This window comes from Trichosurus vulpecula, chromosome 5, assembly GCF_011100635.1.
Source record: "Trichosurus vulpecula isolate mTriVul1 chromosome 5, mTriVul1.pri, whole genome shotgun sequence".
NCBI classification, from domain to species: domain Eukaryota; kingdom Metazoa; phylum Chordata; class Mammalia; order Diprotodontia; family Phalangeridae; genus Trichosurus; species Trichosurus vulpecula.
The window spans coordinates 98,503,720-98,575,808 of record NC_050577.1 but is presented as its reverse complement, the minus strand read 5'-3'; the positions used below and the strand labels follow the sequence as shown (position 1 = coordinate 98,575,808).

The window sequence follows — 72,089 nt, the reverse complement described above, 5'->3', positions numbered from 1 at the left end:
CAATTCGTAGCAAAATAACAGAAGGCCTCTGGGAAGAGAGATTGTGGATTATTTTGTGGAAAAAAGACCATTCAATGGAACTTGACCATCCATTTCTATTGAATAGGAATGCTTATTGTAATAGCATTTATCATAATGGACTATTTCCTGTACACAAAGATGAGACCTTCTTCATATTTATGAATTTTCCTTTTACTCTTAGTCTCAAAGTGTTTTCTTCTTGCCCCAACAATATCCCTATTTTGAAATTGTTACTATGCCATATTAATTTCCAAGGAAAAGGGCTATTCCAAATACATATCATCTCTTGGTTATTTTGGATGGTAATGGAAGGATTTACACACACAATCTCAGACTTTGGTAAGGTAAATGTAACCCTGTGGAGCACTGAATGTCACTTCTAACAAGTGAAGACAAGATTTCTTATGTAAATGGGATATTATAGCTCCCATGAGTTAAATTCTAAAACGTCTAGTTTCATAAAAATCTAGTTTCTAATGTTTTTATAGATCTTTTTTTCTTGCTCAGAGATTTTCTAAATTTTGAATCCATACCTGAACCTTCATATTTTTTAAGCATTGACTCTTCTATTGCATTATTTAATTTGTTTTTTTTAAATACTTATCACAAATTTTAGCTTTTACATTCCCATCCCTAGGGCAAACATTGCAATTTGCCAGCTAAGACTCTTTTTTTCCTTCGTCTTAAACTGTGGTGAATATTATTAATTTTATTTATTATGGATATCATAACTAAACCAGTTGCTATTATAGGAAAATATATGCTTTTCAAAAATATTTGTTTTATAGGAATAGATTTCCAGAAAAGTACAACTGAAGCACATACCATTGAATAGTACAGAAGCTATTAGACTAGTAGATAGGGAAAGCTGTATTCTAGACTGTGGTAGCCCCCCAAACTCTTTATGTATAGTTTTGTGGTCCCAATTTCTATTCAATTTTGAAACCACTGCTTCAGATCATCTCTAAGGTCCAGATGGAAAAAATGTATTTTTATTTGCACTGCAGTGTATAATATATACATGAATAAATTAATCTTTCCTGACTTTTCTCTCTGTCCCTCTCTTTCCCTGTTCTTTCTCCCTCTCTTCAACACAATCAGCCTCCCAATCAGTAGTTGTACTTAACTCATCTAGAAAATCATAGTATTTAAAGATGGAAGTGACCTTGAAGATAATCTAACCCAGGGATGGGGAACCTACTGCCTCAAGGCCACATGTAGCCTTCTGGTCCTTGGGTATGGCCTTTTGACTTAGTCCAAGTTTTACAGAACAAATCCTTTTATTAAGGGGATTTATACTATGAAGTTTGGATTCAGTCAAAGGGCTATGATTGAGGGCCACATATGTGGCCTGGAGGCTGCATGTTCCCCATCCCTTATCTAACTTAATGCTCTAATTAAGAAATGAGGAAGGTAAAATCAGAAGAGGTGAGTAACTTGCCCAGGGTCACAAAGGTAATGATTGATGAGTTAGATTTAGAGCTGGAAGGCAAATGAATAGAAACCAACACAAGTAATATTTGGGAAATTTGATGAAAGTGGGATTGAGTAGAAAACAAAAATGGTCTGACACCATTGCTATTTTTCATAAATTCCAATATCAGTCTCTTAGGGACCTTCGTCAGAAGACTGGGTTAATAGTACAGTAGAATCATTGAATGATAGAACTAGAAGGTACCTCAGTGATTATTTAGTCAAGCTTCTTTATGTTATAGACAAGGAAGCTAAGGTTCAAAGAGATGAAGTCCACTTTCCCACCCAACATAAGGACCAAGTAATGTTGACTAGTTATTTCCATTGATTGAGACTGTCTCATTTCGTTTGTTATGCTTTTGTCCATTTAAGTAACTATACATTACCTGAGAACTGCAGTAGCTTTAGTCACTGTAATTTTCTTATAAAATTCCTGTTAAAAATTTCACTCATTCTCCATGTAATGAAAGCATTCATTATACTTCCAGGTCTGCATTTAAAGAAAACTCAATCATGGAGATTTTGCAGGGCTCACCTGCTCTACTATAAATAGCTCTTGTTAAAGAACAACATTTGTTGTGCCTTTGGCATTGCATAAAATGGGAAGCCTCACCTGAAAAGAAAGAGGCTTCCAATTCGAAAAAGTTCCTAAAGCACGAAAAGACTAGTTTAGAAAAAAAAGTGAACACAGTTCCTGAATTCAGTCCCTTTCCCAGCTCCTTTAAAATTTTGCCCAGTATCCCACCATTACTTTGCTCTTTTTATGATGTATTTTCAAATTCCTCATTTATCATTCCGTTGAACCTGTCAAATAATAATTTATTTTTGATAAGAGGAATTTCTAAGAATTCGTGTAGTTAATGCTTTTAGCTAGAAAGAATTTCAGTCCCTCAGGACTTAGTTTCTAGTCGGGATGGAGAAAAGGTTAACATTATAGAAAGGAGATAATAAAGATCCTAGTTCATGAAAAAGGAGATTGGGGTTCATTTCTAGCCACATATAAGTCATTTAAGAGATAACATGGAGAAGGCTTTATTCTGTATTTCTGGCAGACTTGGTTAAATTTAATATTTTATTATGTATCTTCTAAGCTTAATATTCTCTCTCTTCTTAAAAAGTTGTGAACAGGGTTCAAATGCTCATATTTATAGAAAAGAGGCTTCTAAATGCTTTAAGAATTTCCCCCTGAGTCTTGCCCTAGAGAAGGCACAAATGAAAGGATATGACTGGTATTCCATGGTACCACAAGGATTTTCAGAACTATAAATATACTTCTCATGATAGAATTAACCTTATTTCTTATAAAATTAGTTACCTAGACATGTGGTTCATACATTCAAAAAATAATGATACAGGTCTAGATCCGTAGTCAGACAATAGGAGCTGAAATATCGGGTTGGCTAGTCAGTGAACCTCTCTGGGTGTCCTACTTGCTCATCTGTAAAATCATAGTATTTAAAGATGGAAGTGACCTTGAGGATAATCTAACCTAATATTCTAATTAAGAAATGTAGATAGTAAAATCAGAGAGGGGTTAGTAACTTGCCTAGGGTCACAAAGGTAACATGGGATATCTTAGATTTAGAGCTGGAAGGGAGCTTAGAGAAGAGGTCATCATATTGGAATGCCCTTTTCCTACATTACAAATGATGAAACTGAGACACCCGGTCCTCTTCACTTGAAGTACTGTGTGTTCTTATTATGTCATAGTACCTCTGTAAACTAAGGAATAGAGAGATTAAGTGACTCACCCCATCATAAGAGTAGTGATTGAAGATTTGAAGGGAGGTTCTCTGACTCTGGATAGCTAGAATTTGTATAGTGTGTTAATGTTTACAAAGCACTTCATAAATATTATTTTAGCCTCACCACAATCCTGAAAGATACTGCTTTTCCCCCCATTTTAAAGATCAGGAAACTGACTCAGAAGGAGGCTAAGTGACTTGCACAAGGTCACATAGCTTGTAAAGGCCTGAGGTTGTATTTGAATTTACAGCTTCCTGGCTCTTGGGCTAGTTCTACCTAGCTGCCTCAATCTACCACTCTTTTAAGCCTGTTCTTATAAGCCTCTTCTGCTATTTGACCTAAAGAAATAGCCTAAAATAATCACAGAACATCAAAGTTGGAAAGGACTCCACAATCCACCTAATCCAATGTGTACCTGAATACAATGTGAACCTGAACAAGAATTCCCCCTGCAACACTTTACATATGTTATATAGATTATGCATGAAGACCTTAGTGCTTGTGAGCCTACTCCCTTTTGAGGAAGCTCCTTCTAAAGAATACTAATTGGAGATTTCCAGGGGGCGGAGCCAAGACAGCGGCTGAAAAGCAGGGACTAGCTTGAGCTCCCCGCAGAGTCCCACCAAAAACCTATAAAAATGGCTCTGAACCAATTCTAGAACTGCAGAACCCTCAAAAAATCAGAGGGAAGCAGGTCTCCAGCCCAGGACAGCCTGGATAGTCTCAGGGTGAGCTCTATCCCGCACGGAGCTGGGAGCTGAATGGAGCAAAGCAGAGCCCAGCACGGCTGGCGCGGACCAACCAGACCAAGAGCCAGGTGGAGCATGCCCTAGCACCCTCAATCAGCGAGCTGCAGCAGTTACCAGACTTCTCAACCCACAAACACCAAAGACAACAGAGAAGGTTAGTGGGAAAAGCTGCGGGAGTTTGGCTACCACCCAGGGGAGCGGAGGTGGGACAGCTTCAGAACTACAGCTGCAGTCGCTTCTGGCCCCGGGCCCACCTAGTGGGAGGAATTAAGTGGCAGATCGGAGCAGGAGTACATAGCCTGCTGAAGATGTAAGTCCAGTCCGGGTTGGGGATTCTTGGGGAAGGAGGAGTGCTGGTGTGACAGAGCTGGTGCATCCCTCCAAGGGTGGAACATAGAACTCTTCAGTCTACAAGCAGTCATACCCTGCTGAAAAACTCAAGTGTCAAGTTAGTTGGTTGGGAATATGGCCAGGCAGCGAAAATGCACCCAGATTCAGTCTCAGACTCTGGAATCTTACTTTGGTGACAAAGAAGACCAAAACATACAGCCAGAAGAAATCAACAAAGTCAAAGAGCCTACACCAAAAGCCTCCAAGAAAAACATGAATTGGTCTCAGGACATGGAAGAGCTGAAAAAGGATGTGGAAAAGCAAGTTAGAGAAGTAAAGGAAAAATTGGGAAGAGAAATGAGAAGGATGCGAGAAAACCCTGAAAAACAAGTCAATGACTTGCTAAAGGAGACCCAAAAAAATGCTGAAAAATACACTGAAGAAAACAACACCTTAAAAAATAGACTAATTCAAGTGGCAAAAGAGCTCCAAAAAGCCAAAGAAGAGAAGAATGCCTTGAAAGGCAGAATTAGCCAAATGGAAAAGGAGGTCCCAAAGACCACTGAAGAAAATACTACCTTAAAAATTAGAGTGGAGCAAGTAGAAGCTAGTGACTTTATGAGAAATCCAGATATTATAAAACAGAACCAAAGGAATGAAAAAGTGGAAGACAATGTAAAATATCTCATTGGAAAAACCACTGACTTGGAAAATAGATCCAGGAGAGATAATTTAAAAATTATTGGACTACCGGAATGACATGATCAAAAAAAGAGCCCAGATATCATCTTTCAAGAAATTATCAAGGAGAACTGCCCTGATATTCTAGAGCCACAGAGGAAAATAGAAATTGAAAGAATCCACAGATCACCTCCTCAAGTAGATCCCAAAAAGAAATCTCCTAGGAATATTGTCGCCAAATTCCAGAGCTCCCAGATCAAGGAGAAAATACTGAAAGCAGCCAGAAAGAAACAATTTGAGTATTGTGGAAACACAATCAGAGTAACCAAAGATTGAGCAGCTTCTACATTAAGAGATCGAAGGGCTTGGAATACGATATGCTGGAGGTCAATGGAGTTGGGATTAAAACCAAGAATCACCTACCCAGCAAAACTGAGTATCATGCTCCAAGGAAAAATATGGATTTTCAATAAAAGAGAGGACTTTCAAGCTTTCACAGTGAAAAGACCAGAGCTGAATAGAAAATTTGACTTTCAAACACAAGAATCAAGAGAAGCATGAAAAGGTAATCAAGAAAAAGAACAAGAAAAAGAAATTGCAAGGGACTTACTAAAGTTGAACTGTTTTGTTTACATTCCTACATAGAAAGATGATGTGTATGATTCGTGAGACCTCAGTATTAGGGTAGCCGAAGGGAATATGCATATATATATGTATATGTATGTATGTATATATGTATGTGTATATATATATATATATATATATATATATATATACAGAGAGAAAGAGAGAGAGAGAGAGAGAGAGAGAGAGAGAGAGAGAGGGCACAGGGTGAGTTGAAGATGAAGGGAAGATATCTAAAAGAAATAAAATAAAATTAAGGGATGCACGAGGAATGTACTGAAAGAGGGAGATAGGGAGAGATAGAATGGGGTAAATTATCTTGCATGAAAGTGGCAAGAAAAAGCAGTTCTGTAGGAAGGGAAGAGAAGTCAGGTGAGGGGGAATGAGTGAATCTTGCTCTCATCAGATTTGACCTGAGGAGGGAATACCATACATACTCAATTGTGTATCTTACCCCCCAGGAAAAAAGGAGGAAGAAGATAAAAAAGGAGGGGGGGATGATAGAAGGGAGGGCAGATGGGGGTGGAGGTAATCAAAAACCAACACTTTTGAAAGGGACAGGACCAAGGGAGAAAATTCAATAATGGGGGATAGGTTAGGAAGGAGCAAAATATAGTGAGTCTTTCACAACATGAGTATTGTAGAAGTGTTATACATAATGATACGCATGTGGTCTATGTTGAATTGCTTGACTTCTTAGGGAGAGTGAGTGGGAAGGGAAGAGGGGAGAGAATTTGGAACTCAAAGTTTTAAAAACATGTTCAAAAACAAAAAAAAAGTTTTTGCATGCAACTAGAAAATAAGATACACAGGCAATGGGGCATAGAAATTTATCTTGCCCTACGAGAAAGAAAGGGAAAAGGGGATGGGAGGGAAGTGGGGTGACAGAAGGGAGGGCTGACTGGGGAACAGGGCAACCAGAATATACATCATCTTGGAGTGGGTGGGAGGGTAGAAATGGGGAGAAAATTTGTAATTCAAACTCTTGTGAAAATCAATGCTGAAAGCTAAATATATGAAATAAAAAAATGTTTTAAAAAAAGAGTACTAATTTGTAGGAAAAGTAGAGGAAACTTGCTCTTTAAGAGTTGTTCATATGAAAGATATCAGAGGTTCAGTCCAAAAAAGACTTCATCTTATGAGTTTGGGCAAATCGTTTAACCTGTGTTTGACTCACGTTCCTCAACTGTAAAATGGGAATAATAGTAGTACCTACTTTACATGGTTGTGGTGAGGATCAAACGAGGTAATATTTCTAAAGTGCTTCTCACAGTGCCTGGCACATAGTAGGACCTATATAAATATTAGCTATTATTGTTATGTTTTGCCTGATGTTCTAAAAGAGAACCTTGGGGATCATCTAATCCCAACTCCAACCCAATACAGGAACTCTCTGTATGATGTCCTTAACATTGGTCATTCAACCTCTGTTTAAATGATTGCTTTTACAGATGTGTAGTATGAGGCCCTTATAGGTCAACTTTCTCTCCCAATATTACATTGAAACAAAGCTGAAGCTTGCTTTCAAGTCTCTCATCTCTAAGAGTAGCCCGTTTTTGTTTTCATGTCAACATATTGACCAGATCATTGATATACTCAAGTTTACAGACAGTAGAAAAATTGTTCAATATAAAAATTTCTTTCTTCTGGAGGTATAGTTTATATAATAGCTTATTCTTTACATTGGAGAGGGATTCAGGCTTGTTTTAAAGTGTTCCACGTATTGGTTTCAAATGATACTTCATTCCAAAGCAAGATGGCAAATACGGTTTAATTTTCTGGTCACAAATTCATTGTTTCCTTCCAAAAAATAATGTGTATCTGTATCTTCTAGCCACAACCTCTAAAAATAAATATTGTATATATTCAGTTTCTTCTGAGCTACTGAAATTACTTCATAAACATATCTCAATGCCCAATCTCATTTTATAAACATGCTTCCCATTCCAAGTCTATCCAGTGAGTAAAAAGCCTAGCAGGGAACATAACTGCAGGCCATCGTATTCTCCTCAGAACCTCTTCCCCATGCCTTTAGACTTCATTTATTTCATATGCATACACTGTCCATTCTCTGAATAACTCAATTTTTCCTATGTCAAATGTGGGGAGGTGACCCTTTGTGAGGATTTCTTTCTTTCCCCACCGGAGGGGAAAATGTCTTTCAGCTTTGTGTGGGAGGAAGCTCAATAATCCATGCATCCTGATGCGAATTCAGGGACCCTTGAGTGCCAAAGGGTGTGAAATGTTTTTTTGCAAAAACTTTGATAGTTTCATAGACTGAGAAGGTTTTCCACAAAGCCTTCCTAGGTTTTTTTCTGGGTTGACCCAAGTAGAAAAAGGAAAAAAAAATTAAACAATTATTCTGTAATGATATGGCATTTACCAAGTAAACAACCAACTTTCTATGGAAATTGCCTTGACATTCACCAGTAGGCCAAAAGCCATAAAGGCTCGGAAATCACCCCTGCTGCTATACACTCTGTAATTACCCTTAACATAATTACCATGTAATGTGCAAGAAAATTTAATTCAAAGTTTCTTTGGTACATCTAGCCTCCTACTTTGGTGGGAGGCTTCTAATGTGTAACAATTTATTTAGAACCTCGTTTTAGAAAAAAAACAACCTTTTTTTTTCTTTTCCTTCAGTATCAGACCTGGTTTTACCCACAAGGAATAAGTAAATTGCTCATTTTTAAAGATATAAATTAATTCTTTTGGGCTTATAGGGTGTCATCAGATGTGCTAGTATCAGTATATAATAGATAGTGTCCAGGTTTTCTTGAAACCAGATTCTCTCTAGTGTTTGAATCAGTTTAGCTTAGTGCCTATTGCCTAGGCCACATTGTATCACTTTGTATATTATGGCTGCATTGCCGAATAGTACCACAGTGGCTGCATGGAGAGAAAGGAGCCCATTATCTCAACCCTTAGGACTACTCTGAGTGTTTTTAGTCCTGCCTTATGAATGAGGTAAAAGACTTACCCAAAGGTACATGAAGTCAAACTAAGAATGGAACTCAGGTGTAATGAATAATATCCCAATTTTGCAATCGCTAGGTGTACGTATTCAAAATATGGTGGGCGTATTTTATAGCTCTTCTACACAAGGCCTAAAAGCAAGTGAGAACTCATTCTTCTTACCAGAATGGTACTTTGAGTAGCAAAATATGATGCAGGTATCAAAATCCATGAATTCAGTCTTCTTTCTACATGTCAAACATAAAGTCAAGTCAACAAATTTTTATTAAATGCTATTATGTGCCAGGTAGTGTCCTAAGTGCTGGAGAAACAGAGAAAGGCAAAAACCAAAAGCACAACAGTCCCTGCTCTTAAGGATTTCATAATCTAATGAGGGAGATACCATACAAACAACAATGTTAAAAATAAGAGATAGGGTAAAATGAATAATTAAGACCATCTCAGAGGGAAGGGGATATTAACATAAAAGAGGACTGGGAAAGGTTTCTTTCAGAAGGTGGTACTTTGGCTGAGACTAGAACGAAGCCAGGCAGATGGAGATGTGGAGGGAGAGTATGTGTCAGACAGGACAGCCAGGTGAAAATGCCCAGTCAGGAGCTGGAGTGTCTTGTTAAAGCAATATTGAGGAGGCCAATAACTTTGGATTGAAGAGTTAAGTGTGTGTTGGCGGGGGGGGGGGGGGGGGGTGGGGGGGGCGTGGGAAGAGGGAAGTATGGTATATCTGTTATTTGTCAAGCTTATGAACTGCTCGAGAACACCAACATACAATGTTGAAATTTAGGTGAATTTGAGTGGCAAGTAGCACAAGATTTTGGAACCAAACATAGATAAGCTTTCTTCTTTGGCAGCACAGATACATAAGAATATGGGATGTATTAACTTTTTTCTGTTATGGGCATCATTTATTGGAGTACACTTAAAGAAAGCTTTTTTTGGGAAGTTGAATCTATTGTTCATAAGAGAGGGGCATTAGTGTAACTGCTGATCTGAATTTCTTTAATCATCAAGAAAGAAAGTTTTCTCCAAAATTCCAGCTGTCAAATATTTGCCATGTCAGTGATTAGAATTGTTTCCAGAAGTCCTTAACTATGTATATATATATATATATTCAATCCCTGAATATAAGTTTCTTAAGGGGAAGGGATTTCTCTTCTTTTCTCTCAGCACAACGCCCTCCATATACTTTGTGCCTCAATAGAAAGGATACTTTGCTTATCGGTAACAGACAGAAATTCTAGTTCATTCACAGTAATGAGTGTCTTTCTGTAAGTAAGGAGGATATTCTTACCCTTTGTAGAGTTTAGTTTCTCAGGATCCATGAGCATGTCAATGTCTAGTTTCCAGGTGTTAGATAACTCCCAGAATCCCAAGGATTCTATATAGTAATTCCTAGGATCATAGTGATAGACAGTCCTACTGAGACTGCCCAGTGAGGTAAGAGATGACATAATGTGATATTTACTATACTTGTGCAGAATAATGATATTGCTGGTTTACCTATGAGCTTAATGTTGGCAAGATGCCTTCTTTGTCTGTTGCCCTATAAAGCAAGTGGGCACTGGCTAGTTAATAGGGAATCCGTAGGAGAATCCATAGGGGAACCCGTTTGGGATTTGGGTAACGCATAGAGGAATGCATGTACCTCCTTCAACCAGCCCTCATTGAGGCTTGAGGGATTTAAGGAGAGTGCACAAGCGGTGCTTCTCTCAATAGCCCCATCAAGATTTAGGGATAGTTGCCCCCTCTTTCACACCATCCCCTGGGAAAAGGATGATTAGGGATTACTATAGGAATTGGTGCTCCCATCATCAGCAACTCCCTCTTAAGAAGACTAAACTAGAATAAAATAAGATTATTAACCCCTCCAAAGCTGTCTTCCTGTCCTTCCTGTGACCAGATCGACCAGATCAAGAGTGAACCTGTTAGAGGCTGAAGTCCAGAAACTCCAGTGCCTCCTGTGTGTTATTTGTGAAGTACTATCCTCTTCCCCTAAGAAATGTTTATGTATCTTTATATATAGATGAGCTCTGGCATTAGAAGTATGCCCAGTCTTGTGACAAACACTGAAACTCATCCTCCTTTCATTAAAGTTCACTGAGCAATCACTGCCAAGATTTTTAAGTCATGTCTTGTTTTATTAGAATTTTTAACTTATTGTAGCCTGGAATATTGGACCAAGTTCTTTGATTTTATGTAAAGTTGGCAGTGACCATTTTCTGTTCAAATCAGATAGACAATCAGGGCTGGAAGAAACAGTAGAAAGCTACGTAGGATAAATGTCAAAGATAATTTGAACTATAGAACATTCAGGGAGAAAGTTTGCTGCCTTTTTGTCTTTCTTCATCTCTGTGACATTTACTTAGGATCCATACTTCTACTAATCTTTCCCACTGCAGAAAATTTAGTGAAGTCAAAACTCAGAGAGAGGATTTTAGGGGAACAAAATTGTTCTCAGAGTATCTGAGAGTCTAAATTGTTCGCCTTTCTGCTGCAAAGAAATAAATAAAAGTAGCTTCCACATGGATTTTCTAGAAATAGATTTTATGCTAATTTTCAGAAATTGCTTGTTATCCTGGAGTTTTCAGCTATATTGGAGCTATAATTTTGCTAAAAAATGTATTGGTCTGATCTTCTGATGTGTGTATATGTGTCTATATATACATATATATATATATGTGCATATATACATATATACATAATACATACATATATACATATATGTGTGTATGCTAAAACAGCTGTAGTTATCACAAAGCATTTTGCTATGTAACAACTTTTTTTCCTGGGTCCAACTCAGCTGGCATAATAGAAATATAATACTATGTATTATTCAAAATGCATTATAATATTTTTGTTTCATAATGTAGTGTTTTGTGTGTTTTATCACAATAACTAATTACAGTTTTGTATAACGTTTAGAATTCATTACAAACAGTCCAATCAGTTCTTACTAACAATGTATATGCATCTCTTATTAATTCAAAGATTCCTCTGCAAATAAGGAAGAATAGTTTAGAAGGAATTTCGATACTTTTTTTCTCAAGCATACAATAAACATTTATTACTATATAGCAGACACTGTGGTAGAGATTTGAAATAAAAAGACAAAAATAAAATCATTTCTGCCCTCAGGGAGCTCATATTCCATCAACAGACACACCATGGTCATATATAAACCTGTTCCTGCAGATCCACACCTTCTCTGCAATTTAGAATGTTTGAGAACCTCATACAACACTGAAAGGTTAACTACCTTGTCCAGGGTCACAAAGCAAGTATTTACAAGAGGGGAGACTTAAACCCAGGTGTCCCTGGCTCTAAGGCCAGTTCTTTATTCCTCAAGTGACATTACCTCTCACTTATTTTTAAGTATATACATTTATAAATATAGACAAGTTATCTCCTTTTGACTGCATCTGGCATTTCATCAGAATAAGGAACTCAAGCAGACACTTAGTATGAATGCAGCATTGTTAGGCATTGGAAATACAAAAGGAAAATTAAACAAAAGCTATAAATAAATAAACAATAAACGGTCTACAAGTTGTCAGTCCTAGAATAACTTCGGGGCCCATCTAATGTGAATTTAGCATGACTAGTAAATGATTTAACAGGGGTGGGAAACCTGTTGCCTTGAGGCCACATGTGGCCCTCTGGTCATCAAGTTCAGCCCTTTGACTGAATTCAAACTTCACAGAACAAATTTCCTTAATAAAATGATTTATTCTTGGACTCAGTCAAAAGTCATACCCAAGGACATAGAAAGTCAAATGAAGCCTCAAGGCTGCAGGTTCCCCACCCCTAATTCAGAATCTTTCACTTAGTGAACAAAATTGTAGTGTTTACTATCTGTTCATAGTCAGAAATCTACCACAGCTGCTCTAGTATTTGTATAAACATTTATCAGTAAATGAGGTACATCTGGTATTGTTAATGAGGTAAAGGTAGGTAGGTCTGAATGAAGTCTGTCATCATTTATTAAGTACTTATTGAGTGCCATGGACTGTGTGCTTTATGGTCTGGAAACTCTTCAGCAAGGAAATCTTTCCAGATCTTAATGCTCAACTCTGTGGAAGCCTCATGCCAATCTCCATAGATTCCCTCATTGTGGAAGATATCATTTGTTTATTTCTATTCTATAGAAACTAGGATGAACAGTGGATAGAGAATAAGACTGGGACTCAGAAAGACCTGAGTTCAAATTTTTCCTGAAAATACCACCAGCTGTGTCAGTGTAGGCAAATCACTTAATCACTCATAGAGGCAGTTTTCTCTTCTGAAAAATGGGGATAAAGTAGCATCTACCTTACATGGGTTGTAATGAGAACCAAGTGAGATGATTTATGTAAAACATTTTTCAACCTTAAGACACTGTGCAATATCAGTTGTTAATAGTTATTTTTATTATTGATTTCTTTTTTTCTGTTTTCTATCTATGGATTTGCCCTGAATTATGTTGTAGTTCCAGCTTTAACTCTTCTTGCATTTCCACTAATGACTGCCTTGTAGACTTTGCTCCTGTCATGTATCCCTTTCCCTAATCAACATAGTTTTTTTTGTAAGTAAAAGAGTAACTAGAATCTATTGCCTATCGCAAATCTTAGCAGTGAATTGAGTGTTGAATCAAATTATTCCTTTTTATAGGTGGAAAAAAACCACCTTGAATATTATCTTTTATTTTTTTCTCCCAATCAATTCCCCATCTTGAGCAGACCTTGGAATAGATTTAGTTACTATGTGATGACAAAACAATGTGAAGGGAACACCACAAGCCACCTAACAATATGACTCCTACCTCATTTTAGGAGACCCTTTTATTAAAGAACAAACAAATTGGCTCAGGACACAATGACCAGGTGCACCAGTCTAATTATGCAGAGGTTGGCCATTGTAAGAGTACTAGTACTAGTATAGAAGAAATGTAGGCCAGCACATACCTAGACATAATTAGATAATTGAGTGTCCAGGAGAGGCTCAGAGAATTTACTGACAGAATAGTAAATTCTGTACTGGCTCCTCTTCTTTTTTCTGCACCTAAAATCCTATTCTTGATATCTGTATTTTCTTGAAAAGAAACAATCTTATGGATTAGAATACATGGAAATGGATAAGTGGGGAAAGTTATATGATTATTAGAATATACAAGGTGTTCCTGAAGTCTGGACACGTAGGCAAAAATGCACATTTTCAAGAAATGAAATGAATGAAATTTTCAACAACATTTTATTTAATTGGAATATTAACAAATAACATCTTCAATATGATTTCCATCATTTGTGATGCAAAGGTTGATGCACTTTGCAAGATTCACATGAACTCGATGCAATAACTCCACATTGCTGTCAATTTTAGCACACTCACTCTTTATGCACTGAATCAAATGTGTTGGTAATTTCCACTGAGTACATCTCCTTTAGCATACCCCAGAAAAAGAAGTCGTCGAACAACACAGAGTCTGGTGAAATGGTTAATGAGAGGTTAATGAGATTTTCTGTGTCCAGACTTTAGGGACACCTTGTATACCAAGACAAAGTGGCAGAAGAGGGAAAAAGTGACAATAGGCTTCCTTTAATTACCAGCTCAAGTCCTATCTTCTGCAAGAAGCCTTTTCTAGACTTCCTTAATCTTAGGGCTTTTCATCTGAGATTGTCTCCAATTTATTTAACATATGTCATGTTGGAAGAGAGTTATTTGTTGTCTCCTCCATCAGACTATGAGCTCTGGAAAGCAGATACATTAGGGTGTGTGTGTGTGTGTGTGTGTGTGTGTGTGTGTGTCCCTAGGGCATATCACAGTGCCTGGAGCATGGTACGGGCTTAATAAATAGGTATTGATGAATTGACTAGAATAGAGACTATGAGTGGCAGATCTTTGAACTCAAGCTAAAAAGGCTTGGAGGAAAACCACAAAACTCAAAAGACTTGGTGCCTCAATTTGAAGTTTTAATCACCTTTTAAAAAAATTGGAGTTAGAAAGAAAGCCTATTGCTTAAGGTTGTAGCCCCCTGAGAAGCAGCACAACTGGATCCCTAGGGGACTTCTGCATTGTAAAATGTCACCTGTCACAGAGCTCTCAAGGGGACACAACAATTTAAACTCTATGAGTTGCTCTGGGCAGGGGGGTGATTCTAACCATACCCTGATAAATCCAAGCTGTCTGCCATGTTGAGGTCTGAAAACATCCAAGTCTACCATGAGAAATTAACTAATCAGTAATCAACAAATAAGTATTGACTGCTTGATAAGCACAAGGGATGGGGTATGCTATAACAGTTCATATAGTACTGGGCATGAGTATTTTCCAAAAGCAGATGCAGATCTGCCCTTCTTGATCTAATGAGCCTCTCTCACCAGTGGTGCTCAAAACCCTCTGTTCATGCTTTACTGGTCCCATGTCTTACTAGATCAGGCTTAAACCTCTTTTATTCTGGGAAATGTCCTATGGTAAAATCTGCTTATGCTATCATCTTTAGTGCACTGAAACTGTGGAAGATAGAATTGTACTCAAAATGGGGGGAATTGATGTTTAAAGCATACTGATACAGAGGCTTGGATGGAAGTCCAGGATATGAATTAAGTTCCTCCATTCATAGTTGGATCACATTCTAGGAATTTCTTGCCCCATCAAAAATTAGTAGGATCCATTTTGGCCCCCATAAACTGGCACAAGAGGCTGTACAGTATAGTCAAAAGAGAGTATGGCCACAGATTCAGAAACAATTGAGTTTAAATATGCCCTACACACACTTGGCATGTGACTAGGGGCAAGTCACTTGAACTCAAGAGACATAGAAAACTTTCCTAAGGCTGCAAATTGAAGAAAAATGATTGATCTGTGTGATAAAAGGAAATTCTTACTTGGAGTTCACTAAAAAAATTTTATCTTAAGTCTGCCACTCCCCTAACCCCACCCCCCCAAATAGCATAAAATTCAGCTCTGTCTTCCTCTGATTCAATACTGGACACATTCCTGAATAGAGGCAAGAAGATGGATTAGATTAATTCTCAAATAAGAAATTCTTAAATTAGCATTGCAGAACTCTAATTTGATTTGTTAAAAGCCAGTGTTAAAAAAAAACTCTTCAACTTATATTTTTTGTTTGAAAAAACAAATTCATGCATATTAACTGGTGACTTTCATAATAAATTCACTTTTAAAGCATTGTAGCTATCAGCCTACTTTCTATTTGAAATATTAATTCACATTTGTTCAAAAATCATTCCTTAAATTAAATAATGTCTATTTTATAGTGAGTTCTTAACATATTTTCAGAGAGAAATTGTATATTCAGCAACAAGAACCTATTGAAATTTACAGGAGTTTTATTTATATAAGAATCATTATATTAGGAACTATACCTGACTCCCTTTATAAATGAGTAGAGTAAATAGCTACGTAATTTGAAGGTTTCCCAGAAGGTGCCACTACCTAAGAAATAACTCCTCTATCAAAGTGGCACCTGGGATTATACTATGACAAGTTTATTCCTTTAGCCAGAGGGAAAAGAATTCATTTAAACATTTATTGAGTGCTTACCATGTTTAAAAAAAGTGGTTGGGCTACTGTAAAGTATGCCGAGATTAAAAAGGAGTGGTCCATACACTTTAAAGGAGCTATCATCAGTCATTTGCTCTTCTGTATGACTGAAAGCATCAGAAGGCATATGATTCTTGACATGAGAATGGATAAGCAAGAATATGATGACTCTGGGAAGGGGAGGAGCATCACCAAGAGAGGAGCCTTGCAAGGAGAAATGGAAAAGAGACCTTTACTAAGCCTTTTTTTCTTTACAGTATTACCAAGGCTCACACCTTGGCCTTACAAGAGAAATGTATAGTCTTCTATCTGTCTCTAAATGACAGCAAGGCAAGGGTAGCATTGACTGATATTAAATAAATGATACTCTCATTCAGGAACTAAGGTCATATTCATACCAACAACTCAATGGCTTTTAAAAAATGATAAACATTAGGGGAAAATGAATAGAGTCCATTTCCATTTATTTGTTTACTTTGGATTAAAATCTTCACAGATAGTTAATGATCAGTGACCTTCTCAGCTATCTAGTATTTTCAAGTGCCTCCCTTTCATCTCTGAAGTGAAAAGAGCACTTTACAGTTTCTGACTTAGTTCTTTCTCACCCTGAAAATATTCCAACATCTTTTCCATTCTTCTTCAATAATGTATCTTCTGGATTTAACCTATGCTAAATATTAATTAACTAATATCCAAAATTCTCCCTACATGACAGCAATTGTATACTCCGAAGAACTCAGAATAGAAACTTGTATATTTTTCCTTGGACTAAAATATATGCCATTGATTCCACTAAAATTGTCGATAACTCAGCCATGTAGTAAGCACTCAAGGATATAGGTCCAATATAGCATGTATGTGCACTTGAGGATATTTTTCTAGGATTGCTAAAAAATTTCATGAACACTGCCGAGGCTGTTTTGTACTGATATAACCAGGTATTTTGATTCTAGCTGGGCATTCTTAACCTGGGGTCTGTGTTTTTTTTGTTGTTAAAAATAGATAAATGGATGGATAACTATGTTTCAGTACATCATTGTATCTTATGTTATGCATTTAAAATTATTATTCTGGGCTTTATCAGACTACCAAAGAGGTCTGATTAAGATCTGTTGTTCCAAACTGGTACAGTATGATTATATTGACTTAGTATAAAGTTACAAAGGTTTAACCAGGAGAATGCATCCCTATATTTTTTGGAAAAAAAGTAATATTATATTATTATTTTCTACAGAATATTTAAAAGTGCATTATGGATAAAAGCACTAAAAGTTGGTCAAACATTAATTGCAATGGTTAATCTTCTCTTAAAACAGATGGTGAATATTAAAGTTTCTACCTTATCTTCTACCTGCATATCTTTTGATAAAGCTACCATTCTAGTTCAGGCACTCATTTCCTCTTGGATGGGCTTTTGTTGTAACTTTCTAACTGATCTGTTTCCCTCAAACCTCTCACCAATCCATACCATCCTTCACTCTGCTTCTAAAGCAATTTTTCAAAAGTATGGGTGTGACTAATTCACCTTCTTGCCCAACAAACTTTGTTTGGCTCCTTGTTAATTCTAGCTTATAAAATTCTTCATAATCTGATGTTTTCCTCCTTTTCTTGTCTTCTTATTCTTTACTCCTGTAAGGGCAAGAAAAGTGGGACTTTTGCTGTTATTCTCTTGTGGAGTGCTTCTCAGCACTAGGTCAGCCAAGTGCCTGCATTGGTAACTAAGGTAGGGCTCCTGGTGGGGCCAATGAAGGGAGGTCTGATTATATCTTCACTCCCAAGTAGGCCCAAAACCCCTAGCTACTAGGTGCTAAGCCAATGTGGGCATGAAGCCCCTCTGCCGCTGGGGTCCTAAGGGGACTTGCTCAGACCAGAACCTATAGTAAGACCTTAAGTTCTGGCTGCTCATATGACATTTAATGACTGCTAAAAAGAGAGAACAGAAATATTTTTAGAGCTCTCACTCTTGGTGATGTTCTGACGTGGAGACTCTGGGCAGCTGTAGTTAAGAACCCTCCAGCTTGTAAACCTGAATGTTTCGACTTTGTTAAACTCTGGTAACTATGCATTGAGATTTGAATCAGACAAAGTCTGTCTGTTGATGTTTGTAATTTGTTTATATTTGTTATGAGGCTCAGGGTACTGACTTTTCCCCCTGAGCTGAGTGAATGATATTTGTGTGTTGCATTAAAGTAAGATTGTTAACCCCTTAACATTGCTTTCCTTAGTTAAGCAGATCAAAAGAACCAGGGCTTGCAGCATTTTGTGTGCTGGTTGTTGTTGGTTTTACACAGCCACAGTAACTGCTAGCTGAATTGTTGAAACAGTACCTTTGATTGAGTCCTGGTTTTGTTTGTAGGAAGGTCCACATCCTTTTGCTAATTAGGTTACCATAGGTGTGAAGCCCTCCAGCCCGGAAAAAGGTGTATATAGAGAGAATAGCCCTTGAACTCAGAATCAAGAATTGGGAATCCAGAACTCTCAGGACTATGGGAGGAGAGCTTTTACTTTGGGGGCTCACTCACTGGAAGAGTGCCATGTGGTTTGACCAGATGAGACTCTAGGTAGCCATTAAAGACTGCCCCCCACTCCAGCTTTGAAAAACCCAGATGTTGGTGCTTCTCTCTCTGGTAACTATGTATCTGTAGCTTTGGTCAGATAGCTAGAAGCCTGTCTGTTAATTTGTGTTATTTGCTCTGTTTATATTTTCTCTGTTTGTAATTTCTGTTTGTATTTGTGCCGAAGTTCAGGGTGGTGACTCCCCCCCACCCCGAACTAAATGAATGATATACGTATGTTTGATTAAAGTGAGAACATAAAGTTGCTTTCCTTAGAGAAGCAGATCAAAGTACCTGTGCTAGGAGCCTTCCTGTGTGCTGGTGTTGGCCTTACGCAGCCATGGTAGCAGCAAGTAGCATTGTTGTTACAACTCCCTTTCACTTACTCTATACTCCAGCAATTCTGTCCCTTCTTTTAGTTACTTAAATGCAACAAACCATTTCTGATTTCTGTGCTGTTGTACATGGTGTCCCACATTGAGTTGGGATGCTCTGCTGTTCACTTCTGTCTTTAAGTTTCAGTGACTTCCTTAAAGTCTCATTTCAGTCTCACTTTCTGCAGTAAATCCTTCCCAGTTTCCTCAGTTGCTAATGCCTTTGCTTCTAAGATTACCTTCCATTTACTCTATGTATAGCTTGTGTGTACTTAGTATATACATATATATGTATATATGTGCATCTGAGTGTATACATATATATATGTGTGTGTGTGTGTGTGTGTGTGTGTGTGTGTGTGTATGTATATATAACATCTTGTATTCCCCATTAGAATGTAAGTTACATGAGATAGGGATTGGTTTTTTGTTGGTTTGTTCATTTTGTTTCATTATTCACTTTTCTTTTATGCCCAATTGTTAGCATAGCATTTGGTACTGTGGGAAGAATTGAATAAATGCTTGCTGACTGACTGATACATATTTCTCTCTTTTAGGTAAAGAACTGAGGAGAGACATAATAATGTAATGTTGCATGGAATGTTGTATATACTAGTTAATTCAGGAAATTTGTTAGTGTTGCTTAAAGATTTTTCTTTGTTACAAGAGAAAATTCACTGGATATGGGGCATAAAATTAGAAAAAGTAAAGGATAAAAAATTGCATCAGTATGTTAAAATTATGATTAACTATCGAGTGCTCAAAACTATTTTCTTATTTTTTGGGGGGAGAATGAATAAACTAAGAACTGTCTAATATTGGAAGCATAAAAACCTTTTTCCTTTCTTCCATGGTTACTTGCTGACTTACTTGGGCACACTACCAAAGCTCAAAGATATAATTTAGAAACAAATATATTGGGAACGCTATGATTTTTCACATTCATTTCTCAACTAGCCATTATTGTTGTTCAGATTGCTTAAACAATTCACCCTCAGATATTTAATCACTAAATAGAAAACTTAATTCTAAGGAGTGATAAGCAATTGGGGTATAAGACAAAAAAGGTGTTTTTCCCCCCAAAACAATAAGTACAACTTACTCTCTCTATATATATATATGTATATATATACATATATATATATATATGTACACACACATATGTATGTATATGTAGTCTTTTTGGCAACAAAAGAGCTAAAAACTGAAGATTGTGATGTGCATCATTTTAGAATGTTCTGAAATCTTATACATACTTTTTCCCCCTAGACTTCCTAGAAATTTTAGGATGTATAAAGGTGATACTTTACATTCACTGGCAAACAAATAATCGAGGAAGTGATTAATCACCTTGAAGACCTCTTGCTATGGGAACTATTTCAGAACAATTCTCAATAATAGACCTAATATAGTAAAGGCAAGAGGGATTTTGATAATGCTAATATAGTTGATCACAATGGATGTCCAGATGGGGCTATGCACTCATATGTCACATTTCCGCATCCACCTGTACCTGCTGCACCTAAACCCAGCCTGCCATTCCCAGTATCAAGTTATAAACTTTACCTATTCCCCTCCAACCATCATGGAAGCATAGAAACATATGCCAAGGAATGGACTGTCCACTTACCAAGCACAAGTTCATCTTCTGTCACTGTTCCCTACATTGTCTCTGTCATTATAACTCCTAAATTAATTTGCTCTATTTGTAATTATTCCAAATTGAATCTTGGTCCAACTCTAAGACCAGAGTATCTTCTTTCCCTCAGTGGAAGTAGTCCAGGCCCACACAGAATTTTTCTTCTCAAATCTTCTGATTTTCATAGGGTTGTGAGCACTATTTGGTATTGTGGAAATACGTTTTACAAGTTTTCTTCCTAGGATATCTTTCAGGTGGTGATTGGTGGATTTTTTTCCATATATTCTACTTTAACCTTCTTGCTCTAGAATTTTAGGGCAATTTTCCTTAGTAATTTCTTGTAATATTGTATCCATATTCTTTTTTTAATCATTATTTCCAGGTATCCCAACAATTCTTTTTTTCCATTTTAAATAGATTTTATTCTCCAGGAAACGAGTTGCATTTCCACGTGCTTACGGTACTGATAAAGTGCAATGTTGTTCATTTCTCTTCTCTTCTCTTCTCTTCATTTCTTCAAGTATTCAGAATGCCCAGATTTACACAGTAGTTTAAATATTACTTTTAAAGTGATACTACCTTGGCTACAAATTTTAGTCCTTCCATTTTTGGAAATCTGTGTGGAATGCTCTTTCTTCTTGTGCTCTTAGTCAACCTCTTCAATGGTGGGTCTGGAAGAAGCACCTCCAGATGGAGCTACTCTATGCCCTGGGAACCCACCAGGCATGCCTCCTGGCATGCCCCATGCACTCTGGTACAGCTTAGCAATGATGGGGTTGCAGACCTTTTCCAGTTCTTTCTGCTGATGCTCATATTCTTCCTTCTCAGGAGTCTGGTTCTTACACAGCCAGTTGATTATTTCACTGCATTTGTCAAGGATCTTCTGTTTGTCTTCATCACCAATTTTGCCTTGCAGTTTTTCATCTCTACAGTAGCCTTCATGTTGAAATGTAAGATTCAAGAGAATTCTTGGAAGACACCTTGACCCTCTGCTTTTCATCCTCAGCCTTGTTTTTCTCAGCCTCTTGGACCATGCGCTCAATGTCTTCTTTGCTCAGATGGTCTTCATCATTGGTGATGGTGATCTTGTTCTCCATACCTGTGCTCTCATCCGCAGCAGAAACTTTGAGGATGCCATTTGCATCAATGTCAAATGTGACTTCAATCTGAGAAAGATCCCTGGGAGCTGGGGGGATTCCTGTGAGCTCAAACTTTCCAAGCAGGTTGTTATCCCTTGTCATTGATTTCTCACCTTCATAAACCTGAATAAACACACCAGGCTGGGTTGTCCATAGAGGTGGTAAAGGTCTGTGGCTGCTTGGTAGGATTACATTTGATCAAAGCTGTCATAACGCCACCAGCAGTCTGAATTCCAAAGGAAAGAGGAGTGACATCCAACAACAGCAAGTCCTATACGTTCTCAGATTTATCTGCAGACAAAATGGCAGCCTAAACAGCTGCACTATAGGCAACAGCCTCATCAAGATTGATACTCTTGTTGAGCTCCTTGCTATTGAAAAAGTCTTACCGAAGCTTCTGGATTTTGGGGATGCAAATGGAACCAACCACCAGGACAATGTCATGAATCTGTGATTCATCTAGTTTGACATTTCTCAAGGACTTTTCCACAGGGTCCAGTGTGCCATGGAAGGGATCAGCATCCAGCTCTCCAAAATGGGCTTGGGTGATTGATGTATAGAAGTCAATACCTTCATAGAGGGAGTCAATCTCAGTACTGGCCTGGGTGCTGGAAGAGAGGGTGTGCTTTGTATATTCACAAGTGGTACACAGACAGCACATAACCCGCTTGTTCTGATTGATGTCCTTCTTGTTCTTTCACTTGAACTCAGCAATGAAATGGTTGACCACTTAGTTGTCAAAGTCCTCCCTAACCAAGTGGGTGTCCCCAGCTGTGGACTTGACCTCAAAGATGCCATCTTCAATGGAGAAGAATGGAGACATCAAAGTACTACCTCTAAGATCAAAGATCAACACATTTTTCTTGGCAGTAACCTTTTTTGTCCAGCCATAAGCAATAGCAACAGCAGTTGGCTTATTGATGATTTGGAGCACATTGAGACAAGCTATGGGTCCAGTGTCGTTGATGGTCTAACATCGGAATTATTGAAATAGACTGGTACTGTGACCACAGCATTTGTGACAGACAAAGGTAAGCTTCAGCAATTTCTTTCATCTTGATCAAGAGCAGAGAAGATACTTCTGGATAGAAACTTCTTGTCTACTCTTTGTACTCCACTTAGACCTTGGCCTCCCTGCATCATTCGCCACTGTGAAATGCCAATGGTTCATGTCTGACTGTACAACTGCATCATCCAATCTTTCACCAACCAGACATTTGGCATCAAAAACTGTGTTGGTGGGGTTCCTTATAACTTGATTCTTTGCAGCATTACTGATTAAATGTTCTGTGTCAGTGAAGATGACATAACTTGGGGTGGTGCTGTTTTCTTGGTCATGAGCAATGATCTCCACTCTCCCATGTTGGAAGACTCCCACATGGGAGTAAATGGTGCCAAAATCAATGCCAATTGCAGGTCCCTTTGACATGGTTGCTGGGGAGTCAGGTGTCATAGCTCATCTCTGTGGAGGAAGAAGGGCTGCTGCTGTGCTGAGAAGCTCCAATAGTTCTTATATTGTTTCTCCTTTATCTGTTCTCCAAATTAGTTGTTTCTCTAATAAGATGTTTCAGATTCTCTTCTATTTTTCCTGGTTTTGTTGTATCTTGGTGTCTTATAATGTCATTTGATTTTACTTGCCTGATTCTAGTTTTCCAGGAATAATTTTCTTCCTTAAGATTTTGTATCTTTTTCCAATTGATTAATTATCTTTTCATAATTTTATTAAGTTGCTTTTATTTTTTCTGGTTTTTCCTCATTCTCTTTTATTTCATTTTTGTATTCATTTTTAAGTTCTCACAATATTTCTCTTTGGGCTTGTAACTATTTTACTTTACTCTTTGGGGTAGGAGTAACTGTTTGTTTGTTTGCTTTTTTTTTACCTCACTATCTTCCTCTGAATACAAAAACCAGATCTTCTTTTACAGCAAAGTAGCTATCAATGGTAGGGTTCTTTTTCCTTTGCTTACTCATTTTTATTTTTAACCCATCTTATTTTATTTTAGCAGCTTAATACTATTGTTATCAAGTTTTAATCCCAAGTTCTGGGTAATGTTGCCCTAGACTCAAGTCCTTCTTTTTTAAAAAAATATTTATTTTTAGTTTACAACATTCAGTTCCACAAGCTTTTGAGTTCCAAATTTTCTCCCCCTCTATCACCTTCTCCCTCCCCAACATAATAGTCTCTACATATGCATTCACATTAAACATGTTTTCACATTAGCCATATTGAAATGAAGAATTATAACCAATAGAATGACGCATGAGAAAGAAGAAACAAAACAAAACAAACGAAAGAGAGAGACAGCGAATAGTATGCTTTGATCAGCATTGAGACTCCATAATTCTTTCTTTGGATGTGGATAGCATTTTCCATCATGAGACTTTTGGAGTTGTGTTAGAACCTTACATTGCTGAGAAGTTCTAAGTCTATCAAAGTCAGTCATTGCACAAAGGTGGCTGTAACTGTACAACGCTCTCCTGGTTCTGCTCCCCTCACTCAGCATCAATTGATATGTTTTTCCATATATTTCTGAAGTCTGCCTGCTCATCATTTCTTATAGCACAATAGTATTCCATTACATTCATATGTGCACATAGATTCACCACAACTTGTTCAGCCATCCCCCAAGTGATGGGCATCCTCTCAATTTCCAATTCTTTGCCACCACAAAAAGATCTGCTATAAATATTTTTGTACATATGGGTTCTTTTCCCCTTTGTATGATCTCTTTGAGATACATCCCCTTAAGTGGTATTGCAGGGTCAAAGGGTATGCACATTTTTATAGCCCTTTGGGCATAGTTCAAGATTGTTCTCCAGAATGGTTGGATCAGTTCACAACTCCACCAAGAATGCATTAGTGTTCCAATTTTCCCACATCTTCTCCACTATTTATAATTTTCCTCTTTTGTCATGTTAGCCCATCTGACAGTTGTAATATGATACCTAAGAGGTTTTTTATTTAAATTTGCATTTCTCTAATCAATAGTGATTTAGAAGATTCTTTCATATGACTATAGATAGCTATAATTTCTTCCTCGGAAAACTGCCTGTTCATATTCTTTGACCATTTATCAAATGGGGAATGATCAAGTTGTTCTGAAATCTGTCAGGGGGCTCAACCTCGAGCATTCCTCTCTTCCTTTCCTGAGTCCCAGTTGTGCCATCCTAAAAATGTTCTTGCTCCCTGTGGTACTGCACTCACTGTGATCACTTTTCTTCAACTACAGCAAGAGCCCACAGCCAGGGGTCCCAACCTGTTATCACTGCTAGCCCAGAAACAGCAGGGGATTCTTAGATCTTCCCTGACCCAGTGTCTGTTGTACTTTAGATGAAAGTTTGTGAAGTAAAATTTCCTGAGCTGAAATTTCTTGAGTTCTAGTCTACTTCCTTCAGGACTGTTGTTGGTTGATTCAGTGACATTAGCCTGGAGGTGTGTACACTTCACTCAGGCCAAACCTCATCCCCTGGAGTCTTCTCTGAGCTCCTCTCAAATTGTCCCAGGAGAATAACTGCTTTATACCTTGATTTTTGCTGCTCTGCATTCATTTCATGGTGATTTTCTGTTTGTGAAGGAAATTTGGAGAGCCTGGAATTTTTCTGACCTACTCCACCACCTTCCCAGAAAACATTCCTCCAATCTCTAAACATTGACTATGATCCAATGTAATGGTGCATGCCTGTAATCTCCTCTACGATGGATGCTAAAATTGTATTTTTTGAGTTTAGGAGTTCTGGGTTATAGTAAACCTAAAGTAGCTGAGGTGTTAAGTCTGGCACAAGTATGCTGAGTCTCTGAGGGTTGCTGCACTCTGGCCCCATTAAGAAATGGAACATTGTCATTGTACCCATACCAGATAGTAGTTGTTTTAGGCCTTTGGGTGGCCCTTGAGCTTCCAGCCTAGGCAAAATAGGGAGACCTTGTCTCAGGCAAAACAAACAAACAAACAAACAACAACACCAACAAAACATTGACTGTGGAATTTTTTTTCACTGCCTCTAAGTTTGAGCAAAGAACGATCAGGGCTTGTGACCTCACTTAGAGACATCCATTCCACTCCCTTTGGCCAATTTTAAATTTAGATTTAGGAATAAATAGGGAAGAGTTTTTTGGTAAGGTTCTGAGAATATAGTCTCTCTGATAAAGCACTGTAATCTTTTGACCATTAATATATAAGAAAAATATTTTATATAATGGTATTATTCTATCTTCAGTTGTATAGCATTGATTGTAGACCTGACTCTGTATTCTAAATCTTTTTCTTCACAGTGACTTTCATATACTCATTTCCTCTGCTGGATTATAAACTCCACCTGATATTTGGAAATCAAATTTCATGTATTCTGCCCCCCTCCCTTTTTTTCCCTTTCATCACAAGTGATGAAGACTTTGCAATAGGAATTTCACTGTGACAGGATTTTTAACAAATCCACATACTGTAATGGCTTTGCAATCTTAGCACAAGGCAAAATTTAGTGGCTGATTTTCCCCCTAGAGATCTGTGGATTCAAATTCCCCTTTATGGAGTGGTATAAAATTATGATAAGCAGAACTGAAATGGAAAGCTTAAAGTAGTCTTTTCATTGCTGTTTTAGATTTTATTTTCCTCATTTACTCGTGTTGATGGGATGTTGTATGTCCTATAGCCTCATGTAAGAAGGAAAAAGAAAACCACTGTAAACATTTGTATGTTTGAAATATTGTTAATGATAAAAGGTGCTGAGGACAATGAATTCCCTGAATGAGAACAGGGAAAACTAATCTCAAGTAATGCTTTAGGAAGTGAGGAGAAAGATATATTTGAGGCTGTATTGCCATTTATAGGACAAGATAGTGAAAGAGCGAAAACTTTCATCAACAATATCTTTTTAGGTAATAAGCAAAAATGTGTGTGTCATAAAGCATAAGGCGTGGCTTTGCTCATGATACAATCACCAATCTTTGAAAGAGATCATCGTGTAGCATGACCAAAAATAAAAACAAAACAAAAAACTCTAACTTAAATGTCTTGCTATTAACAGAAGTGATCTAGAACTAGAGGCCTAGAAAGAGAATTGTGAACATCATTCCCTGGTGGCTTTCAGTGTAGTATGAAATGTTTTCTGACTCAGCCTAGTCATGTCGGAAGACAGAGAGATGACCTCAGATGCTGCCATGTGATAGCATGATTTACATATTACAGAAATTGTTTATTGTACTAGAATTCTAAGGGCAAAATGAAAGCCAAATGAAATATGGTACAAAAAGAAAATGCGACCTTTAAATATTTTAACTGATTAATATTGTCTAGTAATGCCAAGTAAATGGCTCGATCATAGGACTTAAGGAATTTTCCTTTAGTATAATGTAACTTTCTTGAAGGCAAGAACTGTTTTTTATTTTTGTCTCTGTATACCCAGGACCTAGCAGAGTGCATTGTACTTAGTAGGGATTTCATAAATGCTTGTTAAATCATATCCTAGATTTTTATCTGGGTAGGATTTCAGATATCACCTTATCTAGTTTTTTCATTTTATAAAAACTCAGGCTCAGAGATCATGTAGGTCATTAGCAGCAGGGCTGTGATTCAAAGCCATACCTCCTCACTCTAGACTCAGCCAAATAAACATCAAGGAAGTTTTTGTTTGTTCATTTTATGTTTTTATTTTTTATTTTTATTTTGGTCTTCATTTGCTGTAACAATTCAATTTACATCAATTCAGTAAACACTTATAGATCTCTCTTATTACATTAGGGAAGAATAAAACAATTTCTGGTCTCAAGCAATTTAAATTTTGCTGTTGAGAAACAACATGCACACAGATAATTTAATAAAAGTACATACAAAGTAATTTGTAGGTAGTGAAGAGAAAACTAAAATCTAAGGGAAATGATTTTTCAGGAAAATTCCCATATAGGAAAAGCTACATACAACTGGCTTAGAAAGACTGGAAAGTGTTAGAATTGTAAGAGGTGGAAATTAGGAAGGAAAGCATTCCAGGCTAGGCTTACAAACACTAGCATCATAAGGCTTTGCCTGTTTTTTATGGTCATGATGTGATTTAGCAGCAATGTTATGATGAAATATTTTAATTGAATATTTGTGAAGCTAGCAGCATTCTTTCAAAATATTTAGAAATTATCTGTTGCTTCCCTTTTCCTCTTCTTTAGAAAAGGTTATAAAATAATGATCTTAATTTTCAAATCCTCTAACAACCACAACAACAATAATGGGCATTTACATGGCACATAGCACAAAATACTTGTACAGCTTAATAACAAAGAATTTCAAATATACATTAACTATTTGCCCCCCTCAAATACATGCATGCACATATGCTTTCTAATTTGGTAAGTAAAAATTTCTTTGTTTAATGTAGGAGAAGAGATTGCAGATTCATCATCCAGAATGCTGAGAGCTAACGATGACTTTGGGACAGATATGATGCCCAGGGGCAAATGTTAAGATGGTTCCCAAAGTTTTATTAGACATTAAACTCAAATGATGGTAGAAGGGTATTTGAAAGATGAATGGAGGAGAAAACCTATCAGGAAAAATTGTTATATCACGAAATAATATTTACTAAGTTCGCTTACTCCTTCTTTGGTTGGGCTAAGTAAATTGGTAGAGACAAATTTCTTAGGAAAATGATTAAGAAATATCCTTATTCCTGCAAAAAGAAAATAAAACACACTAAAATAATTCACCCATAGGGGTCAGCCCTTTTAGTTTTTTCTCCATTAAACTACAACCTAAAAAGATATTTAAAATATGTGCCATGTTAATTGGATATATGTGATTAATATTAAAATTCATAGGGCATTTTTATTTGTAGAATGTTTATGGTCATGTTTTATTAACTACTCATAAAAACTCTATGAGGTAACATTGTACAGTGTCTATTTTAGAAAGAACTGAAGTGCAGATTAAGAAATTTACCTATGATTTTAATAGCAAATATTTAGAAGAAATAGAAATAGAACGGGTATAGTGACAACCCATTGGAACTGTGTTTGCTGGACTCTGGATGCAAGGTACAATGACTCAGCAACAATGTTATTTACTTTTTCCCTCAGGGGCCGATGTTATCAATTTTGATGGCCATGTTGTATTACCGTACAGATTCAAGAATAAGAAGATGAAAACTCTGAAAGATGTCATTGCTTTGAAATTTAAAACCTCTGAAAGCGAAGGGGTAATCTTCCATGGAGAAGGGCAGCAAGGAGATTATATTACCTTGGAACTGAAAAAAGCCAAACTGGTTCTCAACTTAAACCTGGGTAGGCTCCAACCCCTTCATTGCTTTTATTTAATTTTATTTTTCATGTTTTGAATTCATAATGTGAATACACTGACTTTTGTTGGATCCTTATATTTTGCTCAGAAAGGTAAGTTAGAGAAACAGCTCATGGAAGCTTAAAGTATTTGGGTGCCTTGCCCATGATAACTCAACTGGTAGTTGCCAAAGGAAGAATTTGAACCCAGATCTTTCTGATTCTAGCTTCAGCACTCTATCCACTTAACTAAGTTATCTCTTCAAGCTACTTGGCAGGGGAGGGGGTGGGCAGGCTGGAGATGGTGATTATTTATTGGGAAAGGATTGATGTGTCAAAATTATTTAAACAATGAGAAATGGTTCATGTGAGGTTGATATTTTAACACATTCTGAGAAGCAGAAAATAAAATTGAAAACCCTAGCCAAAACAGACATTGATATTCAAAATTATAATTTATTCAAAGCAAGATATAATTTATATCTATTTTTTATTCTGGAAGTGTGTATTATAATCAAAGTTGAAGTATGAATATTTGAATCGTAGCACAGAATCTTTTTATCTTTCTACACTTTACTTGGATCATTGTCACCACCACTTTGAGCGGTTTACATTTACGTAACGTTGTACAGTTTACAAAGCACTTTCCTTACAATAGCTCTGTGATGCAAATCTTATTTTCAGTATTTTGTATAAGAGAAACAGACTTCTTGTGATGATGAAAAACGTATACATAGCACATCCTGTGTGCCGGGCACTATGCTAAGTGCTTTAGAGTTATTGTTTTATTTGATCCTTACAAGAAACATGGGATGTTGGTGCTATTATCATCCCCATTTTATAGATGAAGAAACAAGTAGGCAAGTAGAGTTTAAGTGACTTGCCAAAGGTCACACAACTTGTAAGTGTCTGAGAACAGATTTAAACTCAGGTCTTCCTGATTCCAGGCTTAGTATTCTATCCACGATGCTGTAGTTAGAGAGGAGGGCGGAGAATTTTGATTTGACTTATGGTATAAGTTATTAGAGAAAGTCTTCTGATCAAGGACATCCTTGTATGGATGCAGTCTGATATCTGTATCAAAAACATTAATCCCAAACAGAATAACAACAGCTAAACAACAACAACAAAAATCATATCATAACAAAATTCTATGATACACATTTTCTTTTCTTCATGTTCTTTTAATCTGAAAAGAGGTGATTCCCCTCTACTCTTACAAATCTGACAGGTTTATCCAGATATATAGATGATGGAGAATTCAAACAGCATAGTAGTAATTTTCTCTCTTTTAAAAAAGCTTTGTGTATACATCACACTTGAAATTGAATTGCAAAATGTATGTATATTGACTTTAACATAAATCAGAAAACCATGCTAATTTGATCTTCCTATGCAGTTAGGATAGACTTTATTCCTCGCCCCCCTCCTTCCCCAATATGGCAATAGTCACAGAAGCAATTTCCCATAATTATATTGCATAATTCTGAAAAGGAAATGACAAAAACAGTCTTCACTCTTAAATTTGAAGATTTGCATTATGATAGTCAACGAGGCTATGTCTAGTCACTGAACCTGTGATCCAGGCTCAACAGAATGATCTATGAGAGCATGTATTGTTATGCTATTCTAGAAAAGCATTGAATTTGGTGAAACAATTTGATAGGGGGCATATCTATAGGAAGAGAAATGGCTGAATGATTCAACTGAAGGATTTTACAGTATTTTAGTTGTATTTAGTTATAACATTAAAATGCTACTTTCAGTATCTATTTGGGCAAATTTATATATGCAGAATATTCCCAACTGATGTTAAAACAACAAGAAAAACAATTTTCATTTTCATCAGGAAGGTTTTTTTTTTATTTGTGATTTTTGTGGTTGTATTTTATATATATATCTACAGATCTTTTGTTTCTTCATTGCTGCTTGTCTATAAGGCATATAGTGAAACAGACCGAAGGAAAAAGTAAATACATTACCCACTCCAGCTGAGCATATCTTTGTGATCTCTTTTAGCTTATTGTCATTACCTCTTTGTGTAACTAAACAGACAAGCTAATGTGTGTTTGTGGGGGGCGGGGAGGGGCGGGTTGGTCTTAAAATTGTTCAAACCAAAACCTATCCATTTCCTTCCATGTGTTTCTTGTCCATTATGTGTGCAATATTATTGTCTGAGGGAAAAAGACTAACCAAATGTTATTGTGAGTAAAGTTCATTCTCTGTTCCTAGGGGAACACTTTTTCCAGAGGGAAATTGGTACACCTTGAATTGGGGATACAAATGGAAACTCATTTAATAAAAGGTCTGGGAGCTTAGCATTCTACTGGCCCTCTTTAATTACATGCCTATATTTTAGGCGCTTCTGTCAGGGTTCTGCTATGCCTCCTAGCCTAAAAAAATTATGAAAACAATATTTCATAGATGTTAGTACTGAGGCTATAGTGGGACTTCTCGCCCCCACCTTGATACTTCTCATTTTGATTTCTTTCTTCTGCTAGCATTTGGCTCTTTGCATTTATCTTATAGACACAAAGAATTGTGAAAGTGCCGTAAGACAGGAAAATCACAGAAATATAATATGTAGACATTATTATTCTTTTAAACATGATACAAACCCCTAAAAATTATGGTTCTTCTTATAATTTTCTGTATTCATATTCCTGCCTCTAATATATCAATTGCAGGTTAATCAATTGGAAAAAAAAAAACCTTTTATTCACACCTTTAAAAGTTTCTTTATTAATAAAAGAAAGGGGACTGATAGATATGTTAGGGAACACGAACCTTCCTTGTAAATATTGTCAGTATTGTTATATATTTAGTTAGCATTTTATTCTCTCCCAATCATACTTCTTTTGATTACTAGTTCTAACATTTATTTGCAGCATGTGCTTCTTTTTCTTCTTCTTCTTCTTCTTCTTCTTCTTCTTCTTCTTCTTCTTCTTCTTCTTCTTCTTCTTCTTCTTCTTTTCTCTCTCTCTCTCTCTCTCTCTCTCTCTCTCTCTCTCTCTCTCTCTGTCTCTCTCTCTTTCTCTCTCTAATATAATATATAGAGGGGCCATATGGTATTATGAATAATGACTTGGGTTCAAGGCTGCCTTTGACATAGATTACCTGAGTAACTCTAATCAAGTCACTTAACCTCTCATTGCTATAACAGTGATCTCAAATTACAAGATGAAGAGATAGCAAGAGTGGCAAATTTACATTAGGAGAATAAGTTCAACAATAAAAGGCCTCCTACAGTCATGGAATTATAGAACCCATTTTTTTGGATTTGAATATGTATAAATCACTAAAATACCATAAAATAAAATTGTATCAATATGCACATATATCCTAAAACTATAATAGAAATATTTATATACCTCCTAATTATTGCCCTTTAGAAAGGAAATTCCAATATTGAGTAAAAATTTGGGTTTAGATCTAGGCATATAAACAATAGTCATTGATTTTAATGTGCTAATTTAAATACTTCCCTCTGATAGACAGTAGACACTAATGTCTACATGACAATATAACTTATTAACTTTTGTTTTAATGTAAAGAGTGTGCTTTTATTGAAGATCATGTGATCAGAGATTTAGAATTTCAGGAAAATTTCAAAGTCCCCTATTCCAGTGGTGTCAAACTCAAATAGAGATGGGGGCTATTTACTGTATGTAAGAACCCATGCAGACCACATATTCACTTAGAAAACCACTAACTAACATTATCTACATTCTGTTGTATTTTTTCCATTTTGTTACATATTTTCCAATTACATTTTAATCTGCTTAGACTCTGAGTGTCATTGCCATGAGTAGCCTATTTGATAACTCTGCTCTAATCTATCTTCTCCTCTCCATTAGAGGAGTCTCAGGGCCAGAGAGGTGAGATGATTTTTTTCCATAATGATATAGATATTGAGTCCTGGAATCAGAGCTAAAATCCAGATCAGTTTTTTTTTTTATTTCTAAACAGTTTTTTATTTTACCAGAACACAAATACAAAATAGAGAAAAAAAAACAAAAACATATCATAAACTTAAATATTGAAACTTAAATATAAAGTAAGAAAGAAAAAAAGTATGTCATGTGCATGTCAGAACATAGGAGAGGATTCAAAATATGTAATAATAAATTTTCATTTCAAGAAAATCTGTATGATAAATAATACACCTTGTGTTGAGAATTGTCCATCTTTTCTTTGCTTCCTTGCGTTTTCTTTTGTTCTCTGCTGTGTACTTTTAAACTTTGTTCTTTTTTCCCTTCCCTCCACCCCCCAGAAGGCTACAATATAGTTTAGATATTTCTTCATATATACTTAAACATACAGATATGTACATATATTTATACATATATATGTGTGTATATAGACATATACTTTCCCAAACATACTCTGCTCCTGCTCTTTGTTTTTTATGTTTGTACATATCTTTTGTTTCCTATCCTTCCTGCCTCCTCTACTTTACTTTTACCCACTACATCGCCTTCCTATTACTTGCCTACCCTCCTCCTCCATCAACCACCCTGCCCTCCTATTACTTGCCTTCCCCTTTCTAAGGATCCCTCCCCTATCCCCCCATTCCCATTAATCTAAACTCCCTTTACCTATTCCCTCATTCTCCCCTCTAAAAATCCCTCTCTTATCCTAATTCCTCCCTTGCCCTTTCCCCCTCACTATACCCCTACCATTTTATTTCTTCTAAATTTAGAAGAATTTTATACTGTTTTAAATATATATATATATATGTATGTATGTATGTACATATGTATGTATTGTTCCCTCTTAAACACATTCCCGATGAAAGTAGGCTTCCAGAACTACCAGCCCTCCTCCGCATCTAAATCCTCTATATCCTTTCTTCTTCTTGCACCTCTTTTGTATAAAATAGTTACTGTTTAGTTGTTTAAAATCCAGAACTCTTGACTTATTTTCAAGAGCCTTTCCCGTTGCACTATTTTGTATCACACATTAGGAGAGTTTTGGTCATTGGAGGCCTTATGTGTCATTTACTCCCCAGCAACCACTTGGAGTTTTAATATTGAAAGAAGTTACTCTTTTTCCCCTTAAAAGCTATAGATGGTGGGCTTTTTTCTCTTTCTTCATAATTTATTTTTTGTTAAATCATTGGTCTCAGAAAAGCCCTTCCCTTCCTTGATATTCATTTTTTTTTCATAAATGCCCCCCCCCCATTTCTTTGTTGTTGATCTGTCCTTTATGTTTTCATGTCAGGAACAGAAAAGATAAGTAAATCCTAGGTATTTTTTGCTCATTCTTTGTAAACAGTATGATGTTCTTCTTTTCCATTAGGAAGGGATACTCTAAGACTCCAGGCCACTTCATTCCCTTCTCTTTGAAGCTAAGCAGCATTTTGCTTTGGCAGCGAAAAATTACACATAAACTAATAGTATTTCCAATATATGCAATTGAAGTTTACAAAGCACTTTCTTCACAATAATCCTTTGAGTCAGATAGTATGGCATCCATATTTCACAAGTAAGGAGAAAGGTTCAAAGAACTTAACTTGCTTACCCATAGTCGTACAGCTACTTAGTACTAGGACCTGGACTTGAAACCATATTCCTTTACTCTAAAACAATATTCTTTCCACTACATTAATTAAATTTTTGAATTTGGGGAACTTTTAGAACTAGGTTTTTACTAACAGATACTACTGAAGTTTTGTTACTTTATTTCTTTTTGTGGCTTAAAAATAGGGCCAGATTCTTTCCTTTGTGGAGAATGTTAACTATGCTTCAAATAAAACCATCTTTAAGTACAGTTACATTAAAATTTTCTATGCTAACTTCACCGAGAATCAGTTTTGGGAGATAGATGACATTGTTTGTGAAATGAACTCCTCCTCAGCGAGTCTGCCATTCATTCATTTCCTTGGTCTTTTCACATCAATCAGGGAGCAACCAATTTGGTTCCATATATGGCCATACATCTGTGATGACAGGAAGTTTGCTAGATGATCACCACTGGCATTCTGTTATTATTGAACGCCATGGACGGAACATCAACCTGACTCTGGATAGGCATTTGCAACATTTTCGGACGAATGGAGAATTTGATTATCTGGACTTGGATTATGAGGTAAATAAATAGATGTGAATAATGATAACATGGGGTGACTATATTGGACAACTCAATTTTATGGAACCCAAGCATGTCTTTCTTCACATTTTGTTTTCTCTATGCCATCTATCCTTTCTCATGACTGTAAGAAAGAGGTTTTCAAACTTAAAAAGTCATTTGGTATGCCCAAAAAAATGACTCACCCTTTTTTCAATATGGTCAAACATCCACATATTGTGAATTTATTTATTTTTTATAGATATTACTTGAGCTATTTTGGAAAAGCATTAATTGACTGAACTCCACAATCTCTGAATAGCATTCTAATGCAGGAATTATTCCTGATGTTATCATGACTGTCCATTTAGCTTAAAAAATCACTAGAGGTATTATGAAGGTTTGACTCTAGTTTAATATTTTAATTATGATATGTGTATGCAGGTATGTGTGTACATGTGCATAAACATATGTATATATGTATATACTGTATTACAGTATGCATATATATGTATACACACACACACACAGAGGACTATGTAATGGTTATAATGCATGCTGGGTGTGGCTCAGGGATTAAGGGATGATATAGAATTATAAGTTCCAGCTTGTGTTAAGCTGTTTTTAATGTAATGAGTTATTTAATAATGTAATGAGGTTATTTGAGCATTCCCATTCAATGTACATTTTTCATTGATTACCAAAGCAGATATGTGTTATAACTTGGAGTATGCTTCACATTGTTAGGAAGTGGCTATGTAGCCACCTCTATGAAACAGTTTAATTCTAATACTATAGAGGACTTTAGTGGTAAAAATAAACACAACACATATAAAGTAATACAAACACATTTATGCATATACATATATAATATGTATTATATATGTATGGAGCACGAGAGACAGAATCAGAGATAGCAAGAGTATTTTATTAACTACTATCCTCAAATTAGTGGTGTGAATTTTTTGTCTTTTAAAAAAAAGACCATAGAATGACAAAAAAGGATAATTTTTTAAAGTCATGTAGATTAACTATTTTAGTTCAGAGAGGAGTAAAATAAGTCCTAGTTTAAGAATCTCTGTCTTTGTCTCTTTGCATCTCTCTCTGTCTCTGTCTCTCTATTTCTGTCCCTTTCTTTCTCTGTCTCTGTCTCTCTATTTCTGTCCCTTTCTTTCTTGGTCTGTCTCTGTCTCTGTGTTTTTCTGTCTCTCTCTGCCTCGCTGTCCCTCTCTCTCTCTCTCTCTCTCTCTCTCTCTCTCTCTCTCTCTCTCTCTGTGTGTGTGTGTGTCTGTGTCTGTGTGTTTCTCTCTTTCTCTCTTTCTCTGTCTCTCTCTCATACATACATACACACATACACACAAACACACACACACAGACTAGAAATGCAGCTATTCTAGAATAAATGTACATCAGAGTACATCAGCTATGCTAGAATAAATGTACATTGTTCTCTTCAGTGCTATTTCTATCTCATCTGTAACTATATTCAAGATAGTGATAGTAGAGTTTGTGCGGGTAACTTAGTGGTGTTTTGAAAATTGTAAAATATGTCCAGATCCTTTCCATTTTACCTCTTTTTATCGTCTGCTTTCTACTTTTATTCATAAATATACTTGCAAGGCTTTTGCTAGATTGGGTCTCTTACAAAATGTCATTTAAACTGGTTTTATCCTCTACTATTTCTCTTTTATGAGGTGATACAATTAATAATTTGTCATCCTCTCTATAAGATTTTACAATTGAATTCACGTTCTAAATTGATGTTTCTTTTCACTGTTTTCCCCCTCATTGGTGGAGTAAAACAAGTGCTTACTAAATAGGGCACTGTTAATCTATTTTGGTCTTGTTATGGCAATATAATATAAATGGAATGATTGTATTTTGTGTCTTTCCTTTTTTTCTATCCTTATCCTAATTTTATCATCAATAACTTTGTTAAATAAGATGCTATAACTTTATATGATAAGATTTCAATCATGTACCATATCCTCTTTATCATCTTCATTATGTTTTATAGCCTTATACTAATTTTTATATTTGCACTAACAAGTCAGTAGCCTGATGATACATACTCAGTTCATTAAGGAATGATTCCTAGATCAGAAACAATTTCATTGCTGACTTTTGCAATAGAAGTAATTTGTTTTTTCCATATTATCCAGTGCTCACTATATCCAGTGCACTTCAATTCTTTTCTTAAATAAAGTCTTCATACAATCATAAATCTAGAGCTACAAGAAACTCAGAGGCCATCTTGCTCAATTACTTCATTTCACAAATGATGAAACTAAGTCCCACAGACATTAAAGGTATCCATGGTGTATATGTGTGAAGATTGAGTATAGTCTGCAAGCCTTAGGACTTCCTCATTCCATACTCCTGGACTTTATTTACTAATACATTTCTTTGTATCCTCAGTTATTTCCACCAGTGCACTAAAGAAAACAAGTTTTAGGATGTAGCTGGCTTTATTTGGAGGATCTAGAATTTCTTTTATCTGTTCATCTTCTGCAACAGATGTTGGTGTACAAGCTATTATTATTTACAAAATGGTCTTTTGCAAATGCTTATTATGAGCCCTATAATACAAGATTGAACACATGTGCCATGAAATTCTAATCCTTATTTTCTGCTTTCTATTTTTGTCCATAAACATCCTTGGAAGGCAGTTGCTGGGTTGGGTCTCTTGCAAAGCAACAACAAAAAACCAACCATACCAGCTTCTTTATTTGACTTTCTAAAAAGCATCTGTGGTCTATGCTTCCATATAGCCAACAGCTTCCTAGCTTCTATTTCTTTCAATTATTGCAAGTGTGTCAAAATTGGTAAGAGGCAGTCTCTCTAGTTGTATATCCATTTGGTCAATGAATGAGAAGTTCACATTTCGAGTAACAACAACTAAATTAAAATTCACACATAGAATGAAATCTCTGTAATTGTTAGTCTTGTCTTTCATTTTTTTTCTTACCATCCTCCCTGAAAAGTGGAAAGGAGCTATGTGGGATTGAGGACCATTTTGTATTTTTCTTTATTTCACTGGTTACTACAGTTGAATAATTTGATATTGAATGGCTAGCCTTTTGCTGATGAATCTCTCTGTATTTAGGTAGAAAGGGCATACAGAAAGTAGGCCAAATGTGCTGCCATGAGTCTACTCAAATATTCCTTGGAAAATAGAATTGATTATCCTTTTCTGATTCCTCATCATATATTGTATCCTTTTCTGATTCCTCATCATATATTGTAGTAACTCTGGCTTTTGTAATGAGGATATATGGGTCAACATTTGGTTGAAGGGATCTTGGTCACCTATAAAATGACACATTAAATTACGTAAGTTACAAAATAAAATCTATCTATCCCAAATTCTGATATTTTATATTTTTAAGCAGTATAGCACAAGTTACTGTTTGCTGAGCTATTCTGGTTTAAGGTCAACCAACCATTCTGTGAATATGAATGTTCCTCACTAAGTCAGCATTAGTAATATATTCATATTTGCATAACATTTTACCCTTTTCAAATCAATTTTACAAAAATCACTTCCCTGGATTTTTATAACAGTCCTGTAAGTTAGCCAGTACAGATAGTATTTTTTTATTTTAAAGATGGCAGAAGACTCACAAAGATTAAGCGACTTCCTGAAGTTGTAGAATAATAGATTTTAAAATGGAAGGGATCTTATAAGTTACAGGGCTAGTAAACATCCAAACCAGAACTAGAACTCAGGTCTTCTGATGATGTCCCCTACACCACATTTCCTTACTAATAAAAGAATTATTAAAGTTCAGACTTGTAAGAGGTCTTAGAGATTATCTAATCCTACTTAATTTAAAAATTTTTAAAAAATGATGAAACTCAGAGGTATTAAATGACTTGTTAACAGTCAAAAAGTAGCTAATAAATTCTATGAAGATTCATTTTACATCTACTTCCTCTACCTATGGAAAGGAAATATAGGGGAGAAAGTACACTTGAACTTAGAGAGATCCATAGAGCATTAAATACATGGAAAAAAGAATAATATTAATTAATATAACAATAATTATTCTCAAATGTTAGTATTATTCAAAATATGTGTTATTAAATGAAGGATCATATGTAAATTGCTTTATAAACTTAAACAGTTATATAAAATCTGTTATTACTGTTATTGTTGTACTGTTGAGCATAGGACAAGTATATTGCTATTCATTTTTTGAGGAAGTAGGAGAGAAGAAGAGAACCAATGAAAAAAAGTCAGCTTCAATTCACTCTTCCTATTCGATCTCCAGTAATTTCAGTTCCAAACATGCATGCGGCTTTCTACTTTTGGCATTTTTTGGTTCTCTCTCCATTTAATTATGTGGAGCAATGGAAAAGTCATTGTCTCTGGAGTCAAATGACTGGGGTTCAAATCCTAACTCCAACACTTAGTGTCAGTGTGACCTTAGGCAAGTCACGTACCCCTTCTGGGTTTTAGTTTTTTCATCTATAAGATGAGTAGCTTAGACTGGATGGCCTAGATCTCTTCCAGTTCTAAATTTGTTCCCATATTAGAAAACTCCCTTTTTTTCATCATTTATGAATCTCTTAATTATCTCTGCTATTTTTTCCTACTACTTGATAGTGTCCAAACATGTATAGTTGTATAGCTTATCATTACATTTAACATTTCTTTGCATTTCAAATGTCTTTTATTTCTTTTCTCTATTTCTTGCTTTTAACTCTGTTCATTTGAATTTCCTGAAAGTAATAGGCACTTTAAAATACTGTGACACTCAATAGTGGTTCATAATTTGTTCATGTGTCTTCTGAGACTCAGCGGTCTTTATCTTATGTTTAAAATATGAAGTCCTGATATTTTAAACTTAATTTTTATTTTTAAAAAATTCTAATAGGAATGACAGAAAACATTATATGGCTAGAATAAGAATTAGTTTTAATTAAAACACCTGTATCAGATCATTTGCTTTCTTAATGAGTAGGGGAGGGGCTGGAATGGGGAAAGAATTTGCAACTGAAAATAAAAATCTAAGAAACAAACAAGTAAATAGAACTGCGAATTTTAAAATGCTTTAGTATTAATAAGCTTGTTTTATATGTTTTATTGATGGTATTATTATTATTAAGAAATGAGAGTGTTTGATTCCCTTTATCCATTCGTTCATTCATTTTACAAAGCTGCTAGTGGAGAACAAAAAGTAGAATCTGTTCCTGGTCTTTGGAGCTGGTGGTGAATCTAAGCTAACTAAGACCTTATGATTTACCTGCCCTCAAGAATAAAAACTCTCAGCATGCACAGGGCTAAATCCACCTTTGTTTGATCTAAATGTTAAGAGAGTACTAGCACATCTTGGACAATTCAGGGACATAATCTGAATATTCAACTTGCATTATGACATTTTTTTTCCAAAGCAGAGCTGGTAATAACTTCTGACTTTAGAACAGTAGAATATTTGAGAGGCTTCTTCATCCTGTGAAGTCCACAAGTCAAATCACCATCCATTGATCTTTTTTTTTTCTTACCAAATAGCACTACTGATTTTTTCTATTGCAAGTTGAGGGGAAAGGAAGATTGGACTGAACCTCAACAGCAGTAAAATTCAAACTTACAAAGACCTCTTAGTCCAAAAGTTTCCTTTACTACCTATCCCCCAGATGCAAGCTTTTATAGCTACAAATGTGTAGGATATAAAATTGCAAAAGTTCTCTAGTTTGTCCCTTTCATTTTTCCTGTGAAATAGCTGAGGTCCAGAGATGTTAAATGATTGCCTACAGTTGACACTGGTGTTAAAGATAGAGATTGGGTGTCTTTCTTTCATGCAAATGAAATTTGGGAAGATAATCTAATCCTAATAGAGTAAATGTGACCAATTAGAGCTCATGATTTCAGTCATATCCTCAGTAGATTTCAATCATAGCCTCAATCTTTCCATGCTCTTGGGAAGATTTACATTTTCTTTTTAAAAACATCTCGTTATTATACAAGCAGTCAATTTTGTTGTTTATGTTCTTTTTCTTGTTCTTGTTTTTCTGGTTTGTTTATGCTTGTCAAGGTACTGCAACAAGAGTTCATTCTGTTGTCTTGTAAACACAACACTGCAAAAAATTTTCTTCAGCCAACTTTAGTAACTCCCAATACATCTCCATGCTCCTTGGACATTCTATCATGCATTCATACTCAGATTCTTCAGTAGTTTCCTAGAATAAAACAGTCTTAGAATTGAGAGGTATCTTCGAGATCATCTAGTCTAATCTAGACTTAAATAAGAATCCTTTTATACCATGGAGGAAAACTAGTACTGTTGCCTTGAAGAAAAATGAACAGTAAAAGTGCTTCCTCCATATTTCAGCCCTTCAAAAATTTGAAGGTAGATTTAAGCATTTAAATTATTCTGATTGGAGATATCTAGCTATCAACCACCAGATATATGTGTATAAATATGTATATATTCCACAATGTCGTATATGTGTGCATGCATATACAAGTATCCAAAATGTGTATTATATATGCCCATGCACACACATATACATACGCACAGACATATATGGGGGACTATACACATATGTGTTTATATGTGTATATTCTGTAATGTCAAATTAATAAATGGAATATAATATATATGCATGTGTATGTATGTGTGTAAATTACATATATACATGTCTATGTGCACATGTATATTCATGTGTATATATGCATATACATATACCAATGTCCACACTTATGTGTATATGTACAAATATGTGTTTGCACGTATATGTATGCTACAATGTCAAATTAATACACATAGGATATAATACATGCATATGTGCATCTGCATGTATATTTTATTTTTTCTGTGTATCCAAATATGTATATATACATACATATACACATGTATACATACAAGCAAGCATGCATACATATAACCACCGTCCGTTTCATTCACTACTATACTAGTGATTCACTTCTGTGTTATCAAAATCTTACTTTGCTTTCTTTACTAGATTCAATATTTACTTCTTAACATCCTTGACTTTCAAATATGAACAAATAGACTATATGGCAAAAGTGCCTTGACTATTTCACCTTGTTCATAAATTCTTAGAAAACATTTTCAATTGAAATCATAAAAAAAAAACAGCAACAAGTACAGAATTACATCACCCAATTATATGATACTGGTAGAGACATAATTCTTTTTGAAATCTGATTATCCTCACTGATTTCCTTCAGGGAAGATTTGTTTTAATGTACAAATCCATTTCTAGTAAATGGGAGAGGGTGTTTTGACATTGTTTTCAGTATAAAGATGATTTGTCCACATTTAATTCTATGACAATCCTCCATCACTGGGTAATGTATCTACTTTTCCTGATGCTATTTTTAAATTGTATTTATATTGGATTCTGTACATCTTCATCTTTCTCAAAGATAACCTTTGGAGGTCTGCCTTTCTCTGGAAAGCCAAGTTCCAACAGTAGAAAGAATTTCAAAGGATGCATGGAAAGCATTAACTACAATGGAAATAATATCACTGATCTTGCCAAGAGGAAGAAATTAGAGCCTTCCAATGTGGTAAGCCTTGTCTGTTTAATGAATTTTAGTCTATGGATGAATGAAAGATGGACACTTGTTTGAACTAGTAATTTATCATAGATGGAAGGAGGAAGGATTTGCAATAGTGGAACTGAAAAAGCTGGAATTAGGAAAATAACTCACATTTCTAAAATAACTTTAGGCTTTTTGAAGCTTGTGGTTCAAAATGCCACAAACATATGAAATCAATAGAAACTATAGTATTATCACAAATCATGGTGTTTAAGCATTTCAAAGGATCTTCGGTATAATCAGCTAGATCTATTTGTGAAAAAGAATCCTCTGTAAACTGCGACGTATACAACAATTGATCATGTCAGGTGTTGTTTGAAGATTTATGATGAAATTCAAAGCCAACTACTCCTGAAGCATCCTATATTGCATTGGGATCATAAACTGGTGCTTAGACTCCTGATATGTCTCAGGTTTAGGTGACTGTACCTGAATTAGGCTAAAGACACGTTAAAGGATCTCATTAATGTGAGGCACAAATAAGTAATATTTTGAAGTGCTTCTAGAAAAAGTAAAAAAATATATTAACCACAGGGGATAACTTGGAAACATATATCCCATGATCGCCTAGTCATTTGCAATTTTACAAATAGGTCCCTATTTACAAATGCATTTTAAATGTCAAAAGTAATACAATATATGAAAAAGTTAAAAATAAAAAAGTTCTATTATTTTCATGTTCTATAAGAGATGAAGAAACATTTTAGTAGGAAAACTAAACAATTTAAATTTTAAAAGAGAACCATTTAAAATATCACTTACACCTGAGTTGAATGGGGCATTACCAGAGTAACCTTCTCCCACAAAACAACTTAAAAACTTAAGAGTTGGTGCCTAGACCATTTCCTTATTTCTAACTTAGGTATGAATTCCCTAGATTAGGACCAGGCCTTAATCAAAAGTGGACCTTTTAATCTCTTCTAGGGGAAGCTTAGGATTCATCATAGCTATGTAAATGGGAAAGGGTAGAATTAAAGTATTTTAAAAATCTCACAATAATGTTGGCCTTTGTGCTTCCAAGAACGACTAGTGTCTACTGCTCAGGTGCTAGATCCTGAGATAAACATCGAAGTAGCAGCCAACTTGAAGTCCCTTAAGGCCCAAATAGTGGTCAGTTCAGGGCTTCAATATGACTGAATTTACTACAATGTTTAGATATAAAAGTCAACTTCTGATGACAAGAGAAAACTCTTGACTTCTGATGACAAGAGAAAAAATAAATACCTCCAACCTTTAAAAATAATACACTCTTGGTCTCAATCTATTTGTTGAAATTGAAATTTAAAAGAAAATTTTTGATAAAGTAATTGAAATGTAATATTGTTTTATAGGAGGATGTAACCTATAACTGTATAAAGTTGAATGCAACTAGATATCAGAGTAGATAGTTGACTGAATTTTGAATCAGAAAGCCCTGAGTTGTATTCTGGCCTCAGCCCAGTCTAAGCTATATGGCCCTGAGCAAGTCACTGAATCCCTCTTTATTTCGGTATCATCAAATGGGGATAAAAATAGTACCTAATTCACAGGATTGTTTTGAAGATCCAATGAGATAACATATGTAAAGCACTTTGTAAACCTTCAAGTGCTCTATAAATTCTAGCAATGAACATAATTATTAATAACAATGATCATGTTTATCCCTGGGGAACTAATGTAATAGCGTGAACAATCCGTTTCAATTACCCATTTATGCAAAAATAAATTGTTCATTCATTTTGCATGAATGTATTAAGTATCTGTTTTGTCCCTAGCACTCTGTAAGCCACTGGGCAAAAAAAAGAGACAAATGAAACTGTTCTTTATCTTCATTTATTACCTAAAAATTTCTAAACATGGGAGCCAGTATCCATGGCTGGCATTTTCATTTCGAAATATTATTTCTTCATTGTTTCATTGAGTTTTTTGTATGATGAGTCAATGGGTGAGCATTTATTAAACACCTCTGACTCCCTATGATTGGTTCCTGAACCACTTTCACTTGATTCACAAATTTATTTAAAGTGTAAAGTGCAAAACACCTCACAAAACATTTGTAGGTGCTCCTGCATAGCTGAGTACATGAAATATAAAAGGGAGGATATTCTCTAATCATAATCCCTTAAAAATACACATAAATATACACATGTAGGAAAGAAGACACACACACACACACACACACACACACACACACACACACACATATACATACAACATTCCCAGCAGGAGAATGAAATTTAGAGTCAGAATTTAAATTCATTTTGAAAGCTCTAGGCAAAACAAAGAGAAGTGGGGGATTAAGTAGGAAGAACTTCCAGACGAGAGCAAATATTTGTGCATGAAACTTGCTTTAAAAGATGCCAGAGGCTGACATTTCAGTGAAAGATTGACACCCAAAACACACTGCCACTTTCCTTAATTACATCTAGGCTGCAGAGTTTTCCACTGATCATTCAAGAAAAACCTCTTACTTTGCCATAGAGAGAGTTTTTATGATTCAAGTAAGTGGTCAGGTCTAAGAGCCTAGTTAATATGCAAAGACAGTCTCTTTCATCACTAAAAGGAAATATTTTAAAATAATCATCTGTGAAGGTTTAAAGGAAATTTAATTTGAATATTAATTCAAAGAGACATGCAGCCTTAGATCTGATCCTTAATGTGCTGAGGTTTTGCACAGGCCTGAAAGAGCCATGGCATTTTAGTGTATATAAGTGTTTGGAGGGAAAAACAAAGCTGAAGGATAAGATGAAAATGTCATCTTTACAGACTATGTCTACACATTAAAAATGAATGGGAGCCAAGGCAATTTATCCAGATAATTTCAGCAAAGATAGTGCTTTTCCCTCAAGTTATCAAAATTTTTCTCTGCAAATATCATTGGTTTAATTGCCTCTTTCACTATTTTATGTGTAGACCCTGAATTTGTGAATTATTGTCAGGCTGTCTGAACATAATCCCATTTTCTAGGCCATATATATTAGTCTGTCAAATTGTCAGGGCAGCATACATATAGCAGTGGCATACATGAGAACAGTGCTAAAATATTATTGCCTGGAAAGCAAGATTTGGAATGAAATTAAATCACCTAATCGCCTCATCTATGCAATATTATTTACTGAGATACAAAAGAGCATTGTTATCAAAACTTTACTAATTCTTACACTTTGGGTAAATTAAGCTAGGGAAGTTGGTTGATCTATCATGGAGGACAATCTGTCCAGTTATAGTCATATATTAAAAGAGATACCTCATCTCTTCAGAGAGTCCAGTCCATGCCCTAAGGATATAGTCACTGTTTATCAACTCCTAAACCCCAAAGGAAAAGTGGAAGAAGAAAAACACTGGGAAAAATAAGGCCATGGGAGAGAGACAATACCATGATTATGGGTCCCACTGTGAAGAAATGGCCTAGGGCAGGGTGAGGAAACAGACCTTGAGGTGTAGTAATAGCAAAACAGAGGACCGCTATAAGAAGCAGCTGCCTCCATCTATATGTCAGTGAATTGTGGCCCTGTTCCAGTACCCCGTCCTAGTTACAGATGTAGCTAATATAACATAGGCTCTCCTTTGGGCTTGTCTTACTGCATGAACCACAAACAAAAATGTTCTAGAATGAAACTTTAGTGTAATCAATCTGTTTATATTTCAGCCCACCAGGGATTTGAATAATTCTCTTCCTGATCCTTTAGTATTCTGAATGAGTTAATAAATTTGCCTGAGGACCTATTTACCACAGTAAGAAATTTTCTTTAAAAAAAAACCTGCTTGGTTTGTGGCCAAGTGGAGTGAGGCTAGGGATTTTTTTTAGAATAATAACCAGTAGTTTTATGAGCTTTTAAAAAAGTTATTAAAACACTAACAATAAAAAGAGAGCAATAAAACAGTGATCAGGATACTTGAGTTCTCCTGTTGCTTCTGTTTCTAACAACATTAGTGACGTTGGTCAAGACACTGGATTTCACTTCTATTATTTGCCAAATGGGGGAGTAGGACTAGGCTTCCAAAGTTGTTTTTACATCAAATAACACTTAAATTTAAATTTTTATAATTATGTATTCCAAATTATTTTTTCATCATACTGAAAAGTGTTATATAGAATAAAAGAAAAGTTGACAGTTTGGAGACAGGAAATGATTAGTCACAATTCACATGGGTCATAAGTTGCAGAACTGTATTTCACACCCAGGGTATCTGATTCAAAATCCAGCATTCTCCTGCATCACACTTCCATTATCGTGATTCTTTAATGCTTTTGAAATTAGTGCTATGAATCTGAGGAAAAGGCAAGGGGGTACAGCATTAACAGTGATGATCAGTGTGAAAGCAAGAGCTCATATATCTTGGTTGTTCTGAAAGTGAAACAAGAACTTTTGCTCTAAAATGTCAGCTTTCCACATAGTGAAACAAAAGTGCTATTCTTTCTGTTCATGTGAGAGCAGTAAATGATATATTAATGAGCATATCTGTTATAATCCAGCTAATGTTCAATAGAGGGCAATGACACCCATCCCTCCACACTGGGTTTATTAATCATGCTGTCACCATAGAAAGATTTATTGAGAATCAGATATGAAGACTCCAGAAGCATATCTGATATCTTCACCCCAACAGAATGGCATCTTTACACTTGTGCGCGTGCACGCGCACACACACACACACACACACACACACACACAGAGTCATCAATGTACATAGATCACATTTGTCTAATTAATGCATCACATAATATTATCTCTCCCTGTCCTACAAGTAATGGGGCTATGTTGTACACCTTGGCTTGATAGGCTTCTAAATGTGATATGGATGATACAGAATGTAGATTCATGAAGAAATATCCATCATTATGCCATGGTCTCAAGTATTTCAGTGGGTATTTGGAATAAAGTTGTTCTTTTAGTTTGAAACTTAAGGATTCACAAATATACCACTGGATTATGAAATTAATTGGTTATCTTCAGTAGGTACATGTGTTTGTTTGTTTGTTTTTTCTTTAGGGAAATTTAAGTTTTTCTTGTGTGGAGCCACATACAGTGCCTGTCTTCTTCAATGCCACAAGTTACCTGGAGGTACTTGGCCGCCCCAACCAGGACCTATTTTCAGTCAGCTTCCAGTTTAGGACATGGAATCCCAATGGCCTTCTGCTCTTCAGCAACTTTGCAGATGGTTTAGGGAATGTGGAGATTGACCTCACTGAGAGTAAAGTTGGTGTCCGTATCAACATCACATTAAACAAAAAGAATCAAATTGACATTTCCTCAGGTCAGTGAAATTATATTTGCTATTAAAACTGTCCATGTGAAGTCCATAGAAATATGTTTAGTGGTCACTTGCTCTAAATATAACCCTGTATTAATGGAGGGTTTTGAAATAACTACTTCTATTGAATAGTAAGTTGAATGAACAAGGTAAACTTTAAAAAACATTGCTCTTGGTATTCTTCAAGTATATTTCACTGTGATCATTTATTCTGACTTCTGCATTTCTATTGATTTGATTAAATATTTTTATAACAGGTATGTATATCAATCTCAAGTAAGATAAAAATATCTGGTCACTGAAGAAAAAAGTTGACTTAATGCCCCTTGCCCGGGACATATTACCAAAGCCGGATATTAGTATTTTTTTTAATTAAGATATAAATAAGATAAATATAGGTTTATGTATCATCTATCTATCTATCTATCTATCTATCTATCTATCTATCTATCTATATTTTAGGTTGTATATTGCCAAATTAGAGAAATAGTTACTCCCCCCCCCAAAAAAAAATAAAGCAAAGTCAGCAGGGAAAATGTGTGCCAGGAAGAATAAATGACTTCTGAGATACAGATTATAAAATCATTATTTAGGCAAAGTAGTGTAGGAAAAAATATTGGTGTCACCCTGTATAGTTGAATCCCCAGGGCATTGTTGTTCTTAAAAAGAAACAATAAATAGTCCTGAGGTAATGTTTTTGTCTCCACTGAAGGTACTTAAAAAGGAAATTAGTTTCAAATGTAACAAGGGACTTTGTCTAGAAACAAGGAAAGCTTAAGCAAGATATTGATTTGTTTAACCTTGGAATTGGTTATTGATCTTCAGCAGGATTTGTTTCTAGGAGACAGCCATGTGTTTTCAGTGGGTTTGAGTAGAAGCCAACTTAGAAATGAAAGGCTGGACCAGATGATTTCATTGTTGTTGACTCTAGATTTCTGATTCTCTGATTCTAGGTTATATTAAAGGAAAGGTTTCTCTTTGCAGTAAGGGTTTGGAAGAGGTAGTATATCTTTTTTTTTAATTTAATATATAGCTTGGCTAAGAATGTGTCATTGGAAAAAAACAGATAGCTCAAAAATATGTTAAAATCCCAAGCATAAATTCTTTCTGTTAAGTGTGAAATCTAGACAGATTTTTTTTTTTGCTAAATCCGTGAGCACAACTTGAAAGATCAGAATGATTACTAAGGTACAGGATGAAAATTAGCCAGAGTGGAAATTTACATAATGTAAATAAGAAGCCTAGCTTCTTTGTCTAGCCCTTAAATGTGACTATTAATAGTTGTGAATAGAAGATCATATATCTGTAAGGGCTAAAATAAACCAGAGAAATTATAAAGTCATTGTTTTATTTGTTTTCTTTCTCTGATACATTTTCATATATTGTTGTTGTAATATAATTATCTGTGTCCTATTCCTTTACCAGATTATAAGGTACATGAAGGCGGATGATGTATTATCCAAACTTTGTATTTCTTCCATTAACTAGCACTGTGTTCTTCACTGTTTGTTTAATAATAATATTTTATTTTTTCCAATTATATGTGAAGATAGTTTTCAACTTTCATCTTGATACAGTTTTGGGTTCCAAATTTTTCTTCCTTCTTCCCTTCCCTCTTCTTCCCAAGACAGAAAGCATGTATAATCACGTTAAACATATTTCCACATCAGTCATGTTGTGAAAGGAGAATCAAGGGAGAACAAAAGGGAAAAACACCAGAAATAAAAAAAAAATGAACAAACAAATTGAATATAGTATGCTTGAATCTGAATTTAGACTCTATATTTCTTTCTCAGGATGTGGTTAGTTAGCATTTTCCATCATGAGTCTTTTGAAATTGTTTTAGATCAATGAATTGATGAAAAGAACTAAGTTTGTCATAGTTAACCATTACTCAAAGTTCCTGTTGCTGTGTACAATGTCCTCCAGGTTCTACTCACTTCACTCAGCATCATTTTATGTTAGTTTTTCCAGGTTTATTTCTGAAATTTGCCTACTCATCATTTCTCATAGAAAAATAGTATTCCATTACACTCATATATCACAACTGTTCAGCCATTCCGCAATTGATGGGCATCGCCTCAGTTTCCAATTCTTTGCCATCACAAAAAGAGCTGCTATAAATATATTTTGTACATGAAAGTGCTTTTCAATTTTCATGATCTGTTTTGGATCCAAGCCTAATAGTGGCATTTCTGGATCAAAGGCAAAGGGAGTTAGAAACTGCAAGCAGTCTGCGTGGGGCAAATTTCCAAGCTGGGAGAGTCTGAAAGGCTGAAGGCACGAATCTGTAGGCTCAGAGAGTGCTCCACGTGCGGAGCTGCTCCAGACCAAAGCAGAAGCGGCCAGCCGGGAAACCCACGTGGGAGACAGGCTGGGAGAAAGCTGGGCGCCCGAAACCGGAGGAGATCCCCAGGCCTCCCAACACAGGATGGCAGTCTGTGGAAGTGATGAGAGGCAGTGCAATGCTGCCAGCTGTGAAACACTGACTCATGAGGCTTGCAGCCCGAAGGAATGAAACACGGCTTCTTGAACTTCCGGGAGACATAATGACCAGGTAAACAGCTCTAATCCCTCCTCTCCCCACCCAGAGAATTCCTTGGGAAAAAAAAAAAAAGAATGCTGGAACAGAGGAGAAAGAAGTTGGGCTTCAGTGGTCAAATAGTAGAAGTTCATTAGGCTCAGAGGGGCAGAGCTGGCAGGGGTCAACACCAGGAGCCCAGATGTAATCTTGCTCCCCCAGGGGAAGTGCCAGACATCAGCTCAAACAACAAACAGCTGAGACCATTGCTGAATAGCAACAGTGCTGGAGAGCACCCATATGGTTTGAGATGTCAGGGAGCCAGACCCCTCCCCCACACCTCAGGAAACTGAAGGCTATAATTCTAGACTCACAATCCCCAGAATAAGAAAGCTGGGACAGAGAGCCCTGAGCCCCAAAGGCAGATATTTGTTGTAAATCCAGGAAAAGGCAAACCAACATGAAGAAGAACACAAAAAAAACCGAGGACAATAGATTCTTTTTATGGAGACAGGCATGATCAAAATGCCATTTTGGAAGAGCACAGCAATGACACTATAGATCCATCTGATACCCCAAAAGATAATGTGAACTGGTCTCCAGCCCAAAAAGCATTGCTGGAAGAGCTAAAGGAGGATTTTAAAAACTAAATTAGGGAGGTAAAAGAAAACATGGAAAAAATGGAAAAGTCCCTAAAGAATAAGATTGACGAAATGGCCACAGAGATTCAGAATCTAAATACAGAAAATGACACCCTGAGAGATAAAATCAACCAATTGGAAAAGGAGACTCAAAAGCAAAATGAAAACACTAACTCATTAAAAATTAGAGTTGAGCAAGTGGAAGCTAATGAATCTGTGAGGCACCAAGAAGTAGTAAAACAAAACGTAAAGAATGAAAAAATAGAAAAAAATGTGAAATATCTGATTGGGAAAACAACTGACATGGAAAATAGATCCAGGAGAGACAATTTAAGAGTTATTGGTCTACCGGAAATCCACGATGAAAAAAAGAGCCTTGACAGTATCTTTGAAGAAATTATCAAAGACAACTGCCCAGAGGTCCTAGAACCAGGGGGCAAAATAGTCATTGAAAGAATTCACGGATCACCCCCTGAAAGAGATCGAAAACTGAAAACACCAAGAAATATTATAGCCAAATTTCAGAATTACAAACTCAAGGAGAAAATACTGGAAGCAGCCAAAAAGAAGCAAGTCAAATATCGTGGAACTACAATCAGGATCATGCAGGATCTCTCAGCTTCCACATTAAAAGACAGGAGAAATTGGAATATGATATTCTGAAGGGCAAAGGAGCTGGGACTACAACCAAGGATCAACTACCCATCAAAAATAAGCATACTTTTTCAGGCAAGGAGATGGACATTCAATGAAATAAGGGAATTCCAGACCTTCCTGATGAAAAGGCCAGAACTCAATGGAAAATTTGATCTCCAAATACAAAACTCAAGAGAGACATAAAAAGGTAACCAGAGAGAAAAACCGCCACAAACCTTATTAACCAATAAGGGCAGGATGTTTGCATCTTTATGTGGGATTATATCATCTTATGTATGTTTTATCTATCTATCTATCTATCTATCTATCTATCTATCTATCTATCTATACATATATATGTCAATCTTGAGAATGGTACAGCTATTATGACAATTGAAAGGGATACACATAGATGGTGAATGCCTGTATAAATTAACTGATGTAAGGATAAAAAACTGATGTAAAGGGAGGCTATGAGAGAAGAGGTAAGGAGGTAGTAGAAAAGGGTAAATGACCCCAAATGAAGTGGCACAAAAATATATTATAGTAGAGGGAAAGAAGGGAGGGAGAAGAGCAGTATTTGAGCTTCACAGTCATCTGATCTGATTCAAGAAGGGAATAATATACCCTGATAAGTTTAGAAATCTAACTTGACCTATGGAAAATAGGAGGAGAAGAGGAGTAAAAAGGGAGGGGGGTGGTCAGAATGGAGGGGAGAAGTAGCAAGTGGGAAATGGTAAGATAAGGGAGGGGAATAAAGAAGGAGGGTAAACTGAGGAAGGCGGCAGTCAAAAGCAAAACTTTGTTGAGGAGGAGAAGGGGAAAGGGAGAAATAAAAGCATAAACAGGGAGAAATAGGATGGAGAAAAAGACACAGATAGAAATCATGACTCTGAACATGAATGGGATGAACTCTCCCATAAAACAGAATCCTACAATATGCTGTTTACACTTGAAACAGGGGGATACACACGGGGTAAAGGTAAAAGTCTGGAGTAAAATATACTGCGCCTCAGCTAAATTAAAAAAAAAGCAGGTGAAGCAATCCTAATCTCAGACAAAGCAAAAGTAAAGATAGATTTAATTAAAAGAGATAAGGAAGGACATTATATCCTGCTAAAAGGTACCATAAACAATAAAGCAATATCATTGTTTAACATATATTACCAAGAGGCAAGGCATACAAATTCTTAGAGGAGAGGTTAAGGGACTTACTGGAAGAAATAGACAGCAAAACTATAATATTGGGAGACCTCAAGCTCCCCCTTTCTGAACTTGATAAATCTAACATCAAAATAAATAAGAAAGAAGTTAAGGAGGTAAACAGAATTTTAGAAAAGGCAGATATGATAGACCTCTGGAGAAAACTGAATGGAGATAAAAAGGAATGTACGTTCTTCTCAGTGGTACATGGCACATACTCAAAAATTGACCATGTACTAGTGCATAAAACCCTCACAAACCAGTGCAGAAAGGCAAAAGTAGTCAAAGCACACTTTTCAGATCATGATGAAATACAAATTATTTGTAACAAAGAACCATGGAAAAATAAGCTACAAATTAATTGGAAACTAAATAATCTAATTCTAAAGAATTAGTGGGCCAAAGAACAAATCAGAGAAACAATTAATAACTTCATTCAAGAGAATGACAATAATGAAACAACATACCAAAACTTATGGGATGCAGCAAAAGCAGTTCTTAGGGGAAGTTTTATATCCCTAAATGCTTACATGAAGAAAATAGGGAAAAAGGAGATCAATGATCTGGGTATACAGATGAAAAAGCTAGAAAAAGAGCAAATTGAACATCTCCAATTAAATACCAAATTAGAAATACTGAAAATCAAAGGAGAGATTAATAAAATTGAAACCAAGGAAACTATTGAATTAATAAATAAAACAAAGAGCTGGTTTTATGAAAAAACCAATAAAATTGATAAACCTTTGCTCAATTTGATTAAAAAAAAGAAAGAAGAAAATCAAATTACCAGTATCAAAAATGAAAAGGGTGAGTTCACCTCTAATGAAAAGGAAATCAAAACAATAATTAGGAATTATTTTGCCCAATTGTATGCCCATAAATTTGACAACCTTAGAGATATGGATGAATATCTACAAAAACATAAACTGCCCAGGTTAACAGAAAAGGAAGTAAAATTTCTAAATAACCCCATCTCAGAAAAAGAAATTGAGCATGCCATCAATGAACTCCCTAGGAAAAAATCTCCAGGGCCAGGTGGTTTTACATGTGAATTCTATCAAACATTTAAATAACAACTAATTCCAGTACTTTGTAGACTATTTGGGAAAATAGGTGAAGGAGGAGTCCTACCAAATTCTTTTTATGACACAAATATGGTACTAATACCCAAACCAGGTAGAGTCAAAACAGAGAAAGAAAATTATAGGCCAATTTCTCTAATGAATATTGATGCAAAAATTTTAAATAAAATATTAGCAAAAAGATTGCAGCAACTCATCACGAGAATAATACACTATGACCAGGTAGGATTAATTCCAGGAATGCAAGGCTGGTTCAATATTAGGAAAACTATTAGCATAATTGACCATATCAACAACAAAACTAGCAGAACCATATGATCATCTCAATAGATGCAGAAAAAGCCTATGACAAAATACAACACCCATTCCTATTAAAAACCCTAGAAAGCATAGGAATAAATGGAATCTTCCTTAAAATTATAAATAGCATCTACCTAAAACCATCCACAAGCATTATTTGTAACGGGGATAAGCTAGATGCATTCCAATAAGATCAGGGGTGAAACAAGGATGTCCATTATCACCCCTACTATTCAGTTTGGTACTAGAAATGTTAGCTGTAGCAATGAGAGAAGAAAAAGAAATTGAAGGAATTAGAATAGGAAAAGAAGAAACTAAATTATCACTTTTTGCAGATATGATGATTTATTTAGAGAATCCTAGAGAATCAAGTAAAAAACTACTTGAAATAATAAACAACTTTAGCAAAGTTGCAGGATATAAAATAAAACCACATAAATCCTCAGCATTCCTATACATTACTGACAAAGCCCAACAGCAAGAGATAGAAAGAGAAATTCCATTCAAAGTTACTGTAGACACTATAAAATATTTGGGAGTCTATCTGCCAAGACAACCCAGGGCCTATATGAACATAACTATGAAACACTTTTCACGTGAATAAAGTCAGATCTAAATAAATGGAAAAATATCAGTTGCTCATGGTTAGGCCGAGCTAATATAATAAAAATGACAATTTTACCTACATTAATCTATCTATTCAGTGCCATACCAATTGAACTACCAAAAAAATATTTTACTGAGCTGGACAAAATAATAACAAAATTCATTGGGAAAAACAAGAGGTCTAGAATATCTAAGGTATTAATGAAAAGAAATGCTAGAGAAGGTGGCCTAGCCATACCAGATATTAAACTGTACTACAGAGCAGCAGTCATCAAAACTACCTGGTACTGGCTAAGAAACAGAGGTGTGGATCAGTGGAATAGGATAGAAATACAAGATGGAGAAGTCAACACCTATAGCAATCTACTCTTTGATAAACCCAAAGAGGCCAGCTTCTGGGCTAATAATTCACTATTTCACAAAAACTGTTGGGAAAATTGGAAAATGGTAGGGCAGAAACTGGGCATAGACCAATATCTTACACCATATACCAAAATAATGGGTTCAAAATGGGTTCATGATTTAGGAGTAAAGGCTGATACTATAAGTAATTTGGGAGAGCAAGGAATAGTTTACTTATCAGATTTATGAAAAAGAAAAGAAGTCATGACCCAACAAGAGATAGAGAGCAGTACAAAATGCAAAATGGATAATTTTGATTATGTTAAAATGAAATATTTTTGTACAAAAAAGCCAATGCAACAAAAATTAGGAGGGAAGTAGAAAATTGGGAGAAAATCTTTACAACTAGTATCTCTGATAAAGGCCTCATTTCTAAAATATACAGGGAACTGAGCCAAATATATAGGAATACAAGCCATTCCCCAATTGAGAAATGGTCAAAGGATATGAACAGGCAGTTTGCAGAGGAAGAAATTAAAGCTATCTATAGGCATATGAAAAAATGCTCTAAATCACTACTGATTAGAGAAATGCAAATCAAAATGACTCTTAGATACCACATCTCTCCTGTCAGATTGTCTAAAATAACAAAACAGGAAAATGATAAATGCTGGAAAGGATGTGGGAAAATTGGAACATTGTTACATTGCTGGTGGAGTTGTGAGATGATCCAGCCATTTTGGAGAGTAATTTGGAACTACGCCCAAAGGGCCATAAAAATGTTCATACCCTTTGACTCAGCAATACCACTTCTAGGGTTGTATCCCAAAGAAATCACACAAGTGGGAAAAGGACCCATATGTACAAGGATATTTATAGCAACTCTTTTTGTGGTAGCTAAGAATTGGAAATCAAAGGGATGCCCATCAATTGGGGAATGGCTGAACAAGCTGTGGTATATGAAGGTGATGGAATACTATTGTGCCATAAGAAATGGGGATGATACGGACTTCATAACAACCTGGAAAAACCTACACGACATAATGCTGAGTGAGCAGAGCAGAGCCAGGAGAACATTATACACGTCCACAGATATATGGATTCCGTGAGGACCAACCCTGACAGACTTTGCTCTTCTCAGCAACACGAGGTACAAAGACAACTCCAAAGGACTCAAGATGGAGAATGCTATCTACATCCAGAGAAAGAACTATGAAGTTTGAATGCAGATTGAGGCACACTTCATGCTTGCCTTTTTTCCCCCTTTTTTTCTTCTCTTTTGTTCTTGTTTTTGGGGGTTTTTTGGTTCTGTTTCTTCTTTCTTATCATTCATTCCATGGGTCATAATTCTTCTCCACAACTTGACTAGTGTATAAATTAATTCAGTGCGACATTATACATGGCAGTTATATGAGATTCCATGCTGTCTTGGGGAGGTGGGGGGGGAGGAGAAAATCTGGAACTCAAAATTATGTAGAACCATGTGTTGTAAACTAAAAATAAAAATAAAAAAAGTCAATGAAATTAAAAAAAGAAGGTTAGGCAAAGTTTTATAGCCCTTTGGACATAGTTCTAAATTGTTGCTAAGAATGTTTGGACCAGCTCACAACTCCACCAGCAATATATTAGTGTCCCAATTTTCACATATCTTCTCCAACTTTTATCACTTTCCTTTTCTGTCACACTAGCCAATCTGATAGGTATGAAGTGATACCTCAGAGTTCTTTTAATTTATATTTCTCTAATCAATAGTGATTTAGATCATTTCTTCATATGATTATAGATAACTTTAATTTCTTCATCTGAAAATTGCCTGTTCATATCCTTTGAACATTTTCAATTGGGGAATGACTTGTACTCTTATAAATTTGACTTTGCTTTCTATATATTTTAAAAACGAGGTCTTTATCAAAAACATTGGCAGTAAAATTATTCCTTAACTTTCTGTTTTCTTTATAATATTGATTGTATTGGTTTTGTTTGTGCAAAACCTGTTTAATTTAATGCAATCAAAATTATCAATTTTGCATTTCATAGTGTGCTCTATTTCTTGTCTGATCATAAATTATTCCCTTCTCCAAAGACCTGACAGGTAAACTATTCCTTGCTCTCCTACTTTGCTTAAGGTATCATCCCTTATGACTAAATCATATACCCGTTTCAACCTTGTCTTAGTATGTGGTGTGAAGTGTTGGTCTATGCCTAGTTTCTGCTGTACTCTTTTTTGGTTTTCCCAGCAGTTTTTATCAAGTAGTGACTTCTTATCTCAGAAGCTGGAATCTCTAGTTTGTCAAAGAATAGATTACTATAGCCATTGACTACTATGTCTTGTGTACCCGATCTATTCCACTGATCCACCACTCTATTTCTTAGTGAATATCAAATAGTTTTGATGATTGCCACTTTATAATATAGTTTTAGAGCTGGTACTTCTAGGCCACATTCCTTTCCCTTTTTTCCATTAGTTCCTTTGATTTTCCTGATCTTTCATTCTTCCACATGAATTTTGTAATTATTTTTATAGATCTTTAATTGGGGGGGGGCTGTTTAGTATGGCACTGAATAAGTAAATTATTTGTATAGAATTGTTATTTTATTATATTAGCTCAACCTACCCATGAGTAATGAATATTTTCCAATTGTTTACATCTGACTTTATTTGTATGAAAAGCATTTCGTAACCACATTCATATAGTTACTGGATTTCACATGATAGGTAAATTCCCAAATATTTTATATTGTCTACAGTTATTTTAAATGAAATTTTTCTTACTGTCTCTTGCTGCTGGGATATGTTAACAATATGTCGAAATGCTGATGATTTATGTGGGTTTATTTTATATCTGGCAACTTTGGTAAAGTTGTTGAATGTTTCAAGAAGTATTTTATATCTTGTAACTTTGGTAAAATTGTTCATTGTTTCAGGTAGGTTTTTTTTAGCTGATTCTCTAGGATTCTTTAAGTATACCAAAATATCATCTACTAAGTATGATAGCTTTGTTTCTTCATTACCTATTCTAATTCCTTCAGTTTCTTTTTCTTCTCTTATTGCTAAAGCTAACATTTCTAGTGTTATTTGAATTATAGTGGTGACAGTGGGCATCCGTGTTTCACCTCTGAACTTATTGGGAATATTTCTAGGTTATACCCATTACATATAGTGCTTGCTGATGCTTTTAGGTAGACGCTCCTTATCATTTTAAACAAAACTCCATATATTCCTATGATCTCCAGTTTTTAATAGGAATGGGTGCTGTATATTTCCAAAAGCTTTTTCTGCATCTTTTGAGATAATCATGCGATTTCTACTACTTTTGTTATTGATGTGGTTGGTTACACTGATACTTGTTCTAATGTTGGAGCAATCCTTCATTCCTGGCATAAATCCCACCTGTTCATAGTATGTTATCCTCATGACACATTTCTGTAATCTTTTTGCTAATATTTTATTTAAAAATTTAGCATTGATATTCATTAGGGAAATTGGTCTGTAATTTTCATTGTCTGTTTTGGATCTTCTTGATTTAGGTATCAGCACTTTATTCATGTCCTAAAAGGAATTTGGTAGGAATCCTTTGCCTATTTTTCAAGTAGTTTATATAGTATTGAAATTAGTTGTTCTTTAAAGGTTTGGTAGAATTCACTTATAAATTTATCTGACCCTGGATATTTTTTTTTCTTAGGGAGTTCATTGATGGTTTTTTCAATTTCTTTTTCTGAAATGAGGTTATATAAGTATTTTATTTTCTCTTCTGTTAATCTGGGCAATACATATACATACACACATACATATATATACACATACATATATATACATATATACATACATATATATATGTGTATATATATACATACATATATATATATGTATATATATATATATATATATACACAAAAATCTTTCTGGCAAATTAAAAAATTGGCATGTCTCAAATCAATTTCTTCACAGAGAAGGCATCTAAAAAATTCTCTTTTATTTGAAATTTCTCAGGCTCTGAAATGTGGAGCTCTGAAATTCTTTGCTCTAACTACCACCTTGCTTCTTCCTATATTTCCTATAACCTCACTTTTCCTGAACCTACTCTTTAAGCTCATCTGGATTTCAGGTTCCTATTCACTTAGTCTATTGCCCATATTCTGACTTTGCTCTGTGCCTTCCATAGTGTTGATGGTATGGTTAGCCATTTCAAAAATGTACTTTGTCTTCGAATTCCATGATACCTTGACCTTTGGCTTTCTTTTCTCCCCAATAATCTTTTACATTAGATTCTCCATCTACCTTCTCTACTCATTGTTTTGGAGAAAATTCTGAAACCTTGATAACTAGGTCCTTTACAAATACATTTCCTCTAACCTCATTTGAGATGTCACTGTTGCACAATCATAATTTTATTCATTTCTTAACTCCCTCTCACATTTCCCCAAAAAGCTGTTTAAAACCTCAGCTGTCTTCAAATCTCCAACTCTCTTCTTCACTGTCTTGACAGATGACCTTGCCTCTGATTTTACTTGAGAAGATTGAATCGTTCTCTCAGGAGCTCTATCAACTAGTCTTATCCATATTACAACATCTCTTGCTGTCTCCATCTATCTTCTCTTTTCTTGCTTCCTTTTAGCATCCTGAAATGAGGATGCCAATTTTCTTATCAAAACAGTTTCTTCCACCTCTGCCAAGCTTCTTTCCCTCTTGTCACTTCTTGTTTAGCCACCTTAGTCACCCAGTATATCTCCATAGAGCAAAACTGATGCACATGGATCAAAATGTTGTTCTTTGGAAAATCTTAAGCCTGAAATTACACATTCAATTCTTTCAGTCAAAGAGCAAGAAATATGAATGTTTTTACAATGTTCAAAAATTGACTAGAGTGATGTGTATAGTACCAAATGGTGGTTTTGTTGAATCATATTAAGAAAATATTGATGTAAAAGTTAGTTAAGGGGGTGGAGACAAGATGGCAGAGTAGAAGGAGGGATCTGATTGAGCTCTCCCCTCAAACCCTTTGAAATGCATGTAAAAATGACTCTAAACAAACTCTAGAGCAGCAGAAGCTGCAAAGTGACAGAGTGGAGCAGATTTCCAAGATAATCTGGAAGGCCAACAGGATTAGCCTATTGCACCATGCTCAGAGTAGAGTGTAGGCCAGTGCTGGCCACACTGGCATAGACGGGACTGTAGCAGGCCTCAGGGAACTGAATCACTGGCAGCTGCAGTGGTTTCCAGACTTCTCAACCTACAAACACCAAAGATAGCTTGAAAGGTCAGTGGGAAGTCTCTCTCATCTAAGTGAGAGGGGAGCTTGGTCCAGCCCCAGCACTAGCACCAGCACCAGCCCCAGCCCCAGGGCGGCAGAGCTGCTGCTCCAATCAATATTGAAATTCTCTGCTGACTGATCCGGGTCAGAGTCCAGGGTGGTGGTCCTGGAGTGAGGAGGAGTTCTGGCATTGCATAGCTGGTGGCAGCTGTGGAGAGGGAACCATCCTCACAGTTCCAGGGCAGAAAAGATTGCTTGTGATTGCTCACAGGGCAGGAGAGGAGAAAACACCTCTCTTTTGATCACAACACTTTGGAGGAACTAAGAATTTACAGGTCCCTAGAGATATCTCTGAAAAAGCTGTACAAAACTCCTGAAACTTGGGGCAGCACACCCTCAAATTAATAAAGAGCACAAAAGTATATGATTGGCTTGGAACCAGAAGGTAAAATAAAAATTGAAAGAATCTACTGATCACCTCCTGAAAGAGATCCCAAAAGGAAAACTCCTAGGAATATTGTAGCCAAATTTCAGAATATAATACTTCAGGGGGAAAAATTGAATTTGAATGAAATAGAGGACTTCCAAGCATTCCTGTTGAAAAGACCAGAACTGAATAGAAAATTTGACTTTCAAATATAATAAATCAAGAGAAACATAAAAAGATAAACAGAAAATTGAAGCCATAAGGGACTTATTAAAGTTTTACTGTTTACATTCCTACATGGAAAGATGATATTTGTAACTCATGAAACCTTTCTCAGTATTAGGGTGGTTAGAGGGAATATAAATATATGTGTATGTGTATATATGCATGTGTAAATATGTTTGTGTATGTGTGTATGTATTTATGTATGTATGTATAGACAGAGCTCAAGGGTGAGCTGAATATAAAGGGAAGATACCTAAAGAATAGAATTAAGTGTTGAGAGGAATGTACTGGTAGAAAGAGAGAAATAGAATTAGTAAATTGCCTCACGTAAAAGAGGCAGAAAAGAGCTTTTGCAGTGGAGGGGAAGAGAGGGGAGGTGAGAGGGAATAAGTGAGACTTACTCTCATTGAATTTGACTCAAGGAGGGAATAACACACACTCTAGAGGGGATAGAAATCTATCTTTCCTTGCAGGAAAGCGAGGGGGAAAGGGATAAGAGAGGGGGGATAATAGAAGGGATCGCAGATTTGGGGAAGGAGTAATCAGAAGCAAACACCTTTATGGGGAGACAGATCAAGGGAGAGAATGGAATAAATGGAGGGAAGGACAGGATAGAGGGAAATGTGGTTAGAATTTTGCAACATGACTGTTAAGGAAGTGTTTTGCATGACTACACATGTATGACCTATATCAAATTGCTTGCTTTCTCAATGAGGGTGAGTGAATGCTGCAACAATTTGGCTAGCAGCTGCTGTGGGGGTAAAAGATCAACACAATCCCAACAACAAGAATGCTGCCAGCACAGGTTCTTTTGATCTGTTTTACTAAGGAAAGTAATGTTAGGGGATTAACAATCTTACTTTAATCCAACATATACATATATCATTCACTTACTTCAGGGGAAAAAGCCAGCACCCTGAACTTCAGAGCAAATACAAACAAATTACAAAGATACGTTATAAAAAGACCAAATACAATTAATAGTTATCAAGAAGGCATCCACATCTGAGTTCACAAGCTAGAGGGCTCTTAACTACATCTGCCCAGAGTCTTCACATCAGCATTCCTCCAAGAGTGAGAGCCTCAGCAAATACCTTGTTCTCTCTTTTTATACACTCTTTAGCCATCATCAAACATCATCTGAGCAACCAGAACTTAGGCTCCTACTATTGGCTCTGGTCTTAGCAACTCCCCTTAGGACCCTGAGGGCTTCAGGCCTACATAGGCTTAGCACCTAGAAGATAGGGGTTTGGACCTGGGGCTTTGCACCTAGTAAGGCTCAATCAAAGATAATTAATTGATCATTCTAAAACAGTAAAAACAATTCCCAACTCAATTGATATTACAGTGGGAGGGAAGAAGGGAGAGAATGTGAAACTCAAAGCTTTAAAAAAAATTAATGTTTAAAAAATTGTTTTTGTATGCAACTGGGAAATAAGATGTATAGGCAATGGAGTATAGAAATGTATCTTGACCTTAAGGAAAATAGAGAGGAGTGGGATGTCAGAAGGGGATTGATAGAATGGTGGGCAGATTGGGGAAAGGGATGGTCAGGGTACATGCTATCGTGGAGTAGGGGAGGGGAGAGATGGGGATAAAATTTGGAATTCAAAATCTTCTGGAAGTGATTGTTGAAAACTGAAAATATATAAATTATACAAATAAAAAAGAAAGAAAGAAAGAAAAGGTAGTTACCCTGTCAAATGTTATTTTTGTTCATTTGTAGCATATTTGATTATCAAGTTCTTGAAGCTCAAAACTGTGCTAAGATTTTTGAATTATCATGTATAAATACATCTACTACCTCATATTTAGCTTACCTCTCTCCAACTTGTTAACAAATACAGTACAAGAAAGTTGGTAAGGTAATTTGTTGAAATTAAGGCATACTGTGCCTCTGGCATTTCCCCGACCTACCTGTCTAGAAATCTTTGGAAAACACAAATATCTTTAACGACAAAAAAAGGCCTTTCAGAATCAAAAAGGTAGAACTAAATCAATTCAAGTTATAAGTATAGAGGCTATATTTTCTTTTCTTTGGAGGGGGAAGGCAAGGCAATTGAAGCTAAGTGACTTGTCCAAGGTCACACAGCTAGTAAGTGTGTCAAGTGTCTGAAGCAGGAATCAGGTCCTCCTGATTTCAGGGCCAGTGCTCTACTCACTCCCCAAGGCTATATTTTCTCAGAGCTCCATGAAAGACTGCTTCTACACAATTCTGAGCTTCTCTTCTAAATTAATTACTTGAGCATCCTCATCATCCCACCCAAAGATGTGGAGGATGGTTCACCATTCTAGGAACAGGATGAAAAAATTTGGTACAAAGATGGCACCAGTGGACCAACCCCATCCCCGCCCCAAAATGGCCGGTGCCAAATTGAAAACTCCTTTCCCAACTTTAAGGTAGAAAAGATTATCAACCCCAAGACAGGTGTGGAGAACCACATAATGAAAAATGTCTTTGAAAACACAAGTATTTTCTCAGCTGTCAGAGACTAAGGGAATAGCTTTGTCAAACGTTATCCACACAAGCTGTTAGAAATAGCAGAAGATGATAGTCATTCTGTAGAGGTGCTGGGCTTGTGGCTTATGCCACATAAAGAGGAATTCACTGTCAATCACCCATTTATTTATATCCAAACAGCAAAACAGGTAATATACTTTTTTTTTCAGAAAACTTGATTTTCCTTTAAAACAATGCACAATCAATTCTCTTTGACTTTTCTGCAGGTACAGGTTTCCATGAACTTTGCTTCCAGAGAACCACTTTGTAACTCTGACGTTTCATTGTTGTTGTTGTTTGACCTTTGCTTTTGAAGAGGATCAGTGACATCATTTTTACCTCCTCACACCACTGAAACTCCTCTTTCCTAAATTAGCAATGGTCTCTTAATAGCCAGATCTGATGATCTTTTCTCAATTTTTATCCTTCTTGGCCTCTTGGTTGCAGTTGACAATGTTGATCCCCTTTTCTTTCTGAATACTTGCTCTCTCCAGGGTCCAGAAAATCATTGTATTAATTGTTGTGCCACTTTTAAAAACTCTTATTTCTGCACATTTAAAGCACTCATAAGTAGAGTTTTTCTGACTTATTCAACAATCTTCCAGATTAAGAATTTCCATGGGTTTTGGATTAATTTGTTAAAATGCGGGGGGCGGAGGCAAGATGGCGGCTGGAAAGCAGGGACCAGCCTGACCTCCCTGCCGAGCCCCTCCAAAAACCTATAAAAAATGGCTCTGAACCAATTCTAGAATGGCAGAACCCCCAGAACAGCAGAGGGAAGCAGGGCTCCAGGCCAGGACAGCCTGGATGGTCTCTGGGTGAGGTCTATCCCGCACGGAGCTGGGAGCTGGGAACGGAGTGGAGCAGAGCCCAGCCTGAGCGACTTGGACCATCCAGACCAGAAGCCGGGCGGAGGGGGCCCTAGCACCCTGATTCAGTGAGCTGCGGCAGTTACGAGACTTCTCAACCCACAAACACCAAAGACTGCTGAGAAGGTTAGTGGGAAAAGCTGCGGGAGTGGAAGGAGTTCATGGTTCGGCTTCCAGCCCCGGGGGCAGCGGAGGTGGGGCAGCTACAGCTGCTGCTGCTTCCGGCTCCAGGCCCACCTGGTGGGAGGAATTAAGTGGCGGATCAGAGCAGGGGTGCACAGCCTGCCGAAGATCTGAGCCCAGTTCGGGTTGGGGGTCCTTGGGGAAGGAGCAGTGCTGCTGTGGCAGAGCTGGCACCTTCTCCCCAAACGTGGAACATAGAACTCTGTAGTCTACAAGCAGTCATACCCCACTGAAAAACTCAAAGGTCAAGTTAGTTGGCTGGGATTATGGCCAGGCAACGAAAACGCACCGAGATTCAGTCTCAGACTCTGCATTCTTTCTTTGCTGACAAAGAAGAACAAAACATACAGACAGAAGAAATTAATAAAGTCAAAGAGCCTACAACAGAAACCTCCAAGAAAAACATGAACTGGTCCCAGGCCATGGAAGAGCTCAAAAAGGATTTGGAAAAGCAAGTTAGAGAAGTAGAGGAAAAATTGGGAAGAGAAATGAGAAGGATGCGAGAAAACCATGAAAAACAGGTCAATGACTTGCTAAAGGAGACCCAAAAAAATACTGAAAAATACACTGAAGTAAACAACACCTTAAAAAACAGATTAACTCAAATGGCAAAAGAGCTCCAAAAAGCCAATGAGGAGAAGAATGCCTTGAAAGACAGAATTAGCCAAATGGAAAAGGAGGTCCAAAAGACCACTGAAGAAAATACTACTTTAAAAATTAGATTGGAGCAAGTGGAAGCTAGTGACTTTATGAGAAACCAGGATATTATAAAACAGAACCAAAGGAATGAAAAAATGGAAGACAATGTGAAATATCTCCTTGGAAAAACCACTGACCTGGAAAATAGATCTAGGAGAGATAATTTAAAAATTATTGGACTACCTGAAAGCCATGATCAAAAAAAGAGCCTAGATATCACCTTTCAAGAAATTATGAAGGAGAACTGCCCTGATATTCTAGAGCCACAGGGCAAAATAGAAATTGAAAGAATCCATCGTTCGCCTCCTCAAATAGATCCAAAAAAGAAATCTCCTAGGAATATTGTCGCCAAATTCCAGAGCTCCCAGATCAAGGAGAAAATATTGCAAGCAGCCAGAAAGAAACAATTTGAGTATTGTGGAAACCCAATCAGAATAACCCAGGATCTGGCAGCTTCTACATTAAGAGATCGAAGGGCTTGGAATGCGATATTCCGGAGGTCAATGGAGCTAGGATTAAAACCTAGAATCACCTACCCAGCAAAACTGAGTATCATGCTCCAAGGCAAAATATGGATTTTCAATAAAATAGAGGACTTTCAAGCTTTCTCAGTGAAAAGACCAGAACTGAATAGAAAATTTAACTTTGAAACACAAGAAACAAGAGAATCATCAAAAGGTAATCAAGTAACGGAAATCGCAAGGGACTTACTAAAGTTGAACTGTTTTGTTTACATTCCTACATGGAAAGAGGACATGGATGATTCATGAGACCTCAGTATTAGGGTAGCTGAAGGGAATATGCATATATATATATATATATATATATATATATATATATATATATATGTTTATGTATATATATAAGTGAATGTGTATGTATGTATATATCTATGTGTATATATATGTGTGACACAGGGTGAGTTGAAGATGAAGGGAAGATATCTAAAAGAAATAAAATGAAATTAAGGGATGAGAGAGCATCATACTGAGAGAGGGAGATAGGGAGAGATAGAATGGGGTGGATTATCTCACATAAAGGTGGCAAGAGGAAGCAGTTCTGTGGGAGGAGGGGAGAGGGCAGGTGAGGGGGGAATGAGTGAACCTTGCTCTCATCAGATTTGGCCTGAGGAGGGAATACCATACATACTCAGTTGTGTATCTTACCCCACTGGAAAGAAGAGGGAGGAAGAAAAAAAAATAAAAGGGGGGGGATGATGGAGGGGAGGGCAGATGGGGGTGAAGGTAATCAAAAACAAACACTTTGGAAAGGGGACAGGGTCAAGGGAGAAAATTCAATAAAGCGGGATGGGTTGGGAAGGAACAAAATGTAGTTAGTCTTTCACAACATGAGTATTATGGAAGGGTTATACATAATGATACACATGTGGCCTAGGTTGAATTGCTCGACTTCTTAGGGAGGGTGGGTGGGAAGGGAAGAGGGGAGAGAATTTGGAACTCAAAGTTTTAAAATCAGTGGTTCAAAAACAAACAAAAAAAAGTTTTTGCATGCAATTAAAAAATAAAATACACAGGCAGTGGGGCGTAGAAATTTATCTTGCCCTACAAGAAAGGAAGGGAAAAGGAGACGAGAGGGGAGGGGGGTGATAGAGGGGAGGGCTGACTGGGGAACAGGGCAACCAGAATATACGCCATCTTGGAGTGGGGGGGAGGGTAGAAATGGGGAGAAAATTTGTAATTCAAACTATTGTGAAAATCAATGCTGAAAATAAATATGTCAAATAAATAAATTTAAATTAAAAAAATTGTTAAAATGCAACAACACCTTCAGAGTGATTTATAAGAACAATTATCAGGGAAGACAGAAATTTACTAGCTGAATTTCATAATTGCAGTTTCGTCAGAATATTTGATATATAAAAACGAGTATCATGATTTATTTAGTATATTCAACAATGTCTTTCTTTCTTTCGGATACACACACATACATATGTGTGAATGTATGTGTGTGTATAGGAAGATATAATTTGTAGCTATGTGAGTCATTAAAACCAAGCATCAAAAGAAACTTAACTCAGAAATACACCTTTGAATCTTTGTGTCACAAAGTACTAAAGCAAATTTTTCAATAATAAGGAAGCATATTCTCTTGCATTGCTCTCACTATTAGTAATGTTTTTAAAGAGAACAGAAAAGTTTTGTGTACCATTCATAAGCATGTTTTCTTTTTTGTTTCGTATTTTATTTTTCCACAGTTATATGTAAAAAAATTGAACATTCATTTTTAGAACTTTGAGGTCCAAATTTGCTCCATTCTTCCCTCCACACCCTCCTTCATTGAGAAGGCAAGCAATTCAATATAGGTTATACATGTGTAGCCATGCAAAACATTTCCATAATAGTCATGTTATGAAAGAAAACATAAACCAAAAAAAATGAAAGTAAAAAAATTGTGCTTCAATCTGTATTCAGACACCATCAGTTCTTTCTCTGGGGATGGATAGCATTTTTCATCATGAGTCCTTCAGAATTTTCTTGAATCATTGTATTACTGAGAATAGCTAAGTCATTCACATCTGATCATCTTACAATATTCCCGTTACTTTGTGGACAGTACATTTCACTTTGCATCAGCTCGTTTAAGTCTTTCCAGGTTTTTCAGAAAGCATTCTGCTCATCATATCTTATAGTAAAATAGTATTCCCTCATAATCACATACCACAACTTGTTCAGCTATTCCCCAATTGATGGGCATCCCCTCAATTTCTAATTCTTTGCAGAAAAGAGCTGCTATAAATATTTTTTTTGTAGATATAGGTCCTTTTCCTTTTCTTAAATCTTCTTTTTTTGATATAGACCTAGTAGTGGTATTGCTAGGTCAAGTGTATGCATGATTTTTATAGCCCTTTGGGCATAGTTATAAATTGCTCTACAGAATGGTTGAATTAGTTGACAAGTCTACCAGTAGTGCATTAATGTCTCATTTTTCTCACATCCCCTCCAACATTTCTCATTTCTATTGTCTGTTCTATTAGCCATTATAGAAGAGAAAGGAAGGTAAGGGAAAGGATAAGCATAAGGTAGTACACTACTACCTCCCCCTATCTGCCCTCCCTTCTTTCACCCCCCTCATTGTCTTTTCCCCTTCCCCTACTACTGTAGAGTAAAAGAGATTTATATATGCACCTGAGTGTGTATGTTATTCCTTTCCTGAGCCAGTTCTGATGAGAGTAAGGAACACTCACTTCCCCTTACCTCCCTCCTCTTCCCTTACACTGTAAAAGCTTTTTCTTGCCTCTTTTATGTGGGATACTTTACCCAATTCTACATATCCCTTTCCTTTTCTCCCAATATATTCCTCTCTCACCCCTTAGTTTTATCTTTTTAGATATCATGCCTTTGTAATCAACTCACACCAATGCTCTGTCTATATGTACTTCTTCTTATTGCCCTAATAATGAGAAAGTTCTTATGAGTTACAAGCATCATCTTCCCATGTAAGAATGTAGACGGTTTAATCTTAATGATTTTTCTTTCCTGTTTACCTTCTTATAGTTGAGTTTTATATTTGAAAGTCAAATTTTCTATTCAACTGCAGTCTTTTCATCAAGAATTCTTGAAAGTCCTCTATTTCATTGAATATCCATTTTTTCTCCTAAAGGATTATACTCAGTTTTGCTGGATATGTGATTCTTGATTGCAATCCTAGCTCCTTTGCTCTCCAGAGTATCGCATTCCAGGCCCTTCTATCCTTTAATATAGAAGGTATTAAACACTGGGTCATCTTCACTGTGGCTCCCTGATACTTGAATTGTTGCTTTCTGGTTGCTTACAATATTGTCTCCTTGAAGTGGGAGCTATAGAATCTGGCTATAATATTCCTAGGAGTTTTCATTTTGTGATCTCTTTCAGGTGACAGGTGGATTCTTTCAATTTCTATTTTACCCTAGAATATCAGTGCAGTTTTCCTTAAAAATTTATTGAAAGATGATATCTGGCTCTATTTTTGATCATGACTTTCAGCTAGTCCAGTGATTGTTAAATTATCTCTCCTGGATCTATTTTCCAGGTCAGTTATTTTTTCTTTTTTTCTTTTTTTATTTTTTTTTCATTTAATTTTTTTTATTTAAATTTATTTATTTAACATATTTGGTTTTCAGCATGGATTTTCACACCAGTTTGAATTATGAATTTTCTCCCCATTTCTACCCTCCCCCCCACTCAAAGATGGCATATATTCTGGTTGCCCTGTTCCCCAGTCAGCCCTCCCCTCTATCACCCCCCTCCCCTCTCATCCCCTTTTCCCTTCCTTTCCTGTAGGGCAAGATAAATTTCTACGCCCCATTGCCTGTGTATCTTATTTTTAGTTGCATGCAAAAACTTTTTTTTTGTTTTTGAACATCTGTTTTTAAAACTTTGAGTTCCAAATTCTCTCCCCTCTTCCCTTCCCACCCACCCTCCCCAAGAAGTTGAGCAATTCAAACTAGGCCATGCATGTATCATTATGTATAACCCTTCCACAATACTCATGTTGTGAAAGGCTAACTACGTTTTGCCCCTTCCCAACCCATCCTGCTTTATTGAATTTTCTCCCTTGACCCTGTCCCCTTTCCAAAGTGTTTGTTTTGATTACCTCCACCCCCATCTGCCCTCCCCTCCATCATCCCCCCCCTTTTATTTTTTTATCTTCCTCCCTCTTCTTTCCTGTGGGGTAAGACACCCAACTGAGTATGTATGGTATTCCCTCCTCAGGCCAAATCTGATGAGAGCAAGGTTCACTCATTCCCCCCTCACCTGCCCTCTCCCCTCCTCCCACAGAACTGCTTCCTCTTGCCACCTTTATGTGAGATAATCCACCCCATTCTATCTCTCCCTATCTCCCTCTCTCAGTATGTTCCTCTCTCATCCCTTAATTTCATTTTATTTCTTTTAGATATCTTCCCTTCATCTTCAACTCACCCTGTGTCTGCTCTCTCTCTTTTACATATGTATATATATATATATATATATATATACACACACACACATATATATATATAAACACACACACATATATATATACACATACATACACATACATACAAATACACATAGATATATACATACATACACATTCACTTATATATATACATAAACATATATATATATATATATATATATATATATATATATATATATATGCATATTCCCTTCAACTACCCCAATACTGAGGTCTCATGAATCATACACATCATCTTTCCATGTAGGAATGTAAACAAAACAGTTCAACTTTAGTAAGTCCCTTGCGATTTCCGTTACTTGATTACCTTTTGATGATTCTCTTGATTCTTGTGTTTCAAAGTTAAATTTTCTATTCAGTTCTGGTCTTTTCACTGAGAAAGCTTGAAAGTCCTCTATTTTATTGAAAATCCATATTTTGCCTTGGAACATGATACTCAGTTTTGCTGGGTAGGTGCTTCGAGGTTTTAATCCTAGCTCCATTGACCTCTGGAATATTGCATTCTAAGCCCTTCGATCTCTTAATGTAGAAGCTGCCAGATCTTGGGTTATTCTGATTGGGTTTCCACAATACTCAAATTGTTTCTTTCTGGCTGCTTGCAGTATTTTCTCTTTGATCTGGGAGCTCTGAAATTTGATGACACTATTCCTAGGAGATTTCTTTTTGGGATCTATTTGAGGAGGCGAACGATGGATTCTTTCAATTTCTATTTTGCCCTGTGGCTCTAGAATATCAGGGCAGTTCTCCTTCATAATTTCTTGAAAGGTGATATCTAGGCTCTTTTTTTGATCATGGCTTTCAGGTAGTCCAATAATTTTTAAATTATCTCTCCTGGATCTATTTTCCAGGTCAGTGGTTTTTCCAAGGAGATATTTCACATTATCTTCCATTTTTTCATTCCTTTGGTTCTGTTTTATAATATTCTTATTTCTCAAAAAGTCACTAGCTTCCACTTGCTCCAATCTAATTTTTAAAGTAGTATTTTCTTCAGTGGTCTTTTGGACCTCCTTTTCCATTTGGCTAATTCTGCCTTTCAAGGCATTCTTCTCCTCATTGGCTTTTTGGAGCTCTTTTGCCATTTGAGTTAGTCTGTTTTTTAAGGTGTTGTTTTCTTCAGTGTATTTTTCAGTATTTTTTTGGGTCTCCTTTAGCAAGTCATTGACTTGTTTTTCATGGTTTTCTCGCATCCTTCTCATTTCTCTTCCCAATTTTTCCTCTACTTCTCTAACTTGCGTTTCCAACTCCTTTTTGAGCTCTTCCATGGCCTGGGACCAGTTCATGTTTTTCTTGGAGGTTTCTGTTGTAGGCTCTTTGACTTTATTAATTTCTTCTGTGTGTATGTTTTGGTCTTCTTTGTCAACAAACAAAGAATGCAAAGTCTGAGACTGAATCTCGGTGTGTTTTCGGTGCCTGGCCATATTCCCAGCCAACTAACTTGACCCTTGAGTTTTTCAGTGGGGTATGACTGCTTGTAGATTACAGAGTTCTGTGTTCCACATTTGGGGGGGGAGGTGCCTGCTCTGCCACACCAGCACTGCTCCTTCCCCAAGAACCCCCAACCCGAACTGGGCTTAGATCTTCGGCAGGCTGTGCACCCCTGCTCTGATCCGCCACTTAATTCCTCCCACCAGGTGGGCCTGGAGCCGGAAGCAGCAGCAGCTGTAGC

At 36.2% G+C, this 72,089-nt stretch overlaps 1 protein-coding gene and 1 pseudogene across 1 annotated transcript; one reads left to right on the top strand and one right to left on the bottom strand.

The window, feature by feature from the left end:
- Nucleotides 1-21,353: 21,353 nt before the first annotated feature.
- Nucleotides 21,354-23,275, bottom strand: LOC118850536 (annotated as a pseudogene).
- Nucleotides 23,276-28,866: 5,591 nt separating this feature from the next.
- Nucleotides 28,867-47,989, top strand: LOC118850962 (contactin-associated protein-like 2). The gene is made up of 4 exons (XM_036760570.1): nt 28,867-29,107; nt 35,007-35,191; nt 42,567-42,710; nt 47,717-47,989. Exons 1-4 carry the CDS (start codon nt 28,867-28,869, stop codon nt 47,987-47,989), a joined length of 843 nt encoding a protein of 280 aa, XP_036616465.1.
- Nucleotides 47,990-72,089: the final 24,100 nt, after the last annotated feature.

Excerpts from the sequence above, each read along its gene's own strand:
- LOC118850962 (XM_036760570.1), top strand. The coding sequence starts at position 28,867 with ATGACTCAGCAACAATGTTATTTACTTTTTCCCTCAGGGGCCGATGTT. Across the intron at positions 29,108-35,006 it reads GGTTCTCAACTTAAACCTGG|GGAGCAACCAATTTGGTTCC; the intron begins GTAGGCTCCAAC and ends CACATCAATCAG. Across the intron at positions 42,711-47,716 it reads AATTAGAGCCTTCCAATGTG|GGAAATTTAAGTTTTTCTTG; the intron begins GTAAGCCTTGTC and ends TTTTTTCTTTAG.